Source organism: Protomyctophum parallelum (assembly GCF_964188405.1).
Source record: "Protomyctophum parallelum genome assembly, chromosome: 11".
NCBI lineage: Eukaryota > Metazoa > Chordata > Actinopteri > Myctophiformes > Myctophidae > Protomyctophum > Protomyctophum parallelum.
The window spans coordinates 23,029,620-23,101,708 of NC_139707.1; the positions used below are offsets into that span (position 1 = coordinate 23,029,620).

A 72,089-nucleotide genomic window follows, 5' to 3' on the forward strand; every position below is an offset into this window, starting at 1 on the left:
CTGTCAAAGTCCATAATTATGCTTAAAATAGTCATGCTGAAAAAGCCATTCCCATTTTCACTATATTCTAATTTACTGTACTTGTTTTGCACTACTGTTGGGTTTTATTTTCTAAATCTGAGCCATTGGTTTGGATCCACATGTGGACCTAGCTCTGGTCCATAGCCTTCTACTGCTTCGATTCTGCCCTGCAGTAAGGCTATGTGACTATCAGTATTAAATCTCAAATCGAAATCAGACCAGCCTCTCCTCTTTTGTGGAAATCTCACGAACGTTTGACCTACTCACCAATAAAAAGACGGGTTGTGTCAATAGAAAGCCTACTTTCCTTAGTGGACGCACTCTGAGCCCCCCACCACACGTATAAACGGTACTTTTTACTATTTTTATATATCCAATCCACTTTATTTATATAGCACGTTTTAAAACTCAGAGTTTACAAAGTGCTGTACAGGAGAATAAAATAAAATAAAAACAAGTGCACTAAAGCTACCACACAGAAAAACAACAGCGAGAAAACAAAGTACAAACAGTGACAACAACTGAGACACATTACAGAAAACAACAGAAAAACAACAGCATCACAGTGAGACGAAACATATACAAGGACCAAAGGAACTCAAGCGGGGTTCAAAGCCAAGGTATAGAGGTGGGTCTTCAGGCGGGATTTAAAGTTCTCGATGGAGGGGGCCAATTTGACGTGGGAGGGGAGTGCGTTCCATAGTTTAGGGGCTACAACAGAAAAGGCTCGGTCGCCTCTGGACTTTAAGCGGGTCTTCTTTGTGACCCTGAGGTTTAGCTGGCCCTCAGACCGCAGTGATCTAGCAGGAGTATAAACCTCAATAAGGTCCGACAAATAAAGAGGAGCCAGACCATTTATAGATTTAAAGACAAATAGAAGAATTTTAAAATCCACTCTGAAGCGGACAGGGAGCCAATGAAGGGAGGCCAAGACAGGTGTGATATGCTCACGTCTGCGAGTACCTGTGAGTAGACGAGCGGCTGAGTTTTGGACTAGCTGGAGTCGAGCAAGGGAGGCTTGGTTTAAACCAGCGTACAAGGCATTACAGTAGTCCAACCGCGTAGATATGAAGGCATGTATAACTCGCTCAAAGTCACTAAAAGATAGCACCGACTTGATTTTGGCCAGCAGCCTCAGATGATAGAAACTAGAGCTAACTACCGCATTGACCTGTTTGTCAAGTTTAAGGGCATTGTCTAGTTTGACGCCAAGGTTTGAGACCACAGGTTTCACATATGGCTGCAGGGAACCTAGGTCAGTGGGAACGATACCAGGAGCGCTAGGTCCAAACACTATAACCTCCGTTTTACTTTCATTGACACTTAGAAAATTAAGAGCCATCCATGCCTTGATGTCACTTAGACAGTCAAGCAGAGGTTTCAGGGAGCCGTTATTGTCCTTTTTAAGGGGCATGTATATTTGCGAATCATCCGCATAAAGGTGATACGAAATGCCATGTTTCTTAAAGATAAGGCCAATAGGAAGTAAATATAAAGAAAATAGAATAGGCCCAAGGATCGAGCCCTGGGGGACTCCAGAGGACAGGGGGGTGGAGGACGATACGAAGTCGCCAAATTTAACAGAGAAGCATCTCTCCGATAGATAGGAAGAGAACCAGGCTAAAGCGGTATCTCAGACACCAACACAAAGCTCCATATATATTTATAATATCTTTTTCCGGTGGAAACTAAATCCCTTTTTGGCCAAAAAGTACCGTTTATACGTGTGGTGGGGGGCTCAGAGTGCGTCCACTAAGGAAAGTAGGCTTTCTATTGACACAACACGTCTTTTTATTGGTGAGTAGGTCAAACGTTCGTGAGATTTCCACAAAAGAGGAGAGGCTGGTCTGATTTCGATTTGAGATTTAATACTGATAGTCACATAGCCTTAGCCATGGTGAGACTACATGCGGTTATCAGGGGGGGGGGGACTTTTTAACAGGCCCACATGTGCGTTCCTCAGGCATACAGCATTACAATCACAGAAAACCACCCAATGAACCAGAGAATTTTAATTTAAGAATTTCTTACCAGTGATTAATCGGCTTTCAATTCCTTGTTAACATCCCTAGTAGGAAAGTCTCATTTATTTTGGCACTGACCATTCATACTAATAATAATTATTAACTAACAATATAAACATTGTATTTTCAAAAATCGTTTTTAATCTCTTAAATCTCTTAAAATACACCAACAACAATGCATGCAGTAAAGTTAAAGTTCATGAACAAGAGAACAAATTGTTATGTGAGTAAGTAAATTGTATTTATATAGCACTTCTCATAGAGAGAACTCACAAGGTGCTTTACATACAGTGAGATTCAAAACAGAACAACAGCAGTTAGAACAGAAAAAGCCTGTACAGATAGATAGATAGAGTTTTTATTAAAGTGTCCTACATCATAAGATGCCCAGCCCGCACAGGCTTACAAGACACTCACAAAATTGTACATATATATTAATACGTATACACAAATAGACAGTTACTCATGGATACATCGTTCTCCAACGTAACTGCCATGCTTTCTCTATACATTTTCCAAAAACAAAAACTTCATTACTGAACAACCAATTTAACATAAAACACTCAGACATCCAAAACAGATCTGGGTTCTTATCCTGATTTTTTTCAAATAAAACGTCTCTTAAATCATGGTATAGTGGACAATAGAAAACAAAATGAAACTCATCCTCAACTCCCAGGTCACAAAGAGCGCACAGTCGCTGCTCCTCAGGAACGCCAGTATATCTGCCAACCTCAACTGCCAGAGGTAAAGCACCAGATCTTAACTGGGCACAGAGGGACCTCTGTCCTCTTTTTAAATTAAATGCAACATAAGGTTCAGTCATGTAATCCTCTTTAAATTGAATATAACTTCTCAATTTCGCCTTCTTCACAATGTCCACCCTCCATTTCTGCTGAAGTAACATTGACAGTTTATATTTGACTGTATTAATGTTACTTTTATTTAAAAAGAATATGGGTTTAAGTCAGAAATTGAGAAAATTGAGGAGACCTCTCTTATCCACGGATGATTACATCTTTTATTCCAATTAAATATAATTTTTGTAAGCCTCTCTTCTGGCAGTTGGGTAAGGCGATTCCATAACCTGATCATCTCACATCTCTGCCTTGTCAGGCAGCTTTCCCAACCTGTGTCACCTTCAATGGCCAACTTAGTGGTATACTTATGCACCCCGAGAAAACACCTCAACGCTCTACTCTGAATGTTTTTACATTCGGTAGCCTCCTCAAAGCCCCACACACCTGCTGCATAAAACAGAATGGAAGAGACCATGGCGTCATAGAGCTTGGTAAATGTAGCAAAACCTAAATCAGGGCAATATTTAATTTTACTTAATATGGCACACAAGTATTTGTATGAGGGGGAATAAGTCAAAGATATTGACCCGAACATAAAACTGTGGTTACTTTGCTGTACAGCCTTCCTTCTGAAGTGTATAATCTGAGTTTTCTCTCTGTTAATCGAAAGTCTCCATTTACTGCACCATAGACATACAGTACAATATTCAGCATTTTTTGTAAATATTTGTAATTGTTTTGTAAATTTGACTCGTCAGTACAACTGTACAACTGATCTCAAACAGGACAGCAAATAACAGCACAAACATGGAATTCAAATCATGTAACATCAATGCTTGTTCAAATAGTAGCATTTTAAGGTTGTTCTTAAAAATGGCTGCATCTCTCAAGATCTGTGGAAGAGCATTCAAAGTTTGGGAAACGGAAAAGCTTTGTCACCTTTGTATGCCAGCCAACACCACTTAATCTGACCCAACTTTGTAATTAAATTATGTTTAATAGACAGATATCGTCACTCATCTTATAGTATACATTTGTATAGATGATTCATGTTTATTATTTCCTGTTGCAGTGTTTCTGAATATCAGTCGCTGACAGGAAATAAACTTGGAGCTAAGCTGTTCCCTAGCAATACAATTTAAAGGACAACTTTAGTTTTTTTTCAACCAAGGTTCATGTTTTAGGTTGTTATTAGAGAAAGTAAAAGATGAGTGTTATTTTATTTTCATTTGCTGCATTCTTTCGTTTTAGGGATTTTAGCTCTTTTTGACAGGGGGGCGGGGGCATTCGAGCATGGGGCTAAATATGTATTTTCTTACCAAATTTTATGGTGATTTATTTTTGTATTATTTCCTATAGTCCTAATAAACCCCAGGAAATTACATCTGGTTACAGAAGATCACAGGATCTACTGAATGTGAAGGTAGCCTACTGGGGGAAGGCTTATACTGTGTGTATAGGCTCAATATGTCAGTTTGACACATTCAGTAGATCCTGTGATCTTTTGTGGCCAGATGTAATTTCTTGGGGTCTAGTAGGACTATAGTAAATAATTAAAACATAAATCGCCATAATATTTTGTAAAAAAAATACATATTTAGCCCCATGCTCGAATGCCCCCGCCCCCCTGTCAGAAACTGCTAAAATCCCAAAAACGAAAGAAAGCAGCAAATGAAAGAAAATGAACTCTCACCTTTTAGTTTCTCTAATAACAACCTAAAACATGAACCTTGGTTGAAAAAAACTAAAGTTGCCCTTTAAGTGACGCGGTCTATGAAACAGATTTTTCTTTTTACATACTGTAGTAGATAGGTGCAGGTCAAGAAAGCATACATATGTGTTTCTGTGACCTTCAAAGGACCAGGAAATATCTGCACCAGCCAAGTTGAGCCAACCCTGGGTCACCCCGATGACTTGTGATGAGTGATAGGAGAAGATTGACACTGAGATAGTATACTGATGATTATATTTCTTGGCCTTTCAGCTTTCTGAGACGTATGAAACGGGGGACTAGAAAACCATGGCAGACAGAGGGAACAGCGTAAAGGTCACACGCTTGTTTAGGAGGCAGTGCTATGTTTTGTAGCATTTGAGTTTACTTCCTGAAGTACCTGCACAGGCTCTTTCATGTGACCTTTACATTACATCACACAGGATTCTCCTAAGTTATTTATTTCTTCTTGTTGTTATTTATTTATTTTGTTGAAGGAGGCTACTTATCGATATAGTGTCTATAGTCTTTACCACTTGAACCTTAGTATGCCTATTGTGGAGGCCAACATTCGCTAGAAACAGCAGCTGTACAACTCTACATCGCTATTCTGGGGTGAATGTCTGTGAAACGTGTAACCGTAGTCTGAAAACTCACCACTTCAGACTCCACCTTAGCCCATATAGCACATGCTGTAGCACTTGCCCTATAGCCTCGACAACCTTGCAGGCTCATGCAAAGGCTAACAATTTGCATGTTATGTCGACAGATGCCAAGTCATTATTGATCTGGCATCCTATAGTGTTCATAGTTTAAATGTCCAGTATTTTACTGTTAGAAGGATGATTGGTTCTTGGTTTACTTATGATCCTAGATGACTGACTATTTCCTTGGATTTGATGTATTACCTTGTGTTGTTCTTGCTTACTGTAAACTCGCTCTGGATTAAATTGTAAATTGTAACACGTGTTGTAAGCATCTTGTAAGCATGTTGGCCAAGCTGTTTGGTGTAGAGAGGAAATATGGGACTCCGCTCGACTAGGATTTAAGTATTTAACTGCAACCTACAACAATACAGTAAGTGGTGTAGTCAGTAAAGTAGTCACATGCAGACGCAAGCTGAGCATATGTACTGTATACAGTAAAAAATAACCAATTTCCCACCAGCACACGTGTGCTTTTGACACTGACGGTAACCTGACACATTATTCATGCCAGGTGTTAAATGGGAATTTGCTGACAGCAACAGCGGTGAATGAACATTTTCACTCTGCTGTCCCAAGGCGTTTGTCTCCAACTGCACTTCACACATTTCTATCCATGCAAACCATTTAAACATTAGCATGCTGGGCCCTGACACAGCAGGACAGTTCTCCGGCCCAGAAATGTATGTTTTTGGCCCGCTGCATGCATTAGTAATCGGATCCATGTAAAATACATTAGGTGTTCAGATCACTGGGCAGCAACAGTGCTTTTTGAAGTTCATAACAGTCTTAGGTTAGTCATTCACCTATTCACCCTCCATCACCTCATTAAATGCGCTAATTGTGAGTTAGAAGTTTGGGTTTAAGTGGTTAATAAAATGTACTCTCTGTCTTTGTTATTCTCCACAAATCAAACCAAATATTACTGCAAGAACTCGTTCCAGTATTTATGGCAGGTTAGTGAAATACCTGTCGTCAGATAGACCTTGTGTGTGGGATGAAATCCCTGTGCCAAGTTAAATGTGAATGACAGAAGTTAATGTGTGACTATCAGTTTTACTCTTGGGAGGAACTGTAATACATGTTCTGTGTTGTTGTTGTTATTAACCACTGACTTATTTTTCCTCTAAATATCTTCCCCAAAAATAGCCAATCTAAATGTTCACCTATTTTGACAAATGTATTGTTCGTCTGTTATGACATGCTCAGAACAGGGTAGGCTAGGTTTAAGTCAACAAAATGCAACACAATCTGTGCAGTTAAGGAGCAAAACACAGGTAGACATACTGTATGGATTGCAACATATTTTATTGTTTTATGAATCATGAACTGCATGTGTTCCAGTGGGGGCATCAGCAGCATGGGGATTGGGAATTTGCGCAAAATCTGTATAATGAATGCCAAAGTGGAACATAGGTTTTAACAATCACTGTGATAAAATACTGTTGGAAAAGTTCTCTGTCTACTTTTCTGTAAAATGGTATCCATGTATCACAGACTTAGAGTATGTCACAGTCACAGCTGGTGGGTCTATTTTCACCATCATTCTCTATTTCGTCGTTTTCCTGGTTGTGAATTGAATCACGCTGCAGACAGAATCATATTTATCAACTGTAGCTCCAAGTCTTCACTACTGGAAAATGTAACACCCGTGTCTGGAAACCGAGGAGATATTCATTGGAAGTTCATAATTTGACCTTATTGCTTTCCCAAGACAAATACGTCAGAAGTCATTATGTATCATGATATATTTAGGGCGATGTAGCTGAGTGGATAAAGAGTAGCCTGGAAACCAGACAAATCTGCCATTGCAAATTATAAAATAAAAATAACCCTCTGCAGATTTGGTCTGGCACTGTTCAGTTGTGATTGGATCTCACTCCCTCCAAAGTAGCGAGGGACCAATCAGGAACCGGAAGGTAGCCTGTTCGACCCAGATGTGTTGAGGTGTCCCTGAGCAAGACAATTAATCCATAACAGCTATTAGAGTTGTCATCGGGCCCGAAAATTAAGGCCCGGCCCTAACTGATCAGGCCCTAGGCCCGGCCCGGCCCTACTTATTAGCATACATTTTAGGCCGGCCCGGCCCTAAAATGTCGGGTCGGGTCTGGTCGGGTTCGGGCAGAGTTTGAGAACTCTAACAGCTATCACCTGTGTGCTCATGATCATAGCCATCTGGGCAGCCATCAGCTGGGTGATGCTGTAAATGCATTTTCACCTCCCTCTGGTGACAAGAAAATATTGCCATTTTTAAACTGCTATTCTGTATTTATTAGTCCGACGTCATTTTGTAGTGCTACGTTATGTCCGGGTCCAAGTGGCACCAGCTCCCGTCCACATCCCATTGTAAATAGAATATCTAATTATTTCGGGGGCATATTTAGAATGCGTGCAGGCTTTAAGTATTGTAACGCGGGAACAACTGCCATTCTATGCCCTGCTACAACATTGCCCACAGCCTATGATGTGTCTTTACTAGACGTAATCTGTTGCTATTGGCTCTCAGCCTCAGAGAGTTATGGGTATTCTGTTCAGCCCGCCTGGTTTAAAATGAGTGTAGACGTACCGAGGAATCCTCCGTCTCCACCCGACCACCACGGACAGACTCACCCACCAAAGAAACAGTAGTACTAGTGTGAGTTTACATGTACTGCTGCCGTATTATTGCAGACCTATGAAGTCCTGTTGTTATTGTGCCAACCTGTTGGAAACACACTGTATGTCTGCCGTTCTGCCAGTAAACAGCCTGCTATTGAAAACCCTTGTTGTGGCATCATTCCTCGCCTCCAAACCACAGAAAGTTAGTCCACAACAGTATGTTGAATCTAGTTTGCATTAATGAGGATTTAGTTGACACAATAAAATAAAATGGCGATAGTATTCCACTATTCCATGTGGGGCAGACGGCCTGTCACAGCCAGATTTGGGAGAGCAGCGCAGCTTTGTTGTTGCAAGGAAAGCGGTAAAATGAGACTTTCGTGGTTGTTTTCGTCTCAGATTTAGTCCGACGGAGCGTCACAGTATAACTCCATGGGGACACAAAAGCGACACAAAAGTAGGACCCGGAAGTATCTCAGGAGGGGGCGCTCACGTCACAGCTAAAATACTGAATGGGTACAGTAGAGCTAACCTACTACGTTTGGTAAGTTCTTCCCTACTTCCTTTTACAACGTCTATGTCTGACCTCTGCATTCGCCAGAAACGTTTCAGGAAGCGCACCATTCATATTTCATAATATTCATTTATTATACACACTAAAATGCCTTTAGTCTCCTCTGCAGTCCAACAAAGCATCTCTGTGGCGACCAAAGTTAGAAAAGGAAGATGGATTGGTATTCACACCATTCCTTGTCTCTCCCTGCAACGAACACCCATGAGCAGTGGGTGTACATCATGGCTGAGGCCGGGATGCACTTGTACATCAAGCCACCTCACACAGAAACAGGAGTTATTCATACTCTTATTTTACCGTTGTTTCGGCGCTGTAGTGCCGAAATGATTTCGGCTCGTCAGAAATTTTCAGTAGCACCGAAGAGCCGACTTTAGGACGGTACCCGCCCCCCCCCGAACCTCAAATTACGTCACATTGTAGGCTCTACAGCGCCGAACCGACTTTTATTCGGCTCTAAAATAGGAGTATGAATCGGCCCTTAGGCTCCTTGCCCCATGGGCCATTTAGCTTGAGAACCATTGGTTCCAATTAGGCTACTTACATTTACTTTGACTTTCCCCCTCTTTTGGAGGAACTATTTTTGTCCTGTGGGTTTAGTTATTTTTTGTCACAGGTAAAGTGAATCCAAGGCTTTTAATTTGTGTCTGAGTATCAATAGAAAGAGTAGTTTCTTTTCAAGGCTTGTTATCGACCATCTTAGCTCCTAAAGTGTTTGTGCTGATTAGCTAACTGACAAACAATCTATGGCAAATGGAGTCTGTAGGCTACAGTGCGGGGCTGCACACGCAATAAGACACCTAGGTTAGTTATTGATTCCTCACCGACCAAATGGATGAACCAAAGATATCTGTAATTTGTTTGTAATAACTATAGCCAGCCACATCCCATCTTTTTATATCTTTAGGTGAGTATAAATGCGTTTTCTCTTTCATATGTTTCACCTCTTTGTTCAATCAGTTTCCACCCCTTCGTAAAGCTCCACTTGTTATTTTCCCTGTTACGATTTATTTTTCCATTTCTCCTCTTCGTTTGTCTTTCTCCGTAGGACAAACCTGCCACGATGACAAAGTGGCCAGCTCTACTGAGAGGCACATATAGGGTACATACAACCCTGGCATGTCTCTTCCTGTGTGTAGTGCTTACAGTGCTTATGTCAGTTCACAGAATCCTTTCCGATGGGACGTGTGTGTGGGTGGGTGAGCATTTGTGCTTCAATGCAAGTAGTATATGCATATGTGCGTGCAAGTGTGAGCGCACGGTTGTGTGCGAGCGTGCATGTGTGGGTGGGTGGGTGCGTGCATGTGTGTTTTGTCACGATCTTACTCTTTCCACCAGTACTGACCCCAGCTCTGGTGCTGGTCAGTGTTCCACTGCAGGGGTTGCTAGGTTACCATGAGCATATGACAGGTTAGTGGAGGTATTCCCTGTCCCTGTGGTTTATTCCTTGGGGCGCTGATGGCCGACTGGTTAAGACGCATAGGCATAGGCTTTAGTCCCAGGTTCGATTCCAGAGCCCTGGCAGTCCTTTGCTGCCTGTCACTCACCTACTCCCACTCCCTGTTTCCTGTGTCTCTACAGCCATTCTGGAACATGGCTGACGTGTTAAGTGGGCAGTTGGGTCGGCCGCATGCATTTTCAGAGCATGTTTAATTTAATAATCAATCAATCGATTGTGTTCCCCTCCAAATTATTAGGGGGCCTACTTGCAATATCCTCTCAATCCTCACCAGGACCCTGACCAACAGGTTGAGAATGCTGCTCTACACTGTGGACTATCAATAATACACATCAATAATACTAACAAACAAGGCAATGACTAATAATGTTTTGGCTTCCTTGTGGATTTCAGACATCATGATGATGTCTGAAATCTTGCCTACACAGTGGATCTGAGATGAAAATTGTCTAATGGGACCAGACCACCCCCCGTCATTATGACTCAGACATAATTTACACACATGAGTCCTCATGACTCACAAGGAGCACATAGACATAACCAAGTAGACACCCAAGTTGTGAACACCCTCTCCTCTGCTTTCACTGTTTGAGACCTTTTATTGACTAATATGTCAGTGAGTTACTATACCACTCCCTGTCCACGCACCATAGTGCAGAGCTGGAGTGGAGAGCAACACTGTTTTCCCTCTACACCAAATGTCTTTGCCGAAAATACGCTCACAGCGTCACAAGACTGTTGGCGCTGTGAGCTTGTGGCAATGTTTGGCCCAGAGCTGTCAAATTATTTATTTCATGAAATCATTTATGATTACCGGTAATCTATATGGGAAAGATGTGTAAGATGTCTGTAGATGCTGTGTAGAGAAACTTAATTTGTTCCTCTGACATTTAAATGCTTTCACAGAGATTGCATGCAAGCACCATTCGGTTTCAGTTTTTTGAGTTCAGTGGTTAAAGCACTTTTATGTCCGTTGTAGAGATAATTGCAACAGTGTCCAATAGAGATGGTGGTGCAAGATAGTAGTACTAACCAATTTCAACCCATAATATGATGTCTGGCACCTGTCAACCTGTCTTCCGCATGGAGCTAAGATTAATTATGCTACACTAGAAGGTGGAGATACTTTCAAAGATGCGTTTCCAACGATCACTTTTAAACACTTTAACACTTTAGTACACTAACATATGTCTGTTGTTGAGTGTGCGTTTGGTAAATTTGTGCTTCCACTGTTTCAACCAGCAGGGTGTGAGCAAAATACAAAGCTGGATTTATTCCAAAATTATACAGAAATTATACATCACTCTAATATTCCATTAACAGCATTGCACACGTATGAATATATATATATATATATATATATATGTTGGTTTCTTTGAATGTAAATGTGAGTGTGTGTGCGTGCATGCGTGCTTGCGTGCGTGCGTGCGTGCGTGCGACTGTGGCAGGCACATCCTTTCCTTTCAGGTAGCCATTTAGTGCATGTATAAATATTGCATATTTCAAAATTGCTTTTTGTGCAGGTGTGTGTGTGTGTGTGTGTGTGTGTGTGTGTGTGTGTGTGTGTGTGTGTGTGTGTGTGTGTCCATGATAGGTTAGCGTCTTTGAGTCATTGGGAGCGGTGGTGCGTATTGAATTTGCGTCTCCAACTCTGTGTGTGCCCCCCGTGACATCATGTGGCAGCCAACAAATTTGTCCCCCATTTTGCTGGGGGACCCCCAGACCCCAGTTTGAGAACCACTAACTTAGACACACACATGCAAACAAATGCCTGCATGTGAGTGCACACACACACGCGCGTGCGTGCATGCACACATACTGTTGTATACGGTACACAGACACACAGCCATGAAAACTCATATTTCTCTCATACACGCATCATGCTTTCAATCACCTAGGTTCAAGGTCACATGTCAGCAACAGCCATCACTCAGTTTACCTCTATCTGGCACCCATAAACATACACCAGAATCACACAAAATGTTATAATAATAATATTATAACAAAGACAAAGAAAGTTTTTATTTTTACATAATACAACCGATGGAATCGATTAAGTATATGTGGACTTTATTTGTATGTTTTTTTTGTGGCTTTCGCCTTTATTTTATATGGAGGGACAGACAGTAGGCTGACAGGAAATGGGGAGAGAGATGGGGGGGGGAAGACATGCAGTAAAGGCCGCCGGGATCGGGAGTCGAACCAGCGGCACACTGCCAGACTGGATTACCAGCCAAGGTGCCTGGACCACTGAGCCATGGCTCAGGCCTATATGTGGACTTTTGATTAAATGATTATTCAATCAATATTTTTTGCTCATTTCTTTTCTACCAATTGGAATAATTTCCATCTTTTTATTTTATTTATCATATTACATATTATTTTATAATTTGAAGAATGTCTCTGGTTGCTAATACTCTTAGCGGGTAGCAGGTGAAAGGTACTCCAAGTGCCATGTTCCTACTGTACACTATGTTTTATTGATATCCCTCTTAGAGTTTTGAGTCATCACTCAGTATCCCATAATATTCTCATGAACAACAAGGCGTACCATCCCTCCATAATATGAGATGCTCTACAGTAGCTACACTGAATGAAGTTCTCAAGCTATAAGCTATTCTCTCTCAAATACATGATCGGCATTATGATGCTAATTCTCTGGCTGTGCTTGTGCAAGAATTGTGTGTCTTCCACGTGACTAGACATTAAAACGGCTCTGACAAATAGGGATTGATGAACTAAACGCGCACAAGCTGCCATGCACAGTGGCAGCGGAAAGCAGGGTGAGAGCAAAGGAAGACAGTTGGAAGAGAACGGTGGAAACTTCAGCAATAATATTTTACCCGTACTATAGAGGCTCCTAGCTATGCCTGTAGACAGTGGTGGAAGTGGTAGGCTGTGCAGATTCTTTGCGATACCATGATGTCAAAATACTCTGTTATCAATGATTACCAACAATTTTACCTGAGTAAGACATATGTACTTCTGCTCTATACTTAGCCGATCGACAAGCTTACAACACGCTGCAATATGACACATTATGAGCTTGTATATCGGCTATTTTTGGCAAATGTTCATCTCACATCACAATAGGGATCATGGGGTGAACTACAGAGTTACTTTCCATTACACTGTAAGGACAGGCTGTAATCATTACAGCCTGTAGGACCCTACAAGATAGAGAAACTACATAATTCATTCAAGGGGATGATGGATCATGTGTGGCTACTTTGGAAATGATGCATCTGACATCTAATTCTAATACACGCACGCACGCACGCACACACACACAACACTCCATATTGTCGGTGTTGGGTGGAAGGGTTGCAATCCACCTGTCAATCAATAAATCAGTTAATAAGTTAATCACAGAGTTTGTCTTTAAAACAAAGACAGCTGGGATCAACCCTGCAGATGTCCCTATGTCCCAAGAAGCTCAAATCACACTTGCATTGGCTCTTCTGAGTGAGTGATGTTCAATTAATATCTGTTCTTTATGTGTCTCCCTAATATTAGAAAAATGACAAGTTCAGTAAAAGCTTTCTGGTCCACTGTTAATCCCATTACCCAGGGATATCCACCATGTAATAACATCATCTTCTAGTCCTTTTCATTATTGGCTTTTGCCTGCACAGCATGACCTCGTGTGTGGATGTTTTTTCCACAACATACAGCTCAAAAATCTCAGGGTTCGACCACTGCCTGGGGATACTTATAGATCAATCAATGCTCATCCTCGCTGGGGAGATCCATATCCTTTGGACTGCAATCTGTTTCGTGGAGCGGCTAACATAAAATATTCTTGTCTCCAACTTATTCACCTTTATGCCTGTTAACCTCTAGCATGTCCCCAAAAATAGCAGCTTCACAGAACCAGTGCAAAGACTTTGGGGTGGTCCGTCATATCCTGTAGGATGGTATCAACAACAAGGCGTACCATCCCTCCATATATGAGATGCTCTACAGTAGCTACACTAAATTAAGTGCTCAACGTATAAGCTATTCTCTCTCAAATACTTCACAGAACCAGTGCAAAGACTTTCGGGTGGTCCGTCATATCCTGTAGGATGGTATCAGCTGGTTTTCATAGTACTAGTGGGGCGTATTGTTACCGGTGGTTTCCTCGTCTGTCCAAGCCCATTTATTGAATTTAGATTTCCCCAGACCATTTAAGCCCATTTATTGAATTTAGATTTCCCCAGACGTATCCGTAGGCGGCAATTTCTGATGGTGTGGTTACAAGACAGTCATTTTGCATCTATTAATTTGAACAGTCACTGGAAGGGACACACAATGGTCATGGGTGGCATCAGAGAATAAAAAGAGGTTTCATGTGTTTGTTAACCACATGAACCCTAGCATGCCTATTCTGGACATTTCATAATAGACAAACATTCAGCATAGGCGAACATTTGGTGAAAACAGCAGATCTACAAGCTCATAATGCACTGTCATTGGCAATTTCTGACAAAGAGATTTATTTGGAACAAAGGAGACCAAAGATAGGGTTTTAGTGTTGTATAAGCTAATAGAAAGAAAGTTAGCTTCAGTGTGTGGATCACGATACATGCAATAATATAAGATAAGATGTTTATTGTCACTGTATGGAACATGCAACGAAAAGTTGTTTAGTGCATCCACTTAAAACAAATAGCATCAATTTACAATTTACACAATTAATCCAGAGTGATTTACAATCAGCAAGAACAACAACAGAAGGTAATACGTCAATACATAGTCATATAGGATTATAAGTAAACTAAGAATCTGTCTGTCTAACAGTAGAATATCCGTACATTGAAATTGTAAATACTATAGAATGCTATCGAATGCCAGATCAATAGACCTGGCATCTATCTACATAACATCTAAATTACATATTTTGCATAAGCAAGTGTCTGCACGGTCGTCGAGGCTACAGCGGAAGATTGGGAGTGAGTCTGCAGTTCTAATTGCAATGGGGAGTTCATTCCATAGTTTGGGAGCAAGAAGGGAGAAGAGTCCAGCAAGGGCAGAATCCATTTCTTCCGACCGACGGTCGGTCGCGTTCGCACCGTCGCTCCGTCGCGACGCACCGTCGAACGGTCCTATTTCGGTCCGTCGGTCCGTCGTTCCGTCGGTCGGTCGGTCCGTGGCTCCGTCGGTCCGTCGCTCCGTCGGTCCGTCGCTCCGTGGCTCCGTCGCTCCGTCGGTCGCTCCGTTTTTGCGTCGCGACGGACCGCCGGTCGCAGGTTTAGGGTGGATGGATTCTGCCCTTGCTGCCCAAATGGTAACTCTGTCATTTCTCTACCGTTTTGGACGGGGGTGGGCTCTTTGGAATCGTGTGGCCCCCCTGGAGGTTTCTATGGGGGTCTCGAGGTTCGGGGACCCCTGGGGACCCCCAGGGACCCCCAAATGGTAATGTCACCTGTGGACACTAACTGTAATTGTCTCGCTGCTGCACTGCGCCGCACAGACAGCAGCTTGTGTGTAACATGTGCGTTCGTGCCGTGTTGCTGGTATATTATTATTATTATATTTTTTGCGCCGCCGCGTTGTCTCGCTGCTGCGCTGCACAGACAGCAGCTTGTGTGTAACATGTGCGTTCGTGTAAATGTTCGTGTAAATGTTTTAGGTCGGCCGGTCGGTGATTTGGTCTGTCCTTCATATATTTTTTTTTCTGCTCTCGTTGGACTTAACTTTAAAAGTCCAATGGAACACCTCTTTGTAACGGGCCGCTGTAGTATAGTGGTCTAATCCCTCGCCTCTCTATTCTTTTTTGCTGAGGACGCTGGTTCAATTCCCGCTCGCGGCAGACCAAAATTATTATATTTTAGACAGACACACAGACAGACAGACAGACTGCCTGTCTGCCTGCCTAATGTATTGTAAATAATGTATTCATTCCATACGGCTATTTTTTTTTTATATAAAAACTTTGTCTTTCGCGCGATTCGAACCAGCGTCGTCAGCACCAAAACATTGAGAGGCGAGTGATTAAACCGCTAGACTACAGCGGCCATACGTTACAAACAAGTGTTTCATTGGACTTATAAAGACAATAGCACCCAGCTGCAGTCTCGCAAGGGGAGGGACCGGAAGTGCTTTTATTTCCGGCTTCCACGTGCACAAGCGCACATACACGCACGCGAAATATAATGCAATATGTAATAATCAGCTCATACATTATAAAGACATTATTGCATTATGAAGTTTTATTACAGTATGAGTCGCCTATGTGGAGGTTCTTAATGTAACACATTATTACATTATAGAAAAATCTATTAAGTTATGTGCTCGTCTTTTAATTACATTATGAGCTGATTATTACATTATGAGGTCAGATGTAGAGTTGCTGGCCGCCTCAGCTCCATATATGGAGATCTAGGTGATGATCCAGTCTTTTCAATGTATGGCTATCCAGGGTTTGATGAGGTCAGTGTCGGGATCTTATATCATATGGAAACGGCCATATATGGTGGTGTGACGTGTCATGAGGCGTGACCATATATGGAGGCATGACACGAGGCGTGACATGACACACTTACTGACTGACTGACGGGAAATGCAGGTTTTCATAGTAAATTAAATGCATATGGTCGTGTGTCTGTGGTCTATGGTCTGGACATGGTGTGTGTGGGACAGGGGTACGGGGTTATAGCAACTTATTACATTACTTAAATGCCTTGATATCATTATGTTATAATCGACCATATAGGCCTAGCCTATTATTGCATATCATTTTATTATTGTTAGATTTGCATTTCTTCAAATATGCACACTTATACCACCAACTAATAAGCTTTCAATTAAAATATTACCTACAACAAACTACTTCAAACTTTTCCAAACTGACCACGTAATTATGTTTAAGCACAGATGGTACTATATACACCCGGCATTTAAGCGCGCACCAGCAAGTGCGTGTCGTGCACGCGCATTATATTTCGCGTGCGTGTATGTGCGCTTGTGCACGTGGAAGCCGGAAATAAAAGCACTTCCGGTCCCTCCCCTTGCGAGACTGCAGCTGGGTGCTATTGTCTTTATAAGTCCAATGAAACACTTGTTTGTAACGTATGGCCGCTGTAGTCTAGCGGTTTAATCACTCGCCTCTCAATGTTTTGGTGCTGACGACGCTGGTTCGAATCGCGCGAAAGACAAAAGTTTTTATATAAAAAAAAAATAGCCGTATGGAATGAATACATTATTTACAATACATTAGGCAGGCAGACAGGCAGTCTGTCTGTCTGTCTGTGTGTCTGTCTAAAATATAATAATTTTGGTCTGCCGCGAGCGGGAATTGAACCAGCGTCCTCAGCAAAAAAGAATAGAGAGGCGAGGGATTAGACCACTATACTACAGCGGCCCGTTACAAAGAGGTGTTCCATTGGACTTTTAAAGTTAAGTCCAACGAGAGCAGAAAAAAAAATATATGAAGGACAGACCAAATCACCGACCGGCCGACCTAAAACATTTACACGAACGCACATGTTACACACAAGCTGCTGTCTGTGCAGCGCAGCAGCGAGACAACGCGGCGGCGCAAAAAATATAATAATAATAATATACCAGCAACACGGCACGAACGCACATGTTACACACAAGCTGCTGTCTGTGCGGCGCAGCGCAGCAGCGAGACAGCGAGACAATTACAGTTAGTGTCCACAGGTGACATTACCATTTGGGGGTCCCTGGGGGTCCCCAGGGGTCCCCGAACCTCGAGACCCCCATAGAAACCTCCAGGGGGGCCACACGATTCCAAAGAGCCCACCCCCGTCCAAAACGGTAGAGAAATGACAGAGTTACCATTTGGGCAGCAAGGGCAGAATCCATCCACCCTAAACCTGCGACCGGCGGTCCGTCGCGACGCAAAAACGGAGCGACCGACGGAGCGACGGAGCCACGGAGCGACGGACCGACGGAGCGACGGAGCGACGGAGCCACGGACCGACCGACCGACGGAACGACGGACCGACGGACCGAAATAGGACCGTTCGACGGTGCGGCGCGACGGATCGACGGTGCGATCGCGACCGACCGTCGGTCGGAAGAAATGGATTCTGCCCTCCCTCGAAGAGTGTGCGACATGTGGAGCATTGTCGTTTTAGTGAAGGTTCTGTCAGCTTGATTTGAGCGAGGGGTGGATCAGACATCAAGAAAGAAAGAAATCAAGAAAGAAATACAGATAGAGCAACATGCCATAAACTGTCAAGTCATCATAGTCTGCCAAACATCCATAATACAATAAATCTTAAGAAAAAAACAAAAGAAGAAAAGCTTGAAATATTAAAATAAGGGGAGACCACAGGGAACCACCCACCTACTATAATTACAATATGCTATTATTGTCTGCTGGGTATTTTTGAATGGGGTGGATGTAATGTGTCCAATTCCACTGTCCCGGTGTTGGATGTAGTATGATCTCATCCAGTATCTGTCAGCTGTAGTTAAACTAATGAGTGTTTACATTTTTACATTGCCCAGAAACACTGGGCACCACGACAAAGACCTCCAGGGTAAACCCCAAGGGCCTTCTTGTGTATACTGTTGACTGCGGTATTAGACACGCACGCATGTAGTAGATGCATGTGAGCGTATGAGGACGGACGAGGGGAGAGAAAGTGAGCATGACGTATACAGTTGTCCTTGACTCACTGAAGCGGCGTGATTCATTAAAATGTATCGTTTGCCTCAGACAATTATAGTTGACATTGGCATACATCTGTTTTTTTATGTCCCTGCTACGTCTTATCTGCACTTTCCTCTGGCTATTACTAATGCCTCATAATGTTTTATAATGCTGTACAGCGCAATATAACACAACACTTATACTCACAGGTCTATAACAGTAATAACCTTTATTTATATTGTGTTTTTGTAAACAGTGTTACAAATGTGCCTTAGCAATCACACAAGAAGGGGAATATGTGCACAGGAACCAGCTAATTCTTAAACTCAGTATGTCATGTATAGAGTGCAGTGCAACACCCTTTACAGCTCACATCCTTTCTAGTGTTTTAACCGCAGTTTACAAATTACATTTAGCAGATTCATCCTGCTTCATCCAGAGCGACTTACAAGTACACACATACATGAAATGCAGAGAGACAACGTACTGCCTCAGGAATGTAGGAGCATAGTTCAATCAAGAAGTAGCATCAGTCTCTAAACAATATAATATGAAGAATTATAATAATCTGTACATTGAAACTATAGGGTGCCAGGTAAACAAATTAATGTAATTAAATTACATTTTGACCTTTGCATACCACTGCCTTGGTTGTCAAGGCTATGTAAGTGCTATGGGCTAAGGTAGAATCTGAAGAGGTACAAAATGAATTTAATTTTGTACACTGAGAGTTAAATTAACTCTGAGGTTTTTGCTGTGTACTGTTTAGTGCAAATGTGATTAGTTACTGTTGGGACTCCTGCATTGTATACCTATAGCCACTTATTTTCATAATTTCATGGTGAATGGTGATACAGCAAATTGCTTTAAAAGCCTTGTGAAATCAGTAGGCCCTAATATTCTATTTTTCCACAAATTCTATTTGTGATCGTAATGCATTTTGCCCTTGTATGACTGGGAGTAAGCTGACTGGGAATAAGATGATCATAAAGCCCCTATTTTCCATGAGGGAAAACAACAGTAAACTGAAAACCTGTGATGTGTTTTTGTACATTTGTGCTATGTAACAGGAACTATAAGTGGAGAGTCTTTGTAGAAGTAGGCATTGTGTGTGTGTGTGTGTGTGTGTGTGTGTGTGCGCGTGTGTGCAGATTATTCGCAACCACAACATCATTTTTTACTGGTATGCAGACGATTCTCAACTATACATCCCGCTCAAACTAAATGATGCAGACAATATACCCCGGATAAATGGTAAATGGTGCATTTATATAGCGCCTTTATCCAAGGCGCTTTACAGAGATTGTGCATTACATTCACCCATTCATACACCGATGGCAGCGGAAACCATGCAAGGCACCAACTAGCACATCGGGAGCAATTAGGGGTTCAGTGTCTTGCTCAAGGACACTTCAACAGTAACTCTGGGGGAGCCCGGTTTCGAACTGGCAACCTTTCGGTTACCATCCAGGCACTCTACCCCTGAGCCACCGCCGCCCCCTTGCATGTCTCTCTCTCATTAAAAGCTGGATGAGTCAAAATGTCCTTCAGTTGAACGAGGCAAAATCTGAAGTCCTCCTATTCGGCCCCCCAAACTCCACCACCCTCATCCAGACACATGCAGCTAGGCAGCCTAGCAAAACAATTTAAAACCTCAGCCCGAAATCTGGGTGTCTGGTTTGATTCTAACCTCTCTTTTGATGCCCAAATAACAAAGGTTGTGCAGACATGCTTTTTTCATCTGAGAAACCACTATATATGGCCTACTTTACTATTTTTAAAAACGTTTTAAAATATTTCAAATAGCCAAATAGCTCAGCTAGTTGAACAATTCCAAAATGTTTTTCAAAATAGTACAATATGGCTACTACGTTTAGGGAAGGGATAAAGTGGAAGATTTTACAGAGGCCAGTTTTGATTTGTGTTTCAAAATCCATTTGGAAATCCATTTGGATTTGGGGAGAAGTAGTTTCATAAGGGGCTGGTATGAAGTACTTGATATAAACAGAAAACTTTCAGTTCACTAGTCTACACTACATCTGCCATCATTTCATCTGATTGTCTGTCTGGCAGGCACTTAAGCGATCGTTAACTGTGTCTGTTAGAGAGAGGGGCAGAGAAGAGTGGCTTTGCTCAACTTGATTTATACTTATATTCTCCACTCTGATGAAGGTACATGTTCGATATATCATACAGCCTTACTTATTAGCCTATAGTTTTAGGCTTTTTTTTCTTTTTTTTCGATTTTCGATTATGAACGGAAAATCGATTAATCGGTGGCATCCCTACTTTGCACACAGTATCTACAGTACTATCCAGATTGCAGGATGATCCCTACAGATTTTGTTGACCCCAAGCACATATAGTCTTTCACACATTTAGGGTTGGGTGTAATGATCAGCACGGCCACATCGACAATTGTAGAACAGGAAATGAAACAACTAATTTTAGTAAAAAATAATACTGACCTCTGGCTTCTCGATACTTGCTATCCAATCAAAATATGGCTGCTGATCTGTGTAATTAGCAGTATGATAAAAAATAAAAAGAAACAAAAACATTAAGCAGCTTTCTTAAAGAAAATCTGTACCAACATAAAGAAGAACAATTACAAATTTTAAAAACTAGATTTTTGACATTTGTGAATCAATTCATAATCGTCCATGTCCACGTCACGATTAATCTATGAATCGTTTTTATGTCCCACCCATGCAGCATGGCCTCTATAGGGGATTTGATATGCTGTTAGTCTTGTTTGAGAGACAAAATAGGCCAAGTGATCAGGGGAAGGAGCCACAGGAGAGCTGGTTTATTTTAAAACACAACAGCTTGTTTATCAGTAGGGGCAGTGTATCACATAAATAATGTGCCTTTAAAGTCAGGCTTGTCGAATGATTAGGGTTCATAAATGAATGTATGTGAAGTAGAATAATGTCCTAACTGACTAAGCTTGCAAAGCTTTGTTGTGTACATGTTAATTTTGCTCATAAGAAGGAATGTGAGATAGTTTAGTTGAAAGATTTAATGTGTGTGTGTGTGTGTGTGTGTGTGTGTGTGTGTGTGTGTGTGTGTGTGCGTGTGCGTGTGCGTGCGTGCGTGCATGCGTTAGTGAGGGTGAGAGAAAGTGTTAATGACACTGACTAAATTAATGTTTAATGTTTAATGGAAGCGATGGATGAACTGAGAAGCTGCTCAGAGATGGAGAAGTATAGAGAGCAATGGACAGATGGAGGGAATGTGCTAGCTAGAGGAGAGAGAGAAATGATGAGAAGATGAATAGAAAGATGGGGAGCTTGGCCAAGAGATTGAGTGATAGGACAAATTACATAATACATACATGCATGGGTGGCATGTGGGGTGGATGAATGAACCGGATGGGAGATGTGGGCAGATAGATAGATAGATAGATAGATAGATAGTGGGTACAGTTGGTAGGTAGTTTGTAGAGAGAGCGAGCGAGGGAGGGATAGATGGATAGACATATAATGTAACTGGAGAGATAGGCCACTAAGAGATTAGGAAAAATAGCCTAATTGCGACTGCAGGTTTCATTTACTATGGAATCTTGCATTTCCCGTCCATTCCAGTGTGATGTACAGGCAAGCCCCCAGGTCATCATGACTTCACATGACATCAGCCACCATATATGGTGCTAAGGTCATCGTGACATCACATGACATCAGCCACCATATATAGTGCTCAGGTCATCGTCACATCACATGACATCAGCCCCCATATATGGCGCCGGCCCAGGTCATCGTGACATCATCAGGGATGGATATGGATATGATGTCATAGTAAATGCGAGCAGCTGTCGCAGTTAAGCCTATATATGGAGAATTGGAGATCCCTGATGCCATCAATATTGGCCAGCAACTTTACATCTGACCTCAGACTCAGATCTTCATATATGGATATAATGTCAGAACCCTGATGTTGATCCTTCCCCATCCATCCTTCCTCTTCGATGTCTCCCTTTTGACTTATACCTGTCCATTCAAACTCTAGACGGGCCTGCCCCAAAGTTATTAGTGCAGCCGCACCCGGCAGCCGGCGGAAACTAGAGTTCCGGAAACTCAGGCCCGGAAATTAAGGCCCGGCCCTACCTGGGCCCTCATCAAACCCTGCACACTCAAGAGAATGTCCCCGCTACCACCCTTAGATCTCCATATACTGTATGGAGCTGACCTGTTCTGACATTCCATATGTTCATCTGGCCTCATCAAGCCCGGTACAGTCAAGACATGCTCCTTATACAGTACAGAATTCATTCCATGTTGATCTGACCCCCCATGCCAAAGCGCCAGCGCTCGCCCAGCAGTCTGCCGTCAACGAGGCGGATGCTTCTCGCCCTCAGGCGTCTTATTGGTTAATATACCTTATATCTTGGGTGAGTGCATGGGTCACTCACCCAAATTAACACATTTTCAAGTGAAAAGCTGTTGTTTTCGGCGAGTGAGCATGCAGGTCTTACCAAAAGGTGTACGTTTGGAGGAGAAGATTGAAAGGAAGAAGGTATGGATGGAGATAAAATACTGCAAGTTGCAACTGTTAACCACATTAATCCTGGTATATGCTTTGTTCAAATTATCCAACATTTTCAAAAAATAAGATAGGCGTAGGCTACAGATACAGTTCGGAAACATCGACAATAGCAATTACTAGTACAAAGTAAACTATGTGTGCTGCTGCTACTGGACGTTTAAAGCAAGTATAGCTATACTGTAACTACCTATACTGAGGCAACCTGTTGCAAAAGAAGTGGCTGAAAGACGGGTGGACGGATGGAGGGTAGTGCTGAAAGCGGAAGAACTTTGGAATGTAGAGCAGACAGTTGGATAAAGACATGGGTGATGGATGGCTGGACATCTGGATGGACGGACAGGTGGATGATGGATGGATGGATGGATGAATGGAGGGAAGGCATGCAGGTAATAGTATGGAGAGGAATAGAAAGTCCTGAGTGCTGCGGCAGCCAGTGTTGACGTGAGAAGTGTTCCCAAACACGGTTCGTAGCGACTGCAAACCCACTGCATTATCATGCACACACACACACACACACACACACACACACACACACACACACACAGAGAGATGAGTGCCTGAGGGAGAGAGCTGCTCTTAAGGCGAAGCAGAGTAAAATGGGAATAGATTCTCCTGTGCTGGTCTGGTCTTTAAGAGATGTGAGGTCACTCTGTAGCCCAGCTCTCACTGTACGTGCACTGTGTGTCGCAATGGTGCTTGTCCTGCTGTAATTGTGTGTGCGCGTGCGTGTGCGTGCGTGTCTGTGTCTGTCAGCGTCTGTCACAGACTGTCAGTGTCTGTCTGTCTGTCTGCCAGACTGTGATTGTGATTATTATTTGTGTCGGTGCAGTGCTGACAAATGAACGTTTACAGGTGGCGTGCGTGCGTTTTCTGCACGTGTGTGAAGGTTACGTGTAGTATTCTGCCTATTTGCCTCAATTGGCATGCTCCAGGTGTGTGCACTGTGCAGACTGTGCACGCTCGTCCTCTTCTTCCCTCAATCTCCTCCTCTCCTCTTCTCTCTCCTCTCCTCTCCGTGCGTCCTCCTCACGGAGCGAGGTGCGTATCATTGGATCACTAGCTGCTGCCTGCCACAATGTCCAATCGCATCTAGGGAGAGAGAGAGAGAGAGAGAGAGAGAGAGAGAGAGAGAACGAGGGGGAGAGCGATAATGGGAGAGAGAGCGAGAGAGAGAGAGAGAGAGAGAGAGGGGAGATTGATCATTCAACGTCCTGGGCCTTGTAATCTTTCGCCGAACACTTATAGCTTGTATTCCTTGCAACATCTAAACGTTATTTTTTCCCCCTCCGTCGGTTCCCATGATTGACGCTTTTTTTTAAGGAAGCTTATTGCACCCTAAAAAACGCACAGTCTCCGCCGGTGGAATATATTCCAAGATATCCTATCCCGGGCACGTCGGACGAGCTGCAGCAGCAAGCAAGCAAACACGAGGCAAATCTTGCGGTTTATCGGAACATGGTCCTGGGATTTCACACAGCTCATCCTGGGTATGGTAGCCCACATTTGGTCATTTGAGATTTTACTGCAGCAGCGGACAAGGCAAGGTTGGTGCTTCCCCTTATTTCTTTTGCCGTAGTCAGCTTCAGTGCGATAGAGGTTTTAGACTATAGATTCTGCCAGTCCAAGCATATTTCTTGTTCTTCTTTTTATTTATAATTTATTTAAGGCCGATGTAATATATATATACAAGGCATATAAATATTTATATAGAAACAACATTTTTTTTCTCGTGTCATCTCAGCGATAATTTTGAGATAACTCTTAATAAATCCACCATGTCATTTTCTGCTGTCAAAGAAAAAAACAAAACAAAAAACAAGGGGGTGGGGGTCTGTCAGCTACACTTCCAGAGGCAAGGCGGTTTGCCTTGATAAATGGAGCGTTATTCATCAGCGTGTGTGTGATCACCACTGGAATGTTAACTAGCACCTTGAATAGCCGCGGCACCAATACAACCTGAGACGGGAGGAACTGCTGGTCATTTTACACAGTAGGCTATATTAACTATGTTCAGTCTGGAGCTGTGTTTGTGTGTGTGAGAGAGAGATAGAATCCATGTGTGTGTGTGTGTGTGTGTGTGTGTGTGTGTGTGTGTGTGTGTGTGTGTGTGTGTGTGACACTGTCAGTGTGTGTGTGTGTGTGTGTGAGAGAGAGACACACACACGCTGTGTGTGTGTGTGTGTGTGTGTGTGTGTGTGTGTGTGTGTGTGTGTGTGTCTGTGTGTGTATGTGTGTGATTGGATGGAAATGGATGTTGCTGGGTTCATATGTGTTGATATTCTTCCCTAAGGGCCCTGGAGAGAGATAGGCTCTAGCACTGTAGCAGGCAGCGTTGGCTTGGAAGCAGCTGTGTGTGTGTGTGTGTGTGTGTGTGTGTGTGAGTGTGTGCGCACGCACACGCAAACACACGTATGCGTGTATATATACTTATTATGCATGCACAAGAGCCTCTGATTGTGTGTGTGTGTGTGTGCGTGCGTGCGTGCGTGCGTGCGTGCATGTGTGTGTGTGTGTGTGAGTGCCATCACTGGCTTTATACCTTATGCTGCATGCAGGTCACGGGCCCTGCGGTGTGTTCAGGGTGTAATTAGGCGTTCAACGTGACCCCCCTCCATTCCATGTGATCTGTGCAACGCCTGCCTTGCGAGGTCGTTGTAACATATGTCTCTGGGTCTTCCGTAGTATCAGGGACAAGCGCACGTCTTTGAGACCACAGAGAATACATACACATTGACACAGAGTTAAGGGGACAATGACTCGCTATAGCCTCAGTCTCCCTCTCGTCTCTATTTTTAAAGCGAACAGCAGTGATCTAGCATAACCTATTTGTTTGATGTGCGCTGTGTGTGTGTGTGTGTGTGTGTGTGTGTGTGTGTGTGTGTGTGTGTGTGTTTGTGTTTGTGCGCGTGCGTGCGTGCGTGTAGAGAGAACGTGTGCTTGCAAGCCTATTTGAAAAGCAAATAAATCGTGTTTGCTTTGTTTACTTTACAATGTAATTATTATAATAGGTCTAATTAATTCTCTCCTGTTTTTTCCTCGTTCCCTCTTTCTTCTCTGTCTCTCTGTCTCTCTCTCTCTCTCTGTTCCTATGTCTCTCTCCCGTTTTTCAGCATGCAGCTCGGGCTTGTTATGGGGGTAACCGGAAGGAGAGAGTGATAGAGGAACAGTGATGCCACTGTTTACATAACGTGGGACACGCTTACACAGCTCCCTTGTCTAAGACACACACACACACACACACACACACACACACACACACACACACACACACACACTAAATCAAGGACTGACTGAGTCACCACATTCTCAGAGAAACCCAATCACTGACTCACACAGTGGCACACACGCCGCACACACCCTATCTAATCTGCACACGTGAACACTCACGCAGGCAATATTCACGCACGCACGCGCACACACACACACACACACACACACACACACACACACACACACACACACACACACACACACTCACACACACACACACACACACACACACTCACACTCACACTCACACACACACACACACACACACACACACACACACACACACACACACACACACACACACACACACGCCACAAGTGGAAGAAGGATTGGCACCAGTGGACGAAGGATCAGAATCAGAGCTCTTGTGCGTGCTATGGTCCCAACCAAACAGCTGTGTGTGTGTGTGTTGGATACCTCTGAAGGCACAACACATCCCTAGCGTTTGACCCCCTATCGCTCCATCCGACACTGCCATCTCCCACCTCCCGACAGGCTGTCATGTCTGAGCCCTGCAGAATGAGAAGAATGGCCTCAGGCCCGCTCCTTCCTCCCTCGCTTCCCTCGCCTCTCCTTTCGCTCTGTTCCTCCTTCCTCCTCTCCCTCTGCGTCTCGCTCTGTCTCTGTCCGGCATCCTCCTGGGCACAGCAGACCGTGCCCGTCATCTCCACGGTGCAGGGCCGCATCCGCGGCGTCCTGACCCCGCTGCCCTCCGACCTCCTGGGGCCCGTCATCCAGTACCTGGGCGTCCCATACGCCAGACCCCCGACGGGGGACCGGCGCTTCCAGGCGCCCGAGCCTCCCTTGCCCTGGCCGGGCATACGCAACGTGACGCAGTTTGCGCCCGTGTGCCCGCAGTCGCTGGACGAGCGGAGCATGCTGGGAGACATGATGCCGTCCTGGCTCACGGCGAACCTGGACATAGCGGCGACGTATCTCACTCACCAGAGCGAGGACTGTCTCTACCTCAATATATACGTTCCCACAGAGGAAGGTGAGTGGATGTGTGAACAAGTCTATTCACACACACACACACACACACACACACACACACAAACATCTCGCGCTCACACACCAGCACTGACACGGTGCCACCTGTCAACTTATCAACAGGATTCTGCTTCTTTCTATGAAAGGAATTGTGAGAGATGTGAGATTACTGTATTCGTTCACACTTCGCACACATGCATAGTATGTGGACATACATATACAAATAATACCGCTGCCGCATATATAGCCTATTATATAGAGTATATACTGTATATGGCACAACACTCTCACTATTACTGTATGAGGAGTTCAGTTTCAGCCCGCAACATATTCTACTGTTTAAAAAGGAAACCCTATCTGAAGTTCATCTGTCTCTGTCTTTCAATCCAATCCTTTCTCTCCCCTATACCTTCTGTTCTCCACCACACCCATCCTCTCATCCATCACTTCCATTCCTCTCTTTTCGCTCCCCAGACATCCATGAGGAAGGAGGCCAGCGTCCAGTAATGGTGTATGTTCACGGCGGTTCATACACGGAAGGCACAGGGAACATGATGGACGGCAGTGTGCTAGCGAGCTATGGCAACGTTATTGTCATAACCCTCAACTACCGCCTAGGAGTACTGGGTAATGTATAATATTTACACTATATTATATTCCATACCCCATTTGGCGCACACACACGCACGCACAAACACACACAACACACACACACACACACACACACACACACACACACACACACACACACACACACACACACACACACACACACACACACACACACACACACACACACACACACACACACACACACACACTGCCTCTAACCCTGGCTGTGTTCATTTTGTGCTGTTCTACCTGCTGTGTAGGGAAAGGAACGTCTATACTTGGTAGGGTTAGCTCCATGCGATAACCACTGACCTACTGTACAGCAAAATTGTGCTGAACTGCTTCAGGTTTTATTGTTTACCGACACGATCATTGATATATCACCTGATTGTGATGAATCTCTTTATGGTTGCTGATGGGTTCATGGACAACAAATAATGAACGGACGCTCAACCAACAGGATTGTAAAGCCCATGCCTTTCTTGATGGCAGCTCGCCCTCATATTCTTTTAGGACATACATCTGGTGAACTGAACGTATTGCAGTGAGGGTAAAACAGTGGAATTCTGATAGATGTTGGGACGGCCAATCATGGAAAAAGTATGGGGGCCGTAAGGGCCTGAAGATTTGTCATTTCAGTCTATTACGGTAGGTCAGTAAGCAGTGGAGGAAAAAAATCAACATTGTGCGTGCATTCCTATTCCTAGTATAAAGCATTAAAGGCTGTGGTTTTATTTTGACAGCTAAGGGGCGTATCATGATGTGGAGCGTAATTCGTTACCAAATATGACAGGCACATAACATAACCCAATTAAACATTTTTATCACTTATACCGCCATTGGCCTAGATCTACGTCAATTAAAGCTCATTATTTAATAAAACCCTCAACACCATTGCCGTAGATTAATGGCAATTGCGCTTTTATAGCGCTTTTGATCGATCAAGTCATAATGCTACTTACGTTAGCAACGGGTTGCTAGCTGGTGCTCTCAATAACACAGGATCGCGTCATTAAAATCTATTCTATCTGTTTCTTTCAATCGCCTGTATCTCCTATTCCTTGTCCCAGATGGCATTTTTGGTCAAAACAAGGTTTATTCCAGGGCCCAGAGCAGACGATGCGATCCTTCTGCATCATGTTAAAGCAGCATCCGCGGCAAACATGGAACGATACAGCATCGTCTCACAACCCAACATAAGTTCACAACATCCGGTGTGGCTCTTCAAAATATGAGCTGAACAGGGAAAAATGGAATGGCGTCAATTATATCATAATTTGTCAATAAATGCTAGCGCTGTTAGGGCTCCATTAAGCAATTCATATAATATGACATATAATATTACAGTTTTATGAGCTGGGGGCGTGTGGAAAGTCATATCGCAATTTTAAGCATGTTAAGAAGCGCTTTCGACACCCCGTGGAGTGCGCAAAACGGCCTTGAATTAGTCATGGGAGTGTTTAAGGCGTGTTTGAGACGTACCCAATCAACATGTCCGTACTATTCTCTTTACCAGTCAGCTGATGTCACATACGGAATGCGCACTTTGGGGATCGTGGTATTACATTTCTTCAGGCTGGCACCATAGAAGACATGACATGACTTCTGTCACATTTGGGTTAATTATTCCTATTGCACTGCATGCTGTCACCTTTATGCCTCAAAATAATTAGTTTCTATTGAAAAACACCAGTAAAATAACTAGGGATGCCAAACGACTCATATTTGGCCAATCGACGAATCGAGGCCAAAAATCGACGAGTCGAACGACTTTTTTCCTTTTTTTTCTTCATTATTTTTATATTTTTTTGTTGCTGCGCAGCAGTTGAGGAGAACGCAACTATGCATTCCTTTAAGCAACACAACTTCTGCAGCTGCATCCATATGTTTAGAATTTGCACAATGATCAAATCCCAATAATAAAAAATAAACTTTATTTTGTAAACAACGAAACTGAAGGAGCAGCGGCGCTATCGGCTAGCCGCTAGTCCCAACTCTCAAGTGTCTGCAGCCTGTCAAGAGTAATGAACTGATACGAGACGCACGTTGTTCCGTATTTTAATGTCGGGTCGGATAATAAATACAGTATAAATGACGGCGGGATTTATTTGACAACTCTATCCTGCTTTCTTCACGAGAACTCGAGAAGAGAAGAGCGCTCACCGCTCAGAACAGAGCAGACCTGTGGCTGTCAGCTCACTTTACGGCATGTGTAGATGAGCTGGGTCTGGGAAGCTCAGAGCTGCAGCCATTGGCTCATGATACGAGTACACGACCAATGGGACAGATCATTCAGTGTTGCTAAGATACCACCCCCCACCACACACACACGCACACACCCTTGGACGATGGGGTCCACAGCGCTCTGCTCAAAGTAAACTTGCATGCAACGAGCGGCACTGACTGACTGAAAAAATAATAATACAAATAAAAACGATTTTTCGACTCATACGTTTTGAGTCGCGGGAGGCATGAGTCGATAATCGAGTCGATTTTCAACTTTTTTCAACATTCCTAAAAATAACGTTTATTATATTTTATTTCATTCAAGTCATGATGAAGGAATGAGTTGAATGCTGCTGCTTAATGCTGTGCCTGTGGCCCCGATGGTATATGGTCTTCGCTCGTAGCATTTTATTGAAGAAGATTTGAATCGGGTGTGATACAGCATATGAAAGCAAACTTCCCAAGGATTATGGAGATGTTTTTATTTATTTTTAAGGTTGAGAAATGAAAGAATTATGGCCGTTTCTAATCTCAACATTTTACAAGAAAATGACAAAAAGAGGCTGTTGCCATGTCTCATAGAAACAAGTAAATAGGTCTATAAAAATAAGCGCATATAACAGGGGTCTGTAACCTATTTTAAATGAAGTGTCATGTTTTTATTTTCTAGATAGTGAGTCTGCCATATCCAGATTATTTTTAATGACACCACATTAAAATAAAAAAACATATTTTGATTGTCCACAAATATAAAGTTCTTCCTTCTTTTTAAATGTTCTTGCACATTGTTATAATGATCATTATATATCCCCCTGCAATCATAGTTTTAATGAATGAATGTGATGCATTGTGAGCTGGTATAGATCTGCTATTTTCAAAAGTAATCTTGGAAATTTTTAATTTAATTTTTTGATTAGCCGTCCTTAGTTGGGCAAATGCATTCATCTGGGGATGGGAATGTGCTGTGTGAGGATCACTGGTTTAAACAACATTAGGAGAAAAGCCCAAATAACCACTTTAGAAACAAGAAAAGCAACCACAACTAGTACAACTACCAATATTTACAAGCAACTTTACAGAAAAAGAAGCCGCTTATAATAAACAGACATGGCAACACTCCAGCAGCCTCCCAGAGCTGCTCAAGTGTAAAATCAAACAGTGCTTTTTGCGTTTATGAGGTGGTCAGACCCACGTCTAATCGTTATGCGCTGAGTGTTTTTAGGTCAAGGGGCTTAATAGCAAATTGCGCAAAGCGAAAATAATTAACATATGGACACTCCCACAATGCTAAAATATTCAGGTACGCCGTATGCCATATGTGTGTGCGTTCAACACAGGCCGATATGCCTTTCATAATTCGATTGTGCGCAGAGCGAGTGCAATTTATGTATTACCCCATTGTAAAATGGATCTTCAAAATGGCACCCTAAGTGTTAATAACTTTCACTACAAGAAAGTAGTCTGCGCAACTGCTTGCCCAACAAGGAAGTTGCTATTAAAATGCACAGAAGCACAGTGTGTATTTTACAATGGGACTCCGCCAATCAGAATCAAGCAATAGAATGTTTTATAATACCAGTTTTATATTAAAATATATTTTAGAGGAAATGTTTTACAGTGCTCAATTATCAATGAGATCAAACAAGATTGTTAATGATAATACAGATTTTGTGTTTTTTCTGACTGAGTTACCTTTATTTATCTTCTTAATGTTTTGCTGACAGTTTATTAACACTTTGTGGTTGACTGATACCTTTATTGATTCTTGGAATTTGATTTACAAGCAAGTCAGCTGCATAGAAGACTTGATAGAGTCACACAAATGACTCCAGTTTGTTTTGATGGATATGAGTTCATAATGTATATTGCAAAGTCAGTCATGCTGTAGGCCAAAGTTGCAATAAAAGTGAAATAGAATTACAGTGCTGCTGTCACATGATGTTAGAGACGTTAGCGATCCAATTTTGGCGTTTTAATTTTAGTTGGTCCTCTAGGACTATAGTTGCCGGATCAATTCAATAAAGAAAGTATTATGTGCCTCTAGAATCTCTTTTTTTAAGATTAAGCAAAAAACCACATGAAAACAAACATCCAACCACTGTTTTGGTACTTCAAAATGTATTTTATTGAGTACAATGGTGACAATGTAAGCTAAATTTGTCTCCAGAGAGTATTGTATCTGTTTAATAGAAAACGTTTTGCAGAGCAGTGGAATAAACTAACCGGATATTCCATCCGCTTTTATTAATGCATTTCATGCCATAGGGACTATAAACCCCATCCAAGAAGCCAAATGCATGGCCAATTAATGTTATCAAATATTTCTCCTCCACAATAACAATACATTCCACCTATATTCTTGAATGACAAATGTGTGTGAGTGCAATTTGATAGGCTTTGTTTAATGAGAGGATACATTTGAATGTCCCTTGAGGGAATGAGTCACCATAAGCTGGTTTTACATTAAACGTGATCCTCTTCACATCTGTAACTCAGATCTTTTTCATGGCTGTCTGAACAGTGAAAATCAGATTTTCCTGTATATTTCCCAATTCTTGACAGGTACTGTATAAAAAGCTCAAGGCTTGAACGTATTAAGTGCTATCAGTGTTCTGGCTTCTTCCTGGCTCTCATTAGCTTTAACTTTACGACTTTACAATGAAATTACTTGCAGAAAACCCTGGTGCAAGACGACGGAAGTTATATTGTTATCTGTACTGGATCATGGCCCGGTAGTTCATGCATGCACTTGAATTGTGAAATGATCTTTTAGGACCATGTTTAAAATGTTGCATCGGCCCAGGTATATCAAGTTATCCATACTAGAAGTTTATTGTTCATGAAGTCAAATGTGAGGATGTGTGTAAAACCACAAATATTCTACTGTGAGTAATGACATAAATACTTAGTCATAGTCATAGTCATTATACAATCACCTGAGCTGACCAGTGATCCCAGATCAATAGGCTCAATGCACAGCAGCCATATTGGAAAGACATTTGGCCTCACTTCCTTCATAGTTGTTACCTATAGAGCGTCGTGGTCCCGCCCCCTTTCAGAACAACAAGCGGCCCGGAAGAGAATTCATTTTCCCATAGACGTTTTTTCCCATTTCGTTTAATGGGAAACGTCTAATTTTCCCATAGACGTTTCCAAAAGTATTTATTTAAAGACCTATAAGCCTTGGACAAAGCCAACTCGGCTGCTGACAAATCATGACAATAAACAATTTTCTTTGGGCCAAACAAAAAAAAGTGTTGTACCCTGCCCTTTTCTTCTTCTTTCTAATTATTTGTTTGGCCCAAACAATTGTGTTTATTGTAATTGATGGCTTTGTCCGAGGCTTACAGGTCTTTAAATAAATACTTTTTGAAACGTCTATGGGAAAAATGAATGGGAAATTCTCTCGCTCGTCGGGGGTGGGACTGCGATGTTCTATGATACTAACGAAGGCTCTGTTCCATTCAGGTCAAACCCAGAGTCAGGGTGCTGATATTGTCCATGTTACCTCACTAGGAAGTCTCTGCTACACCAGTGGGTCTCAAATCTGGGGTGCAGGGACCCTCATTGTTCCTTGAGGGGGTACCAAATGGCCATTACAGATGTTTAACTCTGAGAGTGTACAAATGTGTACAGTTATGGGGTCGTTGAAATTAAAATGTTTGAGAACCACTGACTACACTAAATGGAACAGATCCTACATTAGTATCATTGGTAATACCTGTGAAGGAAGTAAGGAAGGCCCAATTTCTTTCCAATATTGCTTTTGTGCATAGAGCTTATTCTTCTATTTTTTTTAAAGCTTTTACTTATATGCAATTTCAGTAGAATTATCATCACCATATCATCATCATGATCATCATCACCAGTCACCACCATTATCATCACCAGTAGCATCATTGTCATCATCAAGAACAAAAGCAGTGACAGCCTCATTGTCCTGTTCCTCATCCCTCTCTGCATCGTCATCATCGTCCTAATCCTTGAGGCATGACAGCAAGGTGAGCGTATATGAACCCAAACTATATAAAACTTAAAATAAACGAAAATAGGTCATACCTGGCTATGGGAAAATGGGCATGGGCTTAGTTTGGTCCAGGGACAACACTGGCCCTTACTGCAAACCTGACACTCTCATTACAATCTAATTTGCAGATGATGTGATTTTGTTTTGGCGTCTTAGAAGATTGCATGCAATTGATAGAATACATTGTTTTAACGGTGATGTATATCATGCATTCCTTCCTTGTTCATTATACCGGTATGTGTTGAGTAGCAGTATTCAGAGGAGCTAGAGAGAAATGAGCTACTGCTAATGAGATACTGATATTAGAATCCTTTATTAAATTATTATTGTTTTATGGGTAATTATATTCTCAAGCTCCCAGAGAGACTTGAGCTGTACAGGGAATATGGCAGTAATGCGGCCCATAGTTCTGAGTGCTGAGTGCTCAGGTATGCTCACGTGTGCATGCACACTGGTTGATTTATGGTGATCTAACAATATATTTGTTGGGGGGGAAAGAGAGAGAGAGCAATGAACTCCCCCCCTTCATTGCCAATGTTAACGGGTGGGAATGCTTTCTATATTTGATGTTACAAATTCCATCCCCTCAATGTTTTTTGCTGCAGTCAAAACAGATGAAAATGGTAACTCATAGCCAGCAAGACGTAGTCAAACGCTGTACATACATCCATTTGGAAATAGGTTTCATGGACCTCAGGGGTCTTGCTCAAGCCTATACAAGACCATTTATAAGACTCTTTTTATAAAGTTTCCACCACTGTCTGTTGCTCTGCATAATATCCATTATGATGATAGTTAACACATCTCTTCTTGTCTACCTGCAGGGTTCCTGAGTACCGGCGACCAGGCAGCGAAGGGTAATTATGGGCTGTTGGACCAGATCCAGGCCCTGCGCTGGGTGAAGGAGAACATTGCCGCCTTCGGAGGAGACCCAGACAGGGTCACTGTATTTGGCTCAGGGGCTGGAGCCTCCTGTGTCAGCCTGCTCACCTTGTCCCACTACTCTGAGGGTAATGGCTAGGCATTAAAACTCTTACCAGCCTATGGTGTTTTACTTTTCCTGTCCTTCCTTTGCATGTATTCCTGCTGTTGTTTTTCTCCCACCACCACCCCAGCACCACTGGTGGGCTCTGCTATTCCTGTTCACCATGGGGGGGTCATTATTGTATATGTATTATTGCGTGAGTTATCTGACTGAACTGAAATTTTCATAATACATACAGTCTTATACTGTTTTCCAATGAGCAGCTCAACTGTCGGCATTAGTGCCTTGCTCAGTGACAGCACTGTTTCAGTGGAAAAGTGGGTAAGGAGGAAGGAGTGAGTGTCACACTTTCCTAGTACCCAGCGTCTGGGGGATTAAACCAGGAACCTTTCCTAGTACCCAGCGTCTGGGGGATTAAACCAGGAACCTTTCCTAGTACCCAGCGTCTGGGGGATTAAACCAGGAACCTTTCCTAGTACCCAGCGTCTGGGGGATTAAACCAGGAACCTTTCCTAGTACCCAGCGTCTAAGGGATTAAACCAGGAACCTTTCCTAGTACCCAGCGTCTGGGGGATTAAACCAGGAACCTTTCCTAGTACCCAGCGTCTGGGGGATTAAACCAGGAACCTTTCCTAGTACCCAGCGTCTGGGGGATTAAACCAGGAACCTTTCCTAGTACCCATCGTCTGGGGGATTAAACCAGGAACCTTTAGCCACAAGCATGCTTCTCTAAACTAGCCACTGCTGTTCCTTTTTTGGGAAAGCTGTGTAGAAAGGCTTTTGGCAGTTTAAGGCCATAAATCTGACATTTAGGAGTATGGGACTTTTATAGGTGTTCAGTGATTCAGTTTTATCCCCGGTAATTGATTTTCTTAATAAGGAATATTAATAAGCTTGCACACTCACCCAAAGTACTCTGAGCTGATCGCTATAAGAATGTTGAACTTTAAATCCTGATTGACTAACCTAACCTTGACCCTTAAGCCTGGCCTATTATTACCCAGACCCAACATAATAAATACTACTTCACTGTGTGTTCCAAATGCTTTTTATTCGTTGTATGAGTGCTGCATTGTCTATGAGAGTGTATGCATCCAAATGTGGCAGTCATGCGTGTCGGTGTGCATACATACACGTGTGCATGCATGTGTGTGCAGCCTAATATTCCAGTGCATTTATGACATTATGGCATTTATGTGTGTATCTGTGCATAACGTATCTATCTGTGTGTGCACAATGTATATGCGCATGCGTCCATAAATGTGCTCGTGCGTAAGTGTGCGCGTCCATGAACGTTTGCATATTTATGCATGTGCACTTGTGCAGCCATGTGTGGACAAATGCATCAATGTATCTGTATATTCATATGTCTGCTCATGTGTGTCCACAGACCTGTTCCACAGGGCCATCATCCAGAGTGGCAGCGCTTTAGCCAGCTGGGCCGTCAACTACCAGCCCAGTAAATACGCCCGGCAGCTCGGAGAGAGAGTGGGCTGTGGCATCGACGACAGCACCCAACTGGTCGCCTGCCTCCAGGGGCGGAGTTACCGCGAACTTGTGGAGCAGAACGTTCCGCCGGCCAAGTATCACACAGCGTTCGCCCCGGTGATCGACGGTGACGTGATACCAGACGACCCCCAGATTCTGATGGAGCAGGGGGAGTTCCTCAACTACGACGTGATGCTGGGAGTTAACCAGGGGGAAGGCGTGAAGTTTGTGGAAGGCATCGTGGACTCGGAGGATGGCGTCACGGCCGAGGACTTTGACTTCGCAGTATCAGACTTTGTGGATAGTTTGTACGGATACCCAGAGGGCCGGGACACTCTGAGAGAAAGCATAAGGTGTGTGTGTGTGTGTTACATAATGTGTGTGTAGTGTACTCACATGTAAAGCTCCTTGATTTTCTATTTGAAATTATAGATTGATAGATTGATTAGTAAGATCCATTGATTTGTTAGTTGACTGGCCAGCCGACTAAATTGATCCCCTAAATAAAGGTTCATGTACACGGACTGGGCCGACCGGGACAACGCAGAGACGCGTCGGAAGACTCTGGTGGCGCTCTTCACCGATCATCAGTGGGTGGCACCGGCGGTGGCCACGGCTGACCTCCACGCCCAGTACGGCTCGCCCACCTACTTCTACTCCTTCTACCACCACTGCCAGAGTGACGCCACGCCCCCCTGGGCCGACTCGGCTCACGGAGACGAGGTACGTCCGTGACACGCTGGCAGTGACAGATGGACAAATGAATGCTTGGATAGATGGGTAGATTACATACACGCTCCCTCGCCATCATCGTGCTGAGAGAGGGTGTATATATAAAAAGATTAAAGTGCTGCTGCCTAGCAAAATAGAATAATTGATGAGTTGGATTAATAATTCAGCCCAGCTGGGTGTGATATTAGGTGTGTGTGTGTGGGTGAATAAAGGGATGCAACATGGCTGGCACGTGAATTATTTATTCCACGTTACTGTGACAAAGTATATATAATAAACACAATGAATCCAATACAAAGCAAAAACAGGCTATATGGGGCAACTAAAAGAAACAATCAAAACTATCTATCCCTATTCTAAGTACCACATGCACCCTCTTACCTAACTCTAACCAACAAATGAAATGAAATGTTACACAGGATCAAACTACCTAAACTGTCTACGCTAACTACTGCCTAACAAAGGTTTACAAAAAGCACGCTCCCATACTCCATATACATTATATATTATATCTCTATATATATATAATTATAATCAGTTGTAACTTTAAGACAGATAAAGGCCCAGGGCGCTCCCCACACAGGTAAAGACCCTGGCCTACATTTATACCCAGTTTAGAGCTTTTCACAGCTCCTCTGGACAGTGTGCACTCAGTATGATCGACTGAAGGCCTATTCATAGTCTGGATTTTCGGTGGTAAGGTGACCACCGCTCCGGTGGTGAGCTGACCACCGGAGCTGAAATAACGTTGAGCGGTGGTGAGTAAAAACAGAGAGAAGGGCTGGAGCGGTGGTGGTGGTTTGCACTTCACCGCGGCTCGTGACGTCATGTTGTAGTTCGGTGGTCACCCCACCACCGTAAATCCAGACTATGTATGAGCCTTGAGCCACACTGCCACTGATCGCACGTCACAGCTGCGGTTAAGTATCCTTCCCCAGGCTGGCCCTCTGATCGTGGATTGGCTCACGGTGACGAGGTGGGCAGGCAGAAGGTGGATGTTTCTCCAAGCACCACAGCAGACCAAACCTGGGACTGAAAATGTCGATCAGCACTCTGTACAATGTAACCGTATTCCCATAATCGCTGTACACTATATATTATATATATATATATATATAAACATAACCATGTTATAATATAATATATATATAAATACAATCCCCGATTATGTAACAAGAAATATCTCAGAGATTACTAAAATAAATAAAGAAGTTGATTTAGTTTAGCTCAGTTTAATACTGGTACTGTGACAAGTGCTTATGGAGTCAAATCAAGCCATCCAAGTGATGAAATATTTCAAATCCTTGTGGAATTAATCTTTGTGCAGATATGGTTAGGAGGCTGTTCAGTGTATTAGCATATCCACTGCTACAGTGAACAAACCTGATAGATGTTGTGTGATTCAATAATATTTAATACGAAAGTAAACACTGTATTGACCAGCTTCTCTGCTCTCTCTCTCTCTTGTGCGTGTGTGTGCTTGCGTGCTTGTGTGCTTGTGTGTGTGTGTGTGTGTGTGTGTGTGTGTGTGTGTGTGTGTGTGTGTGTGTGTGTGTGTGTGTGTGCACGTGCATGTGTGCGTGCGTGCGTGCGTGCAGGTGCCCTATGTGTTTGGAGTGCCGATGGTGGGACCTACTGATCTGTTCAACTGTAACTTCTCTAAGAACGACGTCATGCTGAGCGCAGTAGTGATGACCTACTGGACCAACTTTGCCAAGACTGGGTGAGTGGTTCAACTCCACACGTTGATTTCCATGGAAGCGTCCCACGTGGACTAGCCTCGGAAACCGCAGGCGTTTTGTTTTAAAAGGAAGAAAATGTTTTTATTCCTTAGCTTTTTGTGGGTTTTTTCTCGTTCTACTGCGGAGTGGAGGTAAGCGGTGGGAGGGGAGGCGGGCTCATAGGTTGGTGAACCAATAAGAAGTCGCCGTTGGTTTCTAGCGCTATTTTGTTCCGCCCCTCTATGCCCAGAAAAGCATAGGGCTCTTTCAGACAGAAAAGCATAGGGCTCTTTCAGACAGAAAAGCATAGGGCTCTTTCAGACAGAAAAGCATAGGGCTCTTTCAGACAGAAAAGCATTGAGCTTTTATTTTGTAGTATCTAGTGTCTCTTGGTTTCCTGTGTTGCCCATGTGTACCTGCCTTGTCTAACCCTGTGATTAGTGTAGTGTTCTCCACCTGTGTCCTGTTAGTCTCCCAGCCAATCCCTGTGTTGATTTGTCTGTTGTATGTCACTTGTGTTTGATCCTAGTGAACTCCCAGAGTATTTCTAGTTCTCGTTCGCCTCGTGTTCCTGTTTGCTCTTGGATTTTGGTAATAAACCTTCTGCATTTCCAATACTTTGCCTCTCCCCTGCCTCATATTGTGACATAGGGCTCTTTCAGACAAAAAAGCATAGGACTCTTTCAGACAGAATTTCACAGAAAAGCATAGGGCTCTTTCAAACACTTGGACCAACATTGAACAGAAGTGCTTCATGCGTGCTCTCACTGGACGTCATAAAGGTTCACATGAAAATATTATTTTCTATATTACTTGAATTAAAAAGGAAAGTATTATTTTCTAAAGAACATCCTTTTCAAATGGAAGAAACCTCAAACCACTGCAGAAACTTAAAGGTATATTCAGTGATTTCACTCAAAAAACCTTAGCTTTCGTTTTTGGCTGTGGGACCCAGCCTTTCGTCCAATCAGGATAGAGAGTCAAAAACGAAACCTAAGGTTTTTTGACCCCCAGGGGTTAACTGGGGACAGGGAGGAACTCCTTATATGGCCAGAACACTCTATAGTAGGGAGGATTATCACAACAAAACAAAAAAATAAGTGATATTTGAATTAAGTGAAATCACTGAATATACCTTTAAGCCACAAATTAATTTGTTATTTATAAATGTAATTATTTTTTCTTTTTTGTTAAACTGAAATATATAGTAATGCTACTACCGGTATACAGGAAATGGCCATTGCGTTATTTTATGTTGAACCTTAAAAAAGTTCTCCAGAACCAAGTTTCTAATTTGATTTTGGTCAGTCATGCACATCCCTAGTCTAAGACAGACTATTAAACTGCACTGTATAACTAAAACATTAAATGAGTGTCATTTATTATAATGGAACCATAACCATTGTTCGAAAAGTGGTTATATTATTGAAAGACCTGCCTTTTACTAGACAGCATGTTCCTTTTGGAATTTTGGAGAAATCAGGCTTGAATTTTCAGTCAATCTTCCAAAGGTAGAAATAATGAAGAGAGCAAGACTATAATCTGGCATGCTATCAAAAGAAAAAAGATACGTTTCACTATTGGCAATGCACAGCAAACGGGACCCTTTATCAAAGCTTGATTGCCCATGTCAGTAGAGTGAGTGGTTTATTGTTGAATGTGTGTCATCCGTAAACATCTGTAACATTAAAGGGATATTTCACTTTCAAACATTTTCATTCAGTCCTTTTTACAGGACAATTTTAGTTTTTTTTTTCAACCAAGGTTCATGTTTTAGGTTTTTATTAGGGAAAGTAAAAGATGAGTGTTAATTGTTTTTCATCTGCTGCTTTCTTTCGTTTTAGCTATTTTTGACAGGGGGGCGGGGCTAAATATGTTTATTTTGTACACAATTTTATAGCGATTTATTTTTTTCTTATTTACTATAGTCCTACTAGACCCCATGAAATTACATCTGGCCACAAAAGATCACAGGACTGAATGTGAAGGGGGTTACCAGAGGCGTCAGGTTCCTATAACGGCGGTGGGTGCAGCCCCCCCCCCCCAGCCACGCCCCCCCCCCCCCCCCCCCCCCCCCCGCAGGGAAAAACAAGTTTTTTTCTTTTCGTTTGGTACTTTATTTACAGTTTGCTAATGAAGAGTATACTCTGAATATATTCTTTGAGGTTTGGCCTTATATCAAACATACATGCTCAGTCTTTTAATTAATACATTTGCAACTGTTTGAATAAAGGTTGTACACATCAGTGAAATTAACCACTAAATCCCTAATTGAGAGAGTGCAAGCCACCACAGCTCATGAAACATATAGGCTGCATGGCTAACAGGGCTTAGTGCTTATACCCTACCATATCTCTCCTTTCTCTGGCTCTATGACTTATACACCCATGAAAAATGGAAAATATAAATTTCATTGAGTGTATACCATTTGGAATTATACCAATCGGTTGAGATTTGGCTGATTATATCCAAAGTTAGATATCAACTTTTTGCGCAAGGGCCATTGGGACTGTTGCGGCTATACTGTTGCGGCTATACTACTGCGGCATACTATGCCACATTATAAACAAGTTTACTTTACCTCCTCACTGTCCTCAGTGTTTGGGACGGGACATGCGTAGGCCTGTATCATGTGCTGTCTGCGTGCATATAAGCGCTGCGCTCCAGTGAAATTGTGCGGCTTGAGAAAAATGTGTTAATTTGTGTTGGATAAGGGCTTATTGGTGGGTTTTCCGTAGATATTAAGGACTAGTTAGGGTGTGTTTTAGCCGGCGGTGACGAATTGTAGCATGGACTGGACGAATCTCTTCTTGGCTGGAGGTGGCTTCATCATCGTAGTCAAATGGAAATAAATCCTGTACTGTACTGTATGCAACATTTATACTCTCTACCTGGCAGCAGAACAAAGGCCACCTTATTAGCATTTGAATGCCCATGGGCGGCGGCCCAACACATATCTTGGCCCAAGCTCCCCCAACCCCCCGTAAAGGGTGAATATGTGCATGACAACATGACCACTGGGAAGGGACATTTCAGTCAGGACAGTTACTATAGGGGGCTGCCATACTGTGTTGTATATGTCAGTTTGTCACCCCCTTCACATTCAGTAGATCCTGTGATCTTTTGTGGCCAGATGTAATTTCCTGGGGTCATCTAAAAAATACTATAAAATTGTGTAAAGAAATACATATTTAGCCCCATGTTCGAATGCCCCCGCCCCCCTGTGAAAAATAGCTGAAATCCCTAAAACGAAAGAAAGCAGCAAATGAAAAACAAATGACACTCATATTTTACTTTCTCTAATAACAACCTAAAACATGAACCTTGGATGAGAAAAACTAAAGTTGTCCTTTAAGTTTCTTGATTGAGTATTTAGACTTTTGGTATTAATTTTACCAGACACGTGACGTCCCCTTCCTATACAAACTCCATTTTAACCATGTTAGATTCATTGAAAAGACCTGTCCTTGTTTCTGGTGGCTGATATTGTCATTGTCCTTATAATGCACGAGGAGACTGTTTTTTCAATTACTTGTTTCATGTTTCTTTTGTTTTATCAGTTTTTTTTTCTTTTCATTTTCCCAAAGAATTATAAAAAAATGGAAAATTGGAATTTATGTCTAAATACTGAATCAAGCAACTTAAAAACTGTCTGGGGTGTTCACAAAAGCTTGATTAGACATTAAAATGACCCCAAACATTTGAAACACGTTTGAAAGTGAAATATCCCTTTACATTATCATTTTACAGTAGAGAGCCTGTCTGGCAATCAGAAGGTCCCGTCCTGATTCACCCCCTGGTCTGACCCCTGGTTTGTCCTCTGATTCGCCTCCTGGTTTGTCCCCTGATTCGCCTCCTGGTTTGTCCCCTGATTCGCCTCCTGGTTTGTTCCCTGATTTGTCCCCTGGATTGTCCCCTGATTCGCCTCCTGGTTTGTCCCCTGGATTGTCCCCTGATTCGCCTCCTGGTTTGTCCCCTGATTTGTCACCTGGATTTTCCCATGATTCGCCTCCTGGTTTGCCCCCTGGTTTCCCCCCTGATTCGCCCAAATATGGAGTCTGTCTATGCAGATGTCAGAACATCATTGTGATGTCAGAACAGGCCACTCCATATATGGAGATCTAGGGGTGATCAGGTGTGATCAATTGGCTAATTTGGGCACTGTCCAGAGCCCGGGCAGAGGCTTTTGTGCTGGTTCTGGACAACAGTGTACCCCACCTACTCAAGGCCAGGCACTGCACTCCCTGTGGTGGTGTGGAACGTGTGTGTCAAATTTGAAGTTGGTGGGGCGAACGGTTCTCGAGTTACGTGGATTACAGACGTACATACACATGGAACGTGGTGCCCAGTGTCCGGCTGTAGAGCACCGGGTTGGTAACGATGGAAGTTGGAGATCCATGCCCCACCCGTCTATGCAATACCCATTGTACCCGTGTCAGAGAAGTACCCGCTCCACCCATCTGTCTGTGTCCCTTTGCAGACCAGCTCCATATATATTCGCCATAAATATTATGAAGACATATGGTTGGGCTAATTTGGGCCCTGTCCAGAGCCTGGGTGTGTCAAATGCGAGGTTGCACGTCATTGTGATGTCAGAACATTATTGTGATGTCAGAACAGGCCAGCTCCAGAGATGAGCAATTTCTGTATTTCTGTACCTGTCTCTCAGTGTCCTTTATTCCTATATATGGAGTTATGTGTCAGGCATGCCCATGAAGTGCAGGTCAGCTCCAGTATGGATATCTATGGGTGGGCTAATTTGGGCCCTGTCCAGAGACTGCATGGGTGTGTCAAATGCGAGGTTGCATGTCATTGTGATGTCAGAACAATATTGTGATGTCAAAACAGGCCAGCTCCATATATGGAGATCTATGGGTGGGCTAATTTGGGCCCTGTCCAGAACCTGGGCAGAGGCTTTAGTGCTGGTTCTGGAGGACAACTGGCCATCCGATGGACTCGACACCGGGCACTGCACTCCCTGTGGTGGTGTAGAACGTCACGTGTGTGTCAAATTTGAAGTCTGTGTGACGAACGATTCTCGAGTTACGTGGATTACAGACATACACACAGAGACGTGGTGCATTTATAGATATATAGCAAATGGCCGCCGTGTCAATATGGTGTATAGTGCCCACTGCTCCTAATAGTTAAGATAGTTCAATTTCATGGTCAAATGTACAGCGACAAAAATACCCCAAAAGGAGTGGAGACTCAATCATTATCAATTATTTCCGCTAACCAAAATATCAGTAATTATTCCACATCCTTTGATTTCTGGCTTCTTGGGAAATGTATTTCTTTTAATTTTGGTCTTGCTCCATGGTGCTTCGTTTATTGTCAATTTGTTGGACTAATACATGGTAAAACCATCAGAATATTCATATATGTGCAAGCGTAGTCATTGCCAGGGATTATGAAGAGAAGCTATTCAAATTTACCTTCAAGATAGGACTGAGGTGATTGCTGTAGCTAGAGATTAGCCTTAAGACATCTCTCCACAGATAAGTGGCTTTTTAAGAAACTAAAGGGAGTTGAGTTTTCAGAATGAGGAAAGATGAAGATGCAGCATTGGAGGGTAAATATCCCTGGGTTTACACCATAGGCCTACACCAAAAAATAACGAGCTCATTGGAAAAGGATGGATTACTACATCTAGCTGCTGTATCCAATTTCTGACTGAAATTTTTATTTATGAACCAACTGTGAAATATATAAGGTTAAATGCTCATATCAATCTCAATTCAAAATTCTGTCAGATTGTTTGTTTTGCTAAATAATCTTTATAAGGCAATGAGAAACCCATTCTAGGTTAGTGGCCATCATTATTCAAAGTACTATGTTCTCATATTCTGTTTATTCAATTCTGTTCTTCTCTATTGTCTTTACCCTCCCATTGTCTTTTAATCTCCTCTTCAACGGTTGGTTACATGTAGAACAGCTTCTAATCTTTAAACGCTTTGCAGACTTTTGAACGTGGAAGTCAATTTGCCCATCAATGCTGCAAGATCATGAGAAAGATCCTGTAAAGGAATAAAGACATATAAAGCATTTTACAAAACTGATAATTTACCCTGATAACTGTGGCCAATATCATGCTATATAATTTAGAAGATAATTGTACTTGTACGTAATTACTAGTAATTACTCCAATAGAGACTCCCACTCTCTCCACTGAGACCTCTTTTGATTTAGCAAGACATTTGTAGTCTAGACGTGCAGGTCTAAATCTCCAAAGAGCCATAGTATTTCTCTACGGACAGAATTAGGCCAGTATTCAAACTGTTCTTAAAACTTTGGAAAAAGTAAAAAAAGATCATGCATTAAGTGGATGCCTTACCATGCAAGCGAAATATTCTCAGTTTTGCAGCCACACTGTAAAAGTGTTCATTTAAAGGGTGTTGTTTTGTCATTCCTTTTTTTTTTTAATACACTGTATTATAGCAGTTGCTATGGAGTGTTTGTTCAGTAACAGGGGGGTCTCTTCAACAGTTTAGTAAACAGAAAATACTCAAAGAAACCTCTGCTCCTCGTACAGTGAGGACACTTCGCCGCTCTCGCCTATGCTTGCATTCCTCAACTGATATCCATGCTTTATTTTTATTTTTTATCTCTACAAGTGGATCCTAGATACTTGTAAACCGATGGGAATGTTTTTGTTCTTTAGATAGAAGTTTTTGCTTACTTCAAAATACCCTTTTTTTTACCTCCTGTGACTGGGTACGTGGCACATAGCTAGCTATATAGCCCACAACATGAATTCCAAGGACAGAGAATCAAGAGATAGCGCCCTAGCCAAAACAGATAATATTGTGGCAAAACGCACAGAGCGTGGGGTCACAGCGCCCCCTGGGGGAGAAAACACAGCACCCCCTGGTGGAGGAAAACGCACAGAGCGTAGAGTCACAGCGCCCCCTGGTGGAGGAAAACTCACAGAGTGTGAAGTCATCGCGCCCCCTGGTGGAGGAAAACGCACAGAGCGTGGAGTCACAGCGCCCCCTGGGGGAGAAAAACTCACAGAGCATGAAGTCACAGCGCCCCCTGGTGGAGGAAAACGCACAGAGCGTGGAGTCACAGCGCCCCCTGGTGGAGAAAAACTCACAGAGCGTGAAGTCACAGCGCTCCCTGGTGGAGGAAAACGCACAGAGCGTGGAGTCACAGCGCCCCCTGGGGGAGAAAAATTCACAGAGCGTGAAGTCACAGCGCCCCCTGGGGGAGAAAAACTCACAGAGGATGAAGTCACAGCGCCCCCTGGTGGAGGAAAACGCACAGTGTGGAGTCACAGCGCCCCCTGGTGGAGAAAAACTCACAGAGCGTGAAGTCACAGCGCTCCCTGGTGGAGGAAACTCAGAGTGTGAAGTCACAGCGCCCCCTGGGGGAGAAAAACTCCCAGAGCATGAAGTCACAGCGCCCCCTGGTGGAGGAAAACGCACAGAGCGTGGAGTCACAGCGCCCCCTGGTGGAGAAAAACGCACAGAGCGTGGAGTCACAGCGCCCCCCGGTGGAGAAAAACTCACAGAGCGTGAAGTCACAGCGCCCCCTGGTGGAGAAAAAGTCTCAGAGCATGAAGTCACGGCGTCCCCTGGTGGAGAAGAAACCACAGAGCATGAAGTCACAGCATCCCCTGGTGGAGAAAAAAATCACAGAGCATGAAGCCACAGTGTCCCCTGGTGGAGAAGAAATCTCAGAGCATGAAGTCACAGCATCCCCTGGTGGAGAAGAAATCACAGAGCATGAAGTCACAGCGTCCCCTGGTGGAGAAGATACTGAGGCCGCCGAGAGGTCCTTCAATGACAGTCGAGTGGAAGAATTTCTAACTCCCTCACCAATATATCTCCTCTCATTCACCCCGAGCATGGTGGACCTGATAAACATTGGAATAAAGTCGACCCCCCTTGCCAGAAGATGTCACCGACTGACGGCGTCCCATATGTCAAGCCCAGCTCCAGATAGCCTAGAAAATACATTTGATAACTGATATGAGCAGGGTCCATTATGCGCAGCAACAAACATGTATGGACCCCATGCTTCTAGAAAGCCTGGTGTTTCAATCACTGCACAGGTTGAGGTTCACAACATTTCTACTGTTATTTCAAATAGAGTGTCCAACACAAGGAGTGGTCTGGAGATAGAAAGCTGTTTGGTTACTGTACCTCACAGGCATCACAGCCCCCAAAAATGTGATAACAAGCTTAACCTTGCCTTGTTTAACATCAGGTCATCAACAAATAAGTCCTCCTCTGTAAATGATATAATCTGTAAAGAGAAGCTAGATATAATCTTTCTAACAGAGACATGGCTTGGCTCGGATGGAGCTGTTCTCCTAGCGCCAGCCTGTCCCGCAAACTACAGTTTCATTCACTCTGTTCGCGAGGCTAAGAAAGGAGGTGGACTGGCAATATTTTTTTCAGACACGTTAAAATTCAAGGCTCTGACCCTTGGCAGCTTTACATCCTTTGAATACCAGGCCACTATACTACATGGTCAATCTTCTATGCCAATGATTAGCATTTATCGCCCGCCAAAATGCAGTAAAGCAATATTTCTAACAGAAATATCAGAACTTTTATCTATCTGCTCCACTAACTATGACAGAACTCTTATCTCATCTTCACCTGGATGATGCTACAGATGCTGTGGCTATGGGTTTCTTAGAGTTACTGCACTCCTTTGAGTTTATCCAACATGTTGTTGGGCCTACACATAAACATGGGCACACTCTGGACCTGGTGATTTCTAGAGGGCTGAACATCACTGTGGAAAGGACTATTGAAAGGCCTGAGCTATCAGACCACTTTTTGCTGTGTTTTAATATGACTGTCTCTGATCTAGAGAAAAACATCACTGAATATACCATAAAAAAGCGTTTTTTTAGCTCTTCTGCAGCCGACGAGTTCTCTCGTCATCTGGGGCCCCCCCTGCCCGTTACTCCCCCAGTGAATGATATGGTTCAAATTTTTAATCTTAGACTAGAGTCAGCTCTTGATATAGTGGCTCCTTTGAAAACAAAAAAGAAACATAACACCAGAGTAACACCCTGGATAAATGAGCATACACGCTCACTGAAGCAAGAATGTCGTAGAGCTGAGCGAGCTTGGAGAAAAAACAAACTCGCCATCCACCTAGAGATTCTTAAAAAGTCAACAGTCGCCTATAACAAAGCCTTGCGTCTAGCAAGGCAGGCATATTTCTCTGGCATTATTAATGAGAACAAGAAAAATGCCAGAGTCCTATTCTCTACCGTTGAACGATTTTTAACCCCCCCCCCCCCCCCCCCAGTCGTACAAGCAGTCTTTCCCGGCCTCTGAAGCTAAGTGTAATGAGTTTGCATGCTTTTTCGATAACAGATTTTTTAACATTAGAGCTGATATTATGAATGGTGTTGCTGCTAGCGCAAACCTTCAAACAGCAGCTAATGGTCCCAGGGTAGATCTCTCCAGGGGGAGCCTATTATCGTTCTGCGCAATTGATGAAGACGAACTCCGCAAAACCATATCACAGATGACATCATCCTCCTGTTCATTGGATACAATTCCCACCACCTTTCTCAAAGAGGTCTTAGACAGTGTGATTGGAGATATCCTAAAAATTGTAAACAGCTCTCTACAATCAGGCCCCTACTCAAGAAACACAATCTTGATCCCTCTGTTTTGGGTAACTATCGACCCATTTCAAATCTACCCTTTCTGGGCAAGGTTTTAGAAAAATGCATCTTTCATCAATTGGATGTGTTTCTACAGAACAATAATGTGCACAACAAATTCCAATCTGGCTTTAGGAAAGGTCACAGCACAGAAACAGCACTTGTAAAAGTAATGAATGATCTTAGGGTGTCTGCTGACAAGAAACATGTATCCGTTCTCTTACTTCTAGATCTAACGGCTGCATTTGACACAATTGATCATTCAATTTTAATACAGCGTCTGGAGCACTGGATAGGCCTGTCTGGTACGGCCCTGTCCTGGTTTTCCTCCTACCTATCAAACAGAAGTTACTTTGTCAATCTAGCCGAGTTTGACTCAGTCAAACACGACATCAGTTCTGCCATTGGGCGAACTCATTACCAATCACGGAGTCAATTTTCATTTCTATGCTGATGATACCCAACTATATCTTTCTGTGGCTCCAGATGATCCCTGTGCTTTAGACCCGCTGTTGACCTGTCTGTCTAGCATCAAATTTTGGATGAGTGAGAACTTTCTCAAGCTAAATGAGGATAAGACAGAAGTTCTCATAATCGGTTCTAGTGAGCAGAAAAAATCAATAATAAGCAGACTTGGCAACCTGACTGTAGAAAGTAACAGTACAGTAAAGAACCTGGGGGTTATTATTGATTCTGATTTGAATTTTAATTCACATATTAATCATGTTACCAAGATTGCCTTTTTTCACCTTAGAAATATTGCACGAATCAGAGCCTATTTGTCCTTGGACGATGCAAAAACGCTAATCCACGCCTTTGTTTTTTCTCGGCTTGATTACGGCAATGCACTTTTTTCAGGACTGCCTAAGAAAACAACTGACAGATTACAACTTGTCCAAAATGCAGCAGCCAGAGTTTTAACTAGAACTAAGATGAGAGAACATATTACTCCAGTTTTGGCATCACTGCACTGGCTTCCGGTTGTTTTTAGGATTGATTTTAAAATTATTTTACTTGTCTATAAAGCTCTCAATGGTCTCGCACCTTCCTACCTACATGACTGCCTGCCTAAATATGTCCCAAACCGCCCCCTAAGGTTTTCCACTGCTGGCCTGCTCGCTTTGCCTAAAAAAATGGCAACTAAAAAATACGGGGAAGCAGCTTTTTGCTTCTACGGGCCGTCGGTATGGAACAAGCTCCCACTGTACCTTCGTCAGGCAGCCTCTGTAGACATTTTTAAAGCTCAGCTCAAGACCCACTTCTACAACATTGCTTTTAATTGATCTTTTATTTTTTGTTATTCATGTCCTCACTGTATTGCATTACTGCTTGTTTTTTAATGTCGTTGCCTTGCTTTTCTTTTATTCTCCATTGTTCTGTAAAGCACTTTGAGCTGCATTTCATGTCATGAAAGGTGCTATACAAATAAAGTTTTATTATTATTATTATTATCATACAAAAACGACTAAGGTTTCGACCTATGCGGTCCCTCTGATGAGACGCATAGGTCGAAATGTTAGTCATTTTTGTAGACTAGCACCTAATAAAAAGGCTTAAAATATCCGTGCTGCTCCAGTGTCCTCTCCTCCTTCTGCAATATATGTCCTTGTTCCTGTGATGCACCGGGCTGTCCATGAATTTCCTCGGCTGTTTGTTTGTTCGTTTGCTTGTGTTGTTTCTGCGTTAGCATGTAAGTACCAAGTCTGAGAATGTCCTGCTGTGTATTTCCCTTTCACTGAAATTATCCTATAAACATACTGAAATACATGTCTGTCGTCATTGTCAGGGATTTGAGTGCCATCCTTAAGGATTTCAGTCTTTTGGAAACAGCTTTTATCCTTTTCAAATGAGGATTGATGCTTTTCTTTCTGCCCCTCGTTATTTCTTTCTACTGTGTGCTGGCATTTCTCTACTCCCCGTTCACGAGTCTCTCCTCAGTAATCCTAACCAACACACTGTTCTATATCTCTGTGTCACTTTGTGTTCGCCCGCATGTGAATGTGGAAGTGTATATTTATAGGTCTGGCAAGATTCTAATATAAAAGCTAGTTTTTATCCCAATGAGCTTTAGTTCATCCAGACAACTCTGGTTGAACAAACCATAATCTTTCCATAATAAATCCTCCTCAGACTCCCGTTTGTTAATGTTAACTACTTACGACTGGTATAATGTGAGGGAAAACAACAGGTCCTACACACAGTCTACACTCTGTAATGGGCAACACATGACCCCCGCTGTCTCTCTCTCTTTAACTACAGAGATCCAAACCAGCCTGTACCGCAAGACACCAAGTTCATCCACACAAAGCCTAACCGCTTTGAAGAAGTGGCCTGGTCTAAGTACACACCCAAGGAGCAGCTGTATCTTCACATTGGCCTCAAGCCTCGCGTCAGGGACCACTACAGAGCCACCAAGATCTCCTTCTGGCTCCAGCTTGTGCCCCACTTGCATCACGTCAACGAGCTCCTCCAGTCGGTGTCCTCCTTCACCCACAGTCCCAACCCTCAGGACGACACCCCTTACTCCTACACCAAGCGCCTGGCCAAGGGCTGGCCCCCGAGCAGCACGCGGCACCCGGGGTCGAACGGCGGGGGCACGCCGCAGCCCCCCGAGCCTTCGCTGGACCAGGGAGGGGAGAACGGCGTGCGCGTCCCCAACGAGGACTACTCCACGGAGCTGTCGGTGACCATCGCGGTGGGAGCGTCGCTGCTGTTCCTGAACATCCTGGCGTTCGCCGCGCTGCTCTACAAGAAGGACAAGCGGCGTCTGGAGCACCGCAGGCCACGCCCGCTCCCGCCGAGACGTGACATCACACCCGCAGATGTTGCTGCTCATCTGCAGGGGGAGGGGCTTATGTCGCTACAGGTGAGGCATGTTTAGTGTCTGTCTGTCTTTCTGTCTTTCTGTCTTGTCTGTCTGTCTTTCTGTCTTGTCTGTGTGTGTGTGTGTGTGTGTGTGTGTGTGTGTGTGTGTGTGTGTGTGTGTGTGTGTGTGTGTGTGTGTGTGTGTGTGTGTGTGCGTGCGTGCGTGTGTATTTTTAAGTGTATGTAAGGGAGGATTTGGGTGATGTCATGATTGAGACAAATGGGCACATACTGTATGTTCAGAAGCATCTTCCATAAAATCGTAAATAGTCTCTGATATTTCGTATAAGAGCAAAGGTTAGCCTCAGTCTGTGATTTCTTCACATGGTTGGCTGTACAGTATTGTATGTAGAACAGCAGGAGCAATATTACTAAAACATCATAATGTTAGTATGTTCCATGTTGTGTTCATTGTTTAGGAAACGGCGCACATTAGGATTGGTCATACAAACCTTTTCAGTCGTGAGATTTTATTTTGCTTTCATCCATGGAGACAGCTGATGGCTAATTTGTATGCACAAGAGCAAGAAAGTGTGTGTGTGTGTGTGTGTGTGTGTGTGTGTGTGTGTGTGTGTGTGTGTGTGTGTGTGCGTGTGCGCGTGCGTGTGCGCGCGTAAATGCCTACTTGCTGAATTTTAATATATTAAGGCTATGTGCTACGTGGCATTAAGACCCGAGACCAATTCTACAAACTAGAAACTAGAAGCTTGACTGGCCTTTGGCGTAACGCAGAAACCTGTGGCGTTGCGTAGAGTGGGCCTAATGGTCAAAAGAGGTGGCTCAAATGTGCCTGAATAATGCGTTTCATATTAACTGTTACTGTACAATATGTGAAGACATTGAGGTCAGGATAATAAGCCTAGACAGAGAAGTGTTGAAGAGTCTGTGGCTAATTTGGAGTCTGTGGCTAAGCAGGTGGAGTGCTGGTCAGCCCGCGATGAGCTGACGCACACAGCTACGTTGCCTCTCTGATTCTGGTAGTGGGATGCCTTCTAAATCAGTAGTTCTCAAATGTTTTCGTGCCAATGATATATTTATTTGCCTATTATATTTATATTTATCTTGCTTCAATGGTGGGACGTCATTGAAATCGAAAAACTCATGCACATACATGCACGAGCAATCTTTAGCTGCGTTTTTCTCTGAATTGAGGCTCAGATTGAGGTGATATGAGGTGAGGTACAATGTTAGGAGCTCAATAAAAAAAAATCTCGACGTCCCGGTTAGCATATTAGCGCTTGTTCTGACGCTAGCGAAGGTGATCGGCGGTGGCTCGAAAATGGGCGATTACTACTTCCGGTTCAGAGGGTCTTCTTCGCAGCCTTTTTCGTGCATTCTGTTGGCACTGGTGCCACAGCGCCAGAGTCAATGGTGGCATGGAATCGGTTAAGAATTTTCTTTAAAACATATGTTGCTATACTGTAGCTCAAATCTAAAAGGACACAGATGCTTCCCGGTTTTAATGGGTTAAATACCTGCCGTGAAATTCACTATATTTAAGCTACTTGCTTAAAATGTATGGGTTGTACCGAAGTCAAACCGGCTCATGATGCAATTGAAGGTCAGCGTGACCTCCTGTCGAGATGCTTGAGAAACAGTTGAAGTGGATTAGATTGATCCATTGCAATGCGACACTCAACAGGCACTCGTGTGTGTGCATGCATATGACTCTATATGCTCCGCATTCTTTTTTTTTTACGGTTAGTATTTGTCTCATGTATAATCCAGTGTCCTGTCATGTCTGATTACCTGTCTGACAGAAGAATAAAGCACTTGTGTTGTTGTTCTTGAGCGGCACGGCGCCGCTGTGCATAATGAGTGTGATTTTAACTCTTTGTCAAGTAAAAGCACACACCTGAGAGAACGGCTGTCACACAGCATGCATACTGTATGCTCTGACTGGCCCTCCACTGACACGGCCGCTGTCACAAAGGGTGTTGTTCCTGTGACCCAAGGCAACAGTGGAATGTAATGAGTCCGCTTAAAGGACTATTCCGGATCAACCATTTTCTTACCTTAACCTGATGTTATATAATCGTTGCTGTCTGGAAGAAACCACCTAAATCCATTTTTTTTAATACATCCAAACTCAATAATATTGAACACGCTTTTCATCTGTGTGTTGGTTAAAACAATATTGAAGCAATGGAAAGTATTCAAAAATGCTTTGACAAAAACCTCCTAACTCTTGATCTTTCTCGTCCATTTATCGATCCGCCACCCCACCCACACCATCATCCATTCTCTGTCCACCTGCCACCCACACCATCATCCATTCTCTGTCCACCTGCCACCCCACCCACATCATCATCCATTATTTTATTCGCCATCATCCATCCTTCAATCCATCTTCTTTTCGGTCTAACCATCCAACCTTCCTTCCATCCATCCATGAATGTCTCTACTCATCCATCCATCCATCTGTGAATACCTCTACTCATCCATCCATCCCTCCATCCATCCATCCATGAATCCTTGTCCTGGTGCATGGCTCCATGCAGGTGAAGCAGTTGGAGTGTGACGCTGCCTCAGCAGACGAGAGGAACAACGCCCACCACCACCACACCCTGGACACGCTGGACGCGCTGGACGGCCTCGACACCCAGGACATCTACAGCACGCTGGACACCGTGCGCCTCACCTGCCCGCCCGATTACACCCTGACGCTGCGCCGATCTCCCGACGACGTGCCCCTCATGACCTCCCTTACCCCTGGGTCGCTACCCGTCACCCCAGGGTCGCACCCGGTCACTCCGGCCACCCCCATGACCCCCATGACCCCGGGTTCGGTGGCGGCGATGAGGCTGGGCCACCCTCACCAAGGATACACGCACCACAGTCCGTACAGCAATACGCACTTGCCGCACACGCACATCGCCGCGCACACACACTCCACCACGCGCGTATAACCGCAGCGATGTGCACACGCGCGCATACAGAGAGACGCGGCTGGCACCACATGTTCACACTCACACTCAACATGCAGACAAACACACATATAGATACACACACCAACACTCTCACGACAAAAGACATAAATACCTCTACTAATTGCCCTGCAGGATTGTTACAAACAAACAGAAAGAAAGACATTATCAGTAACAGGATGGAAAGACAAAACAGCTGTGTGTTGCATGTTGGAAATGCAAAACAGGAAGGAGCCTGGGAATTGTTGTTCTATGCATTGGTTACGTCGCCGTGTTCAGAACCAGGGGGTTTACCCGAAGACAGCCGTGGAAACGTCACACAACTTGCTTTGGAATAGAAATAGTCTGCTTTTTCTAAACATCTGCAGATGGAGGGCTGGCACGGAAAAGTGCGTTCAGTTACAGGTCCTTTTACACCTGCACCTGTCCTGGACTACGGAACCCGACTGAACGGGAACCGTGCTGGGCTGGACATCGAACTGAACACTACGGAACCCGACTGAACGGGAACCGTGCTGGGCTGGACATCGAACTGAACTCTACGGAACCCGACTGAACGGGAACCGTGCTGGGCTGGACATCGAACTGAACACTACGGAACCCGACTGAACGGGAACCGTGCTGCGCTGGACATCGAACTGAACTCGGGAGGAAGCAAGCGTGAGGAGTTACCACACACAGACTGGAGACGTCAAGTTGCAGCAACCTGTGAAATGTGAATGTAGCATTTTTCCATGTAAAGCTCAAAGGCCCTGTCCGCCAAGGATCAAACAAAGCTGAGGAGCTGAGAAGGATAAGATAAAATTTAAAGAAAAATAAAAAAAATACACAAAACTAAAGAAAAACAAAGTGGGAGGAAAAAAAATTATTCGATAATGAGACATGCAGATGCAGGGAATGGGGGGGATTTCAAAATCAGCATGTGTGAGAGAGGACAAGTTGGTCGAACTGTGGGGAAGACTTCATTGAGAGGGATTTCACAACTGTAGGGGGGAAAAAATAAGAGATACAATAGCGTGTTGGGAAAAAAAACCTGCTGACAAAGAGCGAGGGAGAGTGAGGCGAGGGAGAAAATTCAATTCAGTGAAAGAGAGCGCCTCCGAAAACAGTTGCCAGAATTATTGAAGAATCACTCTAACCAGCTATATGTTCAAGTCTTGTAAATAGAACGGAGAGATAAAGATGATATATTATGATTTGTAGCATTTACTGCTCTTGCATTAAAACATGACTTATTTAACCACATTTATTGCTTTCATTTCAGATATTACTGTAAATGTATAGATGTCCTGAAGCAAGGCTGGTAGTCTTTCCATCTCACCCACCGTAGTATGTACACAGTACCTTTATTTAAAAAGATATATTTGCTATGCACTGTCATTTCTATAATTATGAGCTATATACACATCTAGGTGCCCATTTAGATGTCCCAGTAGAGACATACAGTAGGACTCCTTTTCCATACACATCCTGTCTGTCTGTCTGAACATCGGAGGAAGAGCTAGTACTGTGTAGATAATGCAATACCGGTTTGATGATTGAACACCAGCCAAAAACCATGACCCCTTAACCTTTAATCCTTTCCTTTGCCACTTTTACTTTTACCTACCAATGTAAACTAAAAACCATGGCGCCTTTCCCCCGATTCTGATGGTCCCTAAACTTAATCTAATCTAATAGAATAGAATCAAGCTATCCCTATCTCTGTGAGAAGGGATGGAGGTGGTAATGATTCAGGAGATTCCCAAAATAGTGGTGCCCCAAAATGTCAGGGAAGGCTTTCTTGTAATCCTGCAATGCTTTTTTGAGGGTTACATCGCATCGGGGAGCCCCTGCCTGAACTGCATAACACTTACTGAAGGCTTGTTCCTTCTGGAGACATTGATCAGAAAGAATGCGAGTTGGTCAAGGGAAAGCTAGGGGTGTCTTGAGGCTGCCCCTTCTCTAGAATCAAGATCTTTTTGGCTGCAGATATACAGTGCCCTCCGCATTGCCATAAGTGAGCTGACAATTCGGCTGGCATCGCAAAGCCGTCTGGCAGGGTTTGGCAGCTACGATGACTGACGAGTGAAATTTGTCACACACAAACTATCTTGGATTCTGCTGTGCCCCAAACATTACTGAAAACCACAGAGAAGCAAAACAACCACTAACTCCCACCCTGACCAATGACCATAAACCAACAAAATCTAAACTCAAGACCCTAATAACGCACCAAAAATCCTTACTTTCAATTGCTTCGCCCTATGCCATGTGCCAAAGCGCTTATCCTTTTGCTGAAGGCCCCAGCTCCCTTATGGGACCTAATATTGTGTAAGACCACTGTCTCCTGACTTCCTTTGCCTTTTTTTTTTACCATACCCCATGTCCTGTCTTGTCCACTTGCCATAATCCCTAAAACACCTTCACTGTAACCTATCTCATATCCTACTGTATTCCTGTATCCTAATGTCTTTTAATCTTTTCCCCTGACACCCTGTCGTGTCTTCTAGCCTTTTTGTAACCTCTTATGTGCCGCTGTCTAGCAGACGTATGCAGCTTGGTCACAACGAGGCCTATATAATCTCTTCTCATCCTAAGTAACCCCTCCACGATTTTCAGTTGATTGTTTGTCAACGGAACACAAGAAAAAGAAAGCTGAAAAATTGTGGCTCTCAAGCAATTAACTTTTACACAATGATATATATATATATAAAAACGTTTAGAGGATGTTTGATTGATGATTATTATTATTATTTTCATATGGGTTTGTTGACTCAGCGGATGGCTGGATTGTGTCGAGCGTAAAACATTTCTGCTGCATTTTTGAAAAATAAAATTATCAGTATTTTACAATTTATGCTTTATGCTTTATGCTTAAAATGTCTCGTATGCTGAAAAGCAGCGTATTTATAATAATATGCTACTCTTAAAAAATATAAGACAAATGGGTTGACAGCCATGCCATTTTCCTGTGACCTTTCTAGGTTGGCAGGTGTTAATTCAGCTAGGATTTTTTAATTGGTGTACTGTATAGTTGCGATGTTACACTAATATACGTAGGCGCTATGAAAAAAGAAAGGAAAAGAGAGATGGTCGCAGTTGCAAACAGTAGCTTAAAGCGATGCTGAGCTTTAAGTTGAATAGCTGGAAGGACAAATATTCTTCAAAATGTTACTGATCATCGTGTGCTACAAGTAAAAAAACAGCAGTAGTAATTACATTCAGTCTCATTGGGGAAACAGGACTTAAAATAGCATGGACAAAAGCAAACAAAGCAGATTCTGCCAACATGTTACAAACTATTCAATTGTACATGGAGCGTAATTTTGGTTAAGTGAAATGGCTGTACTATATTACCCTTGATGGAATTGTGATTTTGAGACCCCTTTCATTATACAATGAGATGAGTGAGTGGACTTGAATTTAATCACAGAGCACAGAAGCAACGGCTAAAGATGATGGACAATTTCAATTTGGACTGGACCTATATAATTTCCATATACTGTAGATAGTAGCTAGCTATAGCCTACAACCCAAGGTTGTACCAAAATTCAACATCATTTTAAATTATGTACTGAAGTGCATTCATTTGTAAAATTTGGCAGTAGTCAATATCTCAGAAATGAATTGTGTCAAGAAGAAATTGTTTGTTGGAAAATGTTTTTGAACAAATAATCCAATACACACAAATCTAAAATCAATTGTTCCCCAACAGCCTGTGCAACCAGCCATGGGAGTCCTTGTAGATCAGTCTCCAGTTTCATGGCCAAGTTCCAAACTAAATTGTTGTCCCCTACATTGTGTCCTTGCTCTAATCTAATCTCTGAGTTTATTTAATTTCTGAGCAGCTGGCAACACATTTTTGAAAGGATGAGTTCAAGTCATGACCAGGTGTTTTCTATGTCAACATGCACGGAAGCCAGAAAATATTGTCCAGTTCAAAAGCAAATGCAGAATTAGATTCTGAATGAATGTATGTGCAAACAGTTTGAGAAATAATTCCTAATTCTGATTTACGTTTATTCTATAACTTTCATGAGCATTCTTTTGTCGTGGTTGTTTTTGTTGTTGTTGTTGTTTTCATTTCATTTCATAGATCATACCTTGAACAGATGTGAAGACCTTTTAGTGAACACGCTGATTATGCTAAACACTACACCCTCATAGGGAGTAAAGCTGGCAGTATACGTCAAAGTAAATCAAATTTGTTTTGGCTTGCCGAAAGTGAACACGTTCTCCGCTGAGTTTTCAATGCGGCACCGCTTTGAGTGCTGAACATTAGACCCCGTTCCAGTGCTGGAACATTGTGCAGTGCTGGATCAGAGCTTTTGCCATCTGGAGCTTGTTTTCCTCACCATCCATAGACACACACATTTTTCTCAGAGATTTCACCATTTCTGGCGAAATGACACAATGCCCTCTCGATTAATTAATTGCCGTCTGGGTGTGTTAGTTAGTTCCTCAGAGAGGAATTATAGAAGTTTGTACCGCCAATGCTCTTCAGGCAACCTTTATTCCAAACAGTCCAACATGGTACACTCCCGGCAGTCCCGGCATATTGCTTAAATGAAACTGTATAAATCGTGAGCATCTTGATATCTGACCAATCGCACACAATGTTCGTTTTGGTGTCTTTTGCCGTAATGTTCCAGGGAGCGGCTAGGCTTATTAATCCTTGCCAGTCTGCATCATGTCTAGACTCATGGAGCACTGAAGGACAGCCCATACATTTTTTATCAAAAGCAGAAGACAGCAGAAAAACATCATCCTGGGCAGTCAAAATCCAGGGTAGCGATATGTTTGGTGATTGTGATATATGTCAGTCTGTTCAGCACTAGATGAAAACTGAATTGCCATGGACTTTGTGGTGCACCTGAATGTTCCTCGGTGGTTGAATCCTACTGATTTAAGTGACCCCATGGTTTCTTCTAGCGCCACCCTTAGGCCAAAATGTTCACTTGCACACAGGGTGTCTCAAAATCTAATTGTCAGATTGCTGTGAACTTGCTGAGCGCATTCATGCTCCCTGGAGGATGAACTGCACCTACGGTATTGGTGCATGCCTCCATACTTTGGTATAACAAAATGCCACACTTTGCACACAAGATTCCTTGTAATCTAATAAGCAGATTGCATCATACACCATAAAGGCCTGCGGGGTCTCTCAATGGTGAATATTGATTATGTACTTAATCTATAAACTACAGGCTTTGATGTCAAGATAACCATTTCATTAGTAATCCCTTTTCACATGTCTGCATTCCCCCCCCCCCCCCCACACACACACACACACACAGTCTTCTTCTGTTGGCTCCCATGAGTAATTATACAAAAATAATGGGTAAGGAGGGGTGGTGGGGGTTGAGGCTGAAGGAAAGAGGGAAGACGTTCTACCAGGGAATGTTGAAGGAGGCATCGAGGATAGTGTTGCCGAGGATAATGTTGTTTTGTATGTCCAAAAGCGTTACTTTTCAGGAAATGTGTTCTTCCAATGAACCCACTGTTAATTATTATTTAGTCACAAGCTTTTGTTAATACGCTTCATAGTTTCAATATTTATAAAACCCACAGACACACTTAACCACTTTCACTTACATTCAATATAAAAATATTAAAAATAGCCGGTCTACAAGCTCACGTGTTGCAACACATTGTGGGCTTGCAGATAGACTATTTTTGCTATTTTCCCGCAAAGTAGGGCAGTAATTTACAAAAAAACAAAACAGAAACAGTTGAAATGTGGAGAAATTAGATATTTTTTGCCCGACAGCAACGATATAAGTTAAGTTAAATGAAGAGAGTAAGCGACACAGAAGGAGGAGTAAGAGAAACATGAAATGTCAGTGAGGGTTGCAGGAGAGAACAGAGGAGTATGGTGGATGGGTAGGGGGGGGGGGTGTTGTTGTTAAGGAGTGGAGCACGTCCTGCTTGGTTGTTTATTGGCTGGTTGGCTCGTTGTATTTAATCACTTCTGCTACTCCGCTACACGCGCGCACACACACACACACACACACACACACACACACACACACACACACACACACACACACACACACACACACACACTCTCTCTCTCTCTCTCTCTCTCCTGGCGTGCTTGCCTAACAACTACTCGATACACATCCTATCCCATCATTCCACACACGCACACATATTTTTGCATTACTGCTTCAATGCCACTCAGTGCGCACGCGTGTGTGTGTGTGTGTGCGCACACACACACACACGCGCGTGCGCACACACGACACACAACACACACACAAACCTGTGTGCCTCGTAGCAACTTGAGTCACTGAATCATTTTCTCCACAGCCTTCATCATTCATCCTGTTCTCTCCCTCTCCCCCTCTCCGTCACTATCTGTCTCTCATTATCCCCTCATTCTCTCACACCGTCTCTCTCCCTCTTTGTCTCTCTCTCTCTCTCTCTCTGCATCTCTCTTGCTCAATTTTTTTCCTTCCTCTGTTATCTCTCCCTCCATTTCACTATCTCTCATTCAGTGGCGCCTTCGTCTTTCTCGATATCTCCCTCTCCCTCACCTCTCTCTCTCCCTCTCATCCTCTCTCATCACCCCCAACCCCCCGGCCCCACCTCTTTCATTTTGTCTCTATAGTAAACTGAATGGATTCATTCTTATCTGTAACACCTTGCTATGATCTTCAGAACATCGCTGCAGCCGGCATAGCAAGGTCACAGAACCACCAGCCTCCTCTCCCCTCTCATGCTACTCCATGGCTCTCCATCCTTTTTGACTGCTATATGCATCTATTCTGTTGCTTTCCGTCATCTCCCACGTCCATCTATCTCCTCCTCGTCCTCTCTTCCCATTCTCTGATCGTCTCAGGTTCATCCTCCTCTTCCTCCTCCCCCGCACTCTACTTTGTCTCGTTGCCCCTGTCTAGTGCTCCTCTCCTCTCCTCACAAGTTCAATGACTGTAACTAATTTGAGCTAATAGAATTTTCTCTTCCTTCTCTCCCCACCTTCATTTCCTTCCAATCCTTCCTCCCTCCCCTCCCTTCTTGCCAATCTTATTTCTCTCTCCCTCTGCTCACGTTCAACCTTTTTCTTTCTCTGTCTTCTTTCCTACCCCCAGCAGCTGAAAATCTGTTGGAGCGATGTGATACAAGCTCACTCTGTCTGTCTGTCTGTCTGTCTGTCTGTCTGTCTGTCTGTCTGTCTGTCTGTCTGTCTGTCTGTCTGTCTGTCTGTCTGTCTGTCTGTCTGTCTGTGTCTGTGTCTGTGTCTGTGTCTGTGTCTGTGTCTGTGTGTGTGTGTGTGTGTGTGTGTGTGTGTGTGTGTGTGTGTGTGTTGTGTTGTTGTGACTATGCAGGCGTAACTACCTTTCAGGCAGCTCACAGCCCTGCAGTGTTTTTGCACTCTAATTAATTAAAGCTTGGGTCGTTTCAGTCTGTGCGCTTCTTATCTTGTCTGCTCTGTCAACCTCTCTTGTCTTTTTGTCCATGTGTCTGTCTGTCCTCCTACCTGCATATCCTTTCAGCTGCGTGTACCTGTGTGTATCTGTCTGCTGCCTCACTGCCAGCGTGTCCGACTGTGCATCTGTCTGTCTACTCTTTCAAACCTCCCTCAGCCTAATTAATGCTTCGTCGCACGATGGCGTTGCGAGCGGGAAATAGCCGACCTCGGACCTACAAGCTCACAACACGGCGCGTCCGCGACACGTTGTGAGCTTGTAGGCTTGCCTGTTTTCTACGCGCCACGCCACCATGCGACATAGTTTGAACCGGGCACTCTCTCCTGGAGTGATGCTGCATAATTCAGTGGGTCTGTGGTCCCCTGCCGGTCAGCTGTTGTTCAGAGGAAGGAGGGTAAACAGCCGCAGTGATGCAGTTTGGCCATTGGAGGACAGTATTGTCCCTAATTCATTGAAAAACATCATAGACATCTCCCAGCAGGGAGGGAGAGAGAATAGTTTAAACAGATAAAGAGAGACTTTTTAGACAGAGTGTTAAAGGTGTTGTAGTGATGGAAGGCACTTGATCCAAGACAAAGCAAGACAGCAATGTCACAGACTGCAAACTGCAAATACAAAAGGTGTCACTATAGGGATTCTTAGGGCCGATTCATACTCCTATTTTACCGCTGTTTCGGCGCTGTAGTGCCGAAATGATTTTGTCTCATCAGAAATTTTCAGTAGCACCGAAGAGCTGACTTTAGGACGGTACCCGCCCCCCCGAACCTCAAATGACGTCACATTGTAGGCTCTACAGAGCCGAACCGACTTTTATTCGGCTCTAAAATAGGAGTATGAATCGGCCCTTAGGCTCTAAGAATGGTGATGACGGCCCATTCATCCATCTGCGACTATCACCAACATCATATCTAAGCAAACTTCTGGCTCGCTGTTGTGGTTAAATGTATTGTACTCAATTAGACACTTTACAAAGTTTGTGTAATTGATTTGAAAATGTCAGTCAAAATATCAGTAATCGAGGAGTGGTTAAGACCCATGCTCTGTAGTCTGTATATGTCACAGGTTGATTCTCTCCCTGTTTCCTGTCAATCTATGCTTGTTATTATTAACTAGGGCCATTATCACAGACAACAGCAGCCTATAAATTGCTTTCAGCATGGATGATGGAAGAAGGAGAGTCAACCAATTTTAACCTGGCATCCCTTTTGTTTTGTTTTTATCGGACAATACAATAGCCAATTTTTTTTAATAGGGCTTAAGTGGTTAAATCAGTGTGTGGATAAAAGGAAATTTGGGGCTGGAAATAATGATGACAAAGTACAACATCTATCTTGTTAAAGGTATATTCAGTGATTTCACTTAATTCAAATATCACTTATTTTTTTGTTTTGTTGTGATAAGTGTGCTGACCATATAAGGAGTTCCTCCCAGTTAACCCCTGGGGGTCAAAAAACCATAGGTTTTGTTTTTGGCTAGGTGGCCCAGCCTTCATCCAATCAGGATAGAGAGGGGCCTTCCGCCAATCATGATCGAGCGGGGGCGGGCCTTGGTGTGTGTGTGCTGTTGGCCTGTTGCGTGTCCCCACACTGTAGTGCGTGCATGTGCACATCTTGTTAACGGGAGGGACCAGGGGTTTTCCAAATCACCCAAGTCACTGAATGATCCTTTAACAGTCAACATAATTGTACAGTAGAGATAATTGTAGGTAAAACTGCACTGTGACATTTGCCTCCAAGTGTTCCCACATGTCACGGTCATAGAATGTATCCATGTTGAAGGGATGATACTTAATTTGTATACAGATGTCAACAGATACTGCTACAGTCCCTTAATATGCTCCAGTTCTTCTTACAAATGGATGGGTTATGGCAGTGTGTGTTCTGTTCCCATGCTGCCGTGTATGTGTGTGTGTGTGTGTGTGTGTGTGTGTGTGTGTGTGTGTGTGTGTGTGTGTGTGTGTGTGTGTGTGTGTGTGTGGGGGTGTGTGGGTGCGTGGGTGCGTGCGTGCGTGCGTACATGTTCACTGCATCTATCCGATATGAGTACTGTTCTCAAGTACTGTGTGTGTGCGTGTGTCCGTGCATACACGTGTGCTTGCGTGCGTGCTTGTGTAGACATGTGCACTTGCGTGCGTGCTTGTGTACATGTGTGCTTGCATGTACATGTTCACTGCATCTATCCGATATGAGTGTACTGTTCTCATGTTCTCAAGTACTGTGCGTGTGCGTGCGCGCGTGTGTTATGGTTGGCCTGTGCTATCGTTCAGACAGGAAGGAAGTTTGGCTTTCCAGCATTTACTCTCCACACAGCAATGACTTTTTGACTGGAGAGCGGACACACACACACACACACACACACACACACACACACACACACACACACACACACACACACACACACACACACCCCTGTGTAGGCCCCTTACAGGGGTGTGAACTGTCTGTGCGGGTGTAGATTAAATTCAACCACCTCACACCCAGCAGCCTTCTCATTGTGACCTCCACTGGTAAAAAACCAATGATTATGAGTTGAGGTTCCCTTTCTGTCACATAAATTATCCAAAACACTTGACTTGTCATCACCTCAGGACTGCATGGTCCTGACGAGATGCCACACAATACAGCCTAATCAGTCATGCGGTGTGATTAATTAACAATTTAGTCACATAAATGCTAGTGGTTCCTAAACACTGGGTTGGGACCCATTTGTGGGTCACGGACCATTTTTATGGCTCACGACTTTAGTAAAAATCCCATTTTCTTTTCTGAATATATATATATATTTATATATTTCAAAAGATTTATTTTTTTACATCGTTTCACAAATCGCACATTATGACTTTTTCATGCAAGAGGTGCTGAATAACAGAGCTTAGAGACATTCAGAGTCTCAGCCCATGTACAACATGCACACTGCACAGTGACAAGGTGTTTCAGTAAATAAATATAAATATATATAAATAACAGAGCTTAGAGACATTCAGAGTGTCAGACCACGTACAACATGCACACTGCACAGTGACAAGGTGTTTTAGTAAATAAATATAAATATTAAATATATATAAATAACAGAGCTTAGAGACATTCAGAGTCTCAGCCCACGTACAACATGCACACTGCACAGTGACAAGGTGTTTCAGTAAATATATATAAATAACAGAGCTTAGAGACATTCAGAGTGTCAGACCACGTACAACATGCACACTGCACAGTGACAAGGTGTTTCAGTAAATAAATATAAATATATATAAATAACAGAGCTTAGAGACATTCAGAGTGTCAGACCACGTACAACATGCACACTGAACAGTGACAAGGTGTTTTAGTAAATAAATATAAATATATATAAATAACAGAGCTTAGAGACATTCAGAGTGTCAGACCACGTACAACATGCACACTGCACAGTGACAAGGTGTTTTAGTAAATAAATATAAATATATATAAATAACAGAGCTTAGAGACATTCAGAGTGTCAGACCACGTACAACATGCACACTGAACTGAGGTGTTTCAGTAAACTCGCCAGATAATGTTTTGCTAGTCTACTGCCGTTCCCCATGACTGTGTATCTGGCTTGACAAATGAAACCCCTGGCTGTTAGATCCAGGCCTCGTGAAATTGAAAATGAAAATAATTTGCTTTTCATATTTGTCCCGTTCCAGTGTCAATTCCTTCAGAGATCGTTAGATCACTGGCCCAGCAAAATGAGAAACGGCTTAAACACTTAAGCCCTATTTTATTTTGATCTACGAGCTCACAACACGTGAGCTTATAAATCAGCTATTGTCGAACATCGTTGCCAATATCTTCTCTAATGGGGGTCCCTGGCACAAAATAATTTCAAATGGGGGTCCGCAGCCAAATACATATCGTTTTGGGGGCCCTTGACATCAATATGTTTGAGACCTACATGGTATTTGCTATCTATAGTTCCTGCAGTCCTTACCAGGATTACAACTGTATGGATGCCTCATTACATGTTTATCGTGCGCAGAATTGAATTGCAACACAACCCCGATGCCTCTCCTCTAACAAGAGTGGTGATACCGCAAGATCTTATAGGGCTGAATTTATCGACTAAGCAATTCATTAGTTGCCTATTAAATTGTGTATGCCACATATAATCATGCAGAGGCCAACCTTTTCAGGTTAGGAACGGAACATTCTAATAGCTACTGGATATAGGTATAGCCTCGGAAACCACATGTGTTTTTATTTACTGGCTAGGCTATTGATATATATACGGGTAAGAATTAAAGGATTATGTAGAGTTTACAAGAGATGTGCTCATGATTTTGAAATAATTAATTCAATGTGTGTGTGTGTGTGTGTGTGTGTGTGTGTGTGTGCATGTGTGTGTGTGTGTGTGTGTGCGCGCGCTCGCGTGTTTGTGTGTTACATAATATAGACCCAGCTGTCTACCTAGGAAGTGAAGTGATATAACACAGATTAGTAGGCTAACGTGTGTGTGTGTGTAGGCTAACGCAGGCTAACGCACACACACGTATGTACGTACGTACGTACGTGTGTGTGTGACTGTGTGTGCGTGCGATACTGTAGGCATTACCTCCTCTCCACGTAAGGGGTCTTGCATATTTCCTGACGTTTTCCTGATATTTGTCAGTCTTGGATAGGGTCACTGGACTGCTCATTAGAATGTCACAGACGACTACTCTAACTCCATTCAGGCCCATGCAGTTAATTGGTCGCTTACTTGCCTGCGAGGCAGAGATGTGCTTTTAGACACTTAACCCTTAGCTTAGTTGACCCCATTTCCCAAGGGCTCTATACTAGGACCCTGCTGCTTTAGCTTGAAAATATCTGATCTAAAGGCCCACAATGTGTTGCGTTGCAACATGTTGTGAGATTGTAGATCGGCTATTGTCCCTGAATGTTATCCCCAGAATAGGGACTCTGGGGTTGTGACATCCAATATCTGAACCCTATGTAATGTAAATGTGTTTGTTTATGTGCAGCCATGCATGTGCACACTGGCGGACGGAAAGGCATTTATTTTTAGGCTGTGTACGTTTGTGTGTTTAATTAGGAAGATATGAGTGAGAGCGAGAGGGAGAGAGACAGGAAACTATAAATACAGACAACAAAGCTGGCAGAAACAACTGAAAGAGGCAGATAAGGTTTTTTCCCCCCATTCTTAGTGTGTGTGTTGTGCATGTACATGTGACCGTGTGTGTGTGTGTGTGTGTGTGTGTGTGTGTGTGTGTGTCGCTCACAAGTGTGTGCATGTCGACGATGCTTAGGAGAAACTGTATCTTTACAGATGCCAGGGGTCGTGGCCCAGTGACCTTGTCTCCCAGGGTCAAACCCATATTCCCTTACCCTTTGATGTTCCGACGCCCTCAGTCACCCTCCCCAACTCCCCCGCCCGTCTGCTTCAGAACAGACAGAGAATAGGAGTTCATTTTTTCCCATTTCATTGCCTTCCTCCTGCATCCTCCCGATCCTTCCTTCCCATGGCCTATATGGGTCTCTCTCCATTTGCCTTGTTTTATGTACTTTTCCACTTCCCTTCATTCTCTCCTCATTGCTTCGTTTTGTCTTTGTTTACTCCTCCCACTTGCCTTTCTCTTTCATCAGATGATATTTCGTTGAACCGGCTTGGTTTTGGACTCGGGTCGGTCGGCGGGGCTTGTCTGTCTGTCTCACAGTATATCAGATACGCAGGGAGAGAATGTCAGACGGTCAGACGGGGTCTGTCTGTCTGTTTGCCTGTGTCTGTCTCCCATAACGCCAAACAGAGCTGCTGCTTCAGCAAAAATAGAGCAGTAGTACAGCCCCACCGATATATCGGTCGGGCTGATATACAGTATCAGCCACTATTTGAGCTTTTTCATGACATAAGTATCAATAATATGTCCTGATCACTTTCAACCTAGGCGTCACTATTTTGGTCATGTGAGCAAAACACAGAGAGAGAGAGAGAGAGAGAGAGAGAGAGGGATAATAGACTGAAATCTTTGTTGCAGTGCATCGTGAGCTTGTATGTTAATCAAATGAATTTTCTTATATTTACTTAAATGTTCTCAAAATAGAAACTTAAATCAAATGTTGGTAAATCAAGCTTTTCAAATCAATTAAAAGATTATGCACTTATATACACTATATACAGTATATATACTACTATATATAAAAATATAACTTCTAGACACTGGTTCACAAACAGTGGGTCGTAGTACAGCAGATAATAGGAACGATCTTTCACTTGGTGATACAAGCGTGAAATTTGGCATGAACATGCCTCTGGGTCACCTCTTTAACTTCTTTAACCGAGCCAACGAAAAATCCAACATGGCGGTCATTTTTCAAGATGGCCGCCAAATAAAAAAGGCCTTTTGTGGCGGTTCTGGACAACCATGGGTGCGGCCGACTCGAGACCGGGCACTGCACTCCCTGTGGGTGTGTGGAACGTGTGTGTCGAATTTGAAGTCGGTGGGGCGAACGGTTTTCGAGTTACGTGGATTACAGATGTACACACGCACACAAAATTCGTGCAATATAGCAGATCATTGGAACGGTTGTTCGCTTGGTGATACAAGCGTGACATTTGTCATGAACCTTCCTTTGGGTCAACTCTTTAACTTTTTTAACCGAGCCATCCAAGAATCCAATATGGCGGTGCTATTTCAAGATGGCCGCCACATCTAATTGTTAGCCTATGTCTACATTTCTTACAAATTTTAGGAAAAATTTCACCATTATAGATAGATAGATAGATTTTTTATTATTATTATTATTATTTTTTAATATTATTAATATTATTTTTTTAGTTTTTTGTTATTATTTTTAGTTTTCATACTGAAAATGGTAGCATGCTAATGCTAAGTTAATGCTAACATGGTAGCATGCTAATGCTAACATAATAATGCTAACATGGTAATATGCTAGCATGCTAACATAGCATGCTAACATGATAATGCTAACATGCTAATTAGCATTAGAAAATGGTAGCATTAGCATGCTACCATTTTCAGTATGAAAACTAAAAAGAATGACAAAAAAATATATATATATATAAAGAATAAAAAAAATAAAAAAAAATCTATCTATCTATCTATATAATGGTGAAATTTTTCCTAACATTTGTAAGAAATTTAGACATAGGCTAACATTTAGATGTGGCGGCCATCTTGAAATAGCACCGCCATATTGGATTCTTGGATGGCTCGGTTAAAAAAGTTAAAGAGGTGACCCAGAGGCATGTTCATGCCAAATTTCACGCTTGTATCACCAAGCGAACAACCATTCCAATGATCTGCTATATTGCACGAATTTTGTGTGCGTGTGTACATCTGTAATCAACGTAACCCGAGAACCGTTCGCCCCACCGACTTCAAATTCGACACACACGTTCCACACACCCACAGGGAGTGCAGTGCTCGGTCTCGAGTCGGCCGCACCCATGGTTGTCCAGAACCGCCACAAAAGGCCTTTTTTATTTGGCGGCCATCTTGAAAAATGACCGCCATATTGGATTTTTCGCTGGCTCGGTTAAAAAAGTTAAAGAGGTGACCCAGAGGCATGTTCATGCCAGATTTCACGCTTGTATCACCAAGTGAAAGGTTCTCTCACAATATGGCTGTTAGCCGCTGTACTATCGCGGACACATTTTTATGGGTGCCCTTTATTTTGTTGTACACTAGATTTAGGTTTGAATTCTTTTTTTATTTCAAGCAACTTTTAAAAAACATCCCCAAAAAGGCTAAACATTTCCATGAATTAAAAACAAATTCAATGTTTTTTTTTCCAGTCACTTCACGAAGAAATCTAATTCGAATCTAAGAACTCCCATAAATTGACAATAGCCGATCTATTCACACCACATTGTGAGCTTGTAGATCTGCTATTTTCACTAGTTTGGGTCCCGGGAAGATGTCTCTTTTGGGTCACAGGCTAAGGTTCTGTCACGGTTCTGTCCTTGTGGGACAGAAGCTCTTGTGGACAAGCGGTGTTGTGCCCATGCAGCAGCAGACTGCACTGCTGTCTGCTTGTCTGCTGTTCTGTTTGTCTGTGGCTTGCAGATTCTTTTGTTCTGGCATGGCAGAGGTAATTTCCTCGAGGCGAAAGGTTTGTACTACAGAATAGAATTTGCTCTGTCTCTCTGTCTCTTTTACCCTCTCTGTTTGTCTCTCTCTCTCTCTCTCTCTCTCTCTCTCTCTCTCTCTCTCTCTCTCTCTCTCTCTCTCTCTCTCTCTCTCTCTCTCTCTCTCTCTCTCTCTCTCACGCACACACACACACATGTATTTCTCTGATCATTCCCTCTTTCTCTTTAATACACGAATGCATGCACACGCACGCACACACGCATGCGCACACACACACACACACACACACACACACACACACACACACACACACACACACACACACACACACCGTCATGCGCTGCCAAACCTGATGGTTTCTCACTTAAACTACTTAAACTACTGTCTCAGTCTGAGCTCAAGCAAATCCAGACAGACACATACAGTACAGGTGTGTCCGGGGCCGGGCCAGCAGAGACATGGCCATGGACGTCAAACAGGTGTGTGTGTGTGTGTGTGTGTGTGTGTGTGTGTGTGTGTGTGTGTGTGTGTGTGTGTGTGTGTGTGTGTGTGTGTGTGTGTGTGTGTGTGTGTGTGTGTGTGTGTGTGTGTGTGCGTGCGTGCGTGCGTGTCTGTGTGTTTGAGAGCCAATCTGTGGGCGTATTTTGACTAAAGGCTATGTTTTTTAGTTTAGCCTAACTCTGACATTAGCGACTCTCAAAGCGCCTTTCAAACGACAAACTACTACCTCTGTACCCCCATAAACTCTTTACTGTGTGTGTGTGTGTGTGTGTGTGAGTGTGTGTGTGTGTGTGTGTGTGTGTGTGTGTGTGTGTGTGTGTTTGTGTCTGTGCGTACGTGCGTGGGTGCGTGCGTGAGTGCAAGTATGTGCGTTTGAGTGATGTGCAGGAATGTAGCAACTCACACAGTATTTTCCATGATGGCGTGCATGCGTGCAACTTTGCAAGTGTGCTTGCATGTGTGACATGCATGCATTTATGTGTGCAACTGTGTATGTGGAATGGAATAGCCAGGAGTCTGTGATAGAAGGCCACCCCAGGCTCTACCTCCAGCCAGTGAACATGGTGGTGCTGTGTTTTACGACTGGGACAGGAACAGTTGTCTCCTGTCGTACGGACCACTGTCAGTCAGACCCATCATTCACTGTGTGCTGGCTGGAGAAGCACTTAAGACACACGCACCAATGCACGCACGCACAGACACACACACACACACACACACACACACACACACACACACACACACACACACACAAATGCACACTTATGTACACACATGCACGCTCACACACGCACGCACACACACACACACACATGCACACTTATGTACACACATGCACGCTCACTCCGTACACATGTACTGTACATGTGTTACAATGTAGAGCCAGGATTTCAATCCAGTCAATCTTAAATAATGTAAGTTTGGTATTGTAGTTCTCTCTCTCTCACACACACACACACACACACACACACACACACACACACACACACAGATCCTCAGTTTTAGTTTAACCCGAGAGTGTAAAAACAGACCCATAAAGGTTTGTTTATATTGCCCCACAGTATAAGAAACTTGGATGTGGATAGGGTGACTTTTTGGCACTGCGGTCACGTACATGTATTGACAGTTTCCTTCTCCTCAGTGGAACTGCAGGTCGATTATACAAGAGCGGTCCGGCCTTGATGACAGACTAACAACTGATTCTGCATAACGGCCTTACAGTTCAAGCATCCCAGAATCCAGCTTGTATTTATTACAAACGCATGACCCTTCACTTGCAATCATTCAAATAATTGCATCATATCTCAACATCCGTCCCCCGTTCCTTACATTTATGCAAGCAATGCTATGTCTCAGACGTAAATTATTCTGTAGATGACTTCGCCTTGGAGATTTACATCACAAAACCTTGGGGAAGATTTGACACTCCCTCACATCAGGCTTTCTTTTTCACTCAGAACTCACAGAAAAAGAAATCATTTTCTCACTGACTATATTTGCAATTATAGAATGGCTTTTAAATGGGTTTCTGTCTCCTCCAGGCCCAGAGATCAGCAAGGTGCACTGAATTTTAAAATGTGCTAT

General features: G+C 43.3%; 1 protein-coding gene across 1 annotated transcript; it reads left to right on the top strand.

The window, feature by feature from the left end:
- Positions 1 to 27,202: 27,202 nt before the first annotated feature.
- Positions 27,203 to 54,862, top strand: LOC310866857 (neuroligin-4, X-linked-like; the record flags this gene model as incomplete). Its single annotated transcript, XM_083776625.1, has 8 exons — positions 27,203 to 27,305; positions 27,776 to 27,928; positions 34,991 to 35,176; positions 36,542 to 36,992; positions 37,149 to 37,362; positions 38,970 to 39,094; positions 50,992 to 51,586; positions 54,099 to 54,862. The coding sequence occupies 8 exons, from the start codon at positions 27,203 to 27,205 to the stop codon at positions 54,504 to 54,506; spliced, it is 2,235 nt and encodes a 744-aa protein (XP_083632751.1). The 3' UTR covers positions 54,507 to 54,862.
- Positions 54,863 to 72,089: the final 17,227 nt, after the last annotated feature.